At 33.1% G+C, this 67,530-nt stretch overlaps 2 protein-coding genes across 2 annotated transcripts; both read left to right on the forward strand.

The window, feature by feature from the left end:
- The first annotated feature begins 21,669 nt into the window (after positions 1 to 21,669).
- Positions 21,670 to 23,807, forward strand: LOC134243617 (uncharacterized). The gene is made up of 6 exons (XM_062725865.1): positions 21,670 to 21,788; positions 22,129 to 22,180; positions 22,275 to 22,363; positions 22,619 to 22,819; positions 23,172 to 23,306; positions 23,484 to 23,807. The coding sequence occupies exons 1-6, from the start codon at positions 21,764 to 21,766 to the stop codon at positions 23,714 to 23,716; spliced, it is 735 nt and encodes a 244-aa protein (XP_062581849.1). The 5' UTR covers positions 21,670 to 21,763; the 3' UTR covers positions 23,717 to 23,807.
- Positions 23,808 to 35,040: 11,233 nt separating this feature from the next.
- Positions 35,041 to 41,271, forward strand: LOC134243618 (uncharacterized). Its single transcript, XM_062725866.1, has 9 exons — positions 35,041 to 35,111; positions 36,008 to 36,074; positions 36,664 to 36,791; positions 37,309 to 37,613; positions 37,877 to 38,025; positions 38,581 to 38,671; positions 39,564 to 39,732; positions 40,351 to 40,450; positions 41,069 to 41,271. Exons 1-9 carry the CDS (start codon positions 35,079 to 35,081, stop codon positions 41,131 to 41,133), a joined length of 1,107 nt encoding a protein of 368 aa, XP_062581850.1. The 5' UTR covers positions 35,041 to 35,078; the 3' UTR covers positions 41,134 to 41,271.
- Positions 41,272 to 67,530: the final 26,259 nt, after the last annotated feature.

Below are 67,530 nucleotides of genomic sequence, written 5' to 3' on the forward strand. Positions count from 1 at the left end.
TATAATAAAAGTTGTATGGACATGGAGTTACAGGAATCACAGTTAGTTCGACCTCTGCACGACGTTACCAAAGCAGAGCTTGACATGCATATAAGAAACTTTTATCATAAAAAGGGCCTGGTAACAAAATTGAGTATAGATTATTAGGTTAGCGGCATGGAGTTCCTACAACGTTTTGCTAGATCCTGTTCAGTGTTAATATATAGAATAATGGACATCAATTAGGACATGTCAAGTATTGTTAACTCGGCAAAGTCCGTATGGTCAACGATTCACTCTGTCTAAGAGAGAAAGAGGTATTCCAGAAAGGTTTATACCTACTCTTAGAACGGGATCAAAGCAGAATGTATAGAAATTCATTGTTCTGTTTTTCTGCACTTGTGATGAATTTTACAGAATGATAAAGTAAAGCAGGGCCGCGTTTCACAAAACTATCGTAAGATTTGTCCTAAGATAGATCTTACGATCATCTCATGATCTGACTTATGACAATCATAAGATTTGTCACTGCTGTTTCACAAAACTATCTTAAAATCTTAAGACAAGTCTTGAGACAAATTGCATTCTTTAATATCACAGGGATTTAAATAAAAAAGTTTTGTGTCTCATTAGTTTCTTTTGTAGATATACCCTAAAAAATCCAAAAACATTTTATATACTGCATCAACTTTAAAGACTGTGTGTGTGTGTGTTGGAAAGAGGAGGGGGTCATCAAAATTAAATTTGAATTAATTTCATCACAAAAAATTAATAAATATAATTTGCTTAAATGTCTTTGCTTAGGAAATAGTATAGTTTCTGACAAAATGCATGTGATTACTTTTAATTAAAACTACTAGTGTATCAGAGGCTTTGCAAATAAACGGTTTAAACAACGAATCCTTTTGAAACACCAAATCGTGTTCAACATCCGTTAATAAAATTAATTCGATGTATGTGTCTTTGAAACGCTTCAACTATACTGCAACAAAATATCAATGCTAACAGACAAAGAAGAGAAACGAAAGGAAAAATTCCAATCCAATACTATAATAATAAAAAAGCATAAAGAAGGCATGTACATACAGCATCAAATATTATATACAGCACAATTAATGAACTGTCATACACATTCCGGTGGATTAATATGGATACCTCAGAAATTGAACTATTTGACTTTTCTCTGTTTTTGTACGACTGAATAAAATGTTTACATTGAAATTAAATCACAACAATTAGAGACATAAAAATCATTTATATATTGTTTGCCACAATGTAACAAAACAAATTAAATTAAAATTCATGGACTTATTAAATCCATGAAAATGCACATGGCTCTAAAACGCTTTTTTTTTGGGGGGGGGGGTCACAACCAAAGAAAAATGTCTTGAAATGAAGAAAAAGGAAAACATAAACCAGGCACTTTTTAGTTTTTCTATCGTATATTTTTTTGGCATTTTTTTTTGAAGGGGTGGGGGTGGGGGTGGGGAAGGGGGCTAATGTTGTTCTGACTGGGCGGATCCAGTCCAAAGGATTGTTCTATCTCTAAAAACCGTTTTCTTTAAATGTCCTTTGGTTTTTAGCCAAAATATATACTGTCACAAATTTCACTTTAGACTTAAGAAATGTATCTAGTTGTCTTAAGATTATGATAGATCTTAAGATTATCATAAGATACGACAGTTTTGTGAAACGGCTATGGTGCAATCTTACGATAATTTTCGGTCTTAAGACAGATCTTAGTCATAAGATACTTTTGTGAAAAGGGCCCCAGGTTTATAGCGAAATATCAGTGACGAGTAATACTGTAAATCTCTTTTTATTCGCAAGAACTTTATTTTTGCGTAATTACGCGCCACAATGCGTTCGTGAAAATTTAATTTTCGCGTATTGATGTATTCCTTACGATCATATAGAGGAATAACAACTATTCGTGAAAATTATGTCTCGCTTACAAAGAGTCAATGACATTCTCGCGAAAATAAGGAGTCACGAAAATTTAGTGATCTACAGTACTGTAATTCCTTATATTCGTTAAGTTCAAGATACCTCTTCAAACTATTGGCAATGGAAACCACTTCGCTGTAAATTTGTAAGTTACGAGTTTAACTCGTAACATGCAATTAAAAACAATCTCTTGGTATAATTATTTCAACAGACCTGAAAAGTTTGTGGACTGGAATGTAATTTTAACATATTTGCACATCGTAACGTTCCTCATAGCTTACTAGTCACATTCATTTGTTCATTCCATATTTCTGTGTCGACGGAAAAATCATTTATCTTTGTTGTAGATATTTTGATATGATAATTGTCTTGACATACAGTTTACTATATTCTGATTCTTTGATTTAAAATGCATTAAACTTTTATTTAAATTAATGAATCGGATTGAAAAGCAGGCATAAATGCCTATGGTCGTTCTCTCCATTTTGACTCTTTAAATGTGTTGTTTAAATGAAAAGTATTTAGAACAGCAGACAATTTCATAATAATTAAGTTTTCGATATTTTTATACGTAGAGGAGAGGGGATATCACTGAATTTTGGAATAAGGGTAAGACATGATTGAAACTGGAAGTTAAAAATAACCCCCCATTGTGAAAAAAAAAATCGGCATGAACAAAAGATAATGGCTCGTCCTCTAATTAAACGATTTATTACTTTCATAATCATAATGCATCCATTAATAATTTCTGAAGCAACCATTTAGCCTATCTAAAAATTATGCCAGCTATTTCGATTCAAAGCATATAGAATCATGTTCAAGTAGCAGATAACCTAGTTATGCATGAAAATAACTCATATGAATCTCAACATCATCAACAACAACATTATTATCCTTGGATAAATTTCAAGGCAAAATAAAAACTCGGTTTTCCGATCCTTCAAATATTATCGTAAAAATTGATTCTTTTTATCATTTTCATGTCTAGTGTCTGTCTATTAAATTTGTAAAAAAAAAAAAAAAAAAAAAAAAAAAAAACTTTAAATCTATTTGATAAAGAATTTCAATATTTCTCTTAAACAAATTTACACACTGTAATGGGATGTAATAGTTACAAACAATTGTGAGCATATCATACAAGTACAGTTTGGATAGGGTGCCATGATATGCCCTGTATATTACCTATTATTAAGTGTAAACGAAGAGACAATAACCCTTCAAAATTGTATTATTGTACGAAATTTAAATGTAATCTTATAAGCATATGTTTTCGATGCATGCTATCATGTAGGAAATGGAAGCTATATGGCTTTTGGCAGAGCCTTAGATGACCTTTTTATAACCTGAAATTTATACATAGGTAGAAATACAATGATAGAAATTTTATTGTTTAAAAATTTCATTAAGTAAAAGATATTTTTCTGACAAATGGCACCTATAAAAGTATCTATGCAAAAGCAATAAAATGACTTGAAATTTGGAATTCCCATTTGCTCGTTTGACATTAGCATTTCAATATTTTTAATGCAAAATTTGTACCAAAGACTCACATCTGACATGCCTGGTTTATAAAACATGTATATTCATTATTTAAAGAGACTAACGTGCCCTTTTTATAGATTACTTGCAGACTTTTATGCCTCCTATGAGAAATATCAGCCTGATAGTGCAGTGAAAAACAGCCAAACACAGATATGCAGTTTTGTCGATTATGTCATTTAATTTAATTCAATGACATAAAGTAAAATGTAAAAAAAATCATTAAGGGGGATCACCTAATATTAAACAATACAGGTTACATGTACATAGGTGAAAGGTACAAGTGTGATCCCCCTGAGACTGACTAGAAATTTACATGCAGTGAACATATCAGAGTACATGTAAATATGCATAAAATATAACATAAATGAGTAAATCCTTGGAGGCGTTCAAACAATTGCGCCACAAGCCCTCACGCAGTGACACGCAGTGAGGGGTTGACGCCAAACAAGGAGAAAAATCAAAAGAAAACATTTTTATAAAAACAGTAAAATACAGAAATTTACAGCATTTTATATAACAACATTGAAGTTGAAGTTCATATGATATCACATACTTTTAAGACTAGGTGTTCTTGACAAATAACAAATTCTGATGCAACAAAGACATTAACATTCACCTGTTAGCTGTTCAATTGTGGATCAAGGGAAGCCAATTATGAAGGTCTTAATCTAACTTCTTAATCTAACTTCAAGACAATGCAGGCAGAATTTTTAACATACAATTTACATGAGCAGCTATCCGCTGAACTCATGTATCTTAACCTAAGACTATGCATGCTGATTTTTATACACAGTTTACATGAGCAGCAATTCGCTGAACTCACGTATCTTAACTCAAGACTATGCAAGCCAGATTTCATCATACAATTTACATGAGCAGCTATCCGCTGAACTCATTATCTTAACTCAAGACTATGCACGCAGATTTTGACATACAATTTACATGAGCAGCTATCCACTGAACTATGTATCTTAACTCAAGACTATGCAAGCAGATTTTAGCATACAATTTACATGAACAGCTATCAAATATGTATCTTAACTCAAGACTATGCAAGCAGATTTTGACATACAATTTACATGAGCAGCTATCCACCGAACTATGTAATACTATCTTAACTCAAGACTATGCAAGCAGATTTTAACATACAATTTACATGAGCAGCTATCCGCTGAACTCTGTATCTTAACTCAAGACTATGCAAGCAGATTTTAACATACAATTTACATGAGCAGCTATCCGCTGAACTATGTATCTTAATTCGAGTCTATGCTGGCAGATTTAAACATACAATTAAATGAGTAGCCATTATCTTACATGTAGCTCAAAGACTATACAGGCCGGTTTCAATGCTGAACTCATTGACATTAGTAAGCAGATTATGGAGACATTACAAGTACATCAACACTAAGCTCAGTAACTAAAATACATTTTACAAAAGCAATTAAGTGCTGACCTCATAAAATATTGAGCTGAATTATACAGAGTTGATGACAATAGAGGATGTACATTGTGCAATATATGATAAACCATTTGCTGGCCTCATGACCAGATTTACAACATTAATGATAGAAAAATTAATGTTACATAAGAAGCTAATGCATTGCCTCATCTTACTTTACACAGTAGATAAATGACAGATGCTGACTACTCTATATGATGTTCCTTGGAAGTACCTGTTGGAGAAAATGATATTTGCCGTTCGACACTGATATCCACATAGAATCCATAGGAGGGGCTTGAGCATATTGAGGTGTAGCTTGTCCTTCCTGGTGGTGTGGATTTCAAACTTTGGTGGCATCATTTTCCAATAGTTTACAATGAAGACAGCTTGCATCATGTCCAGAGCACCTAAATTCTTGAATGATCTTGTTGATCGCTTGATCATATATCCGCATTAGAGGTTCGATTTGAGAGCACTGTTTCAACAATTTTGCAATTGTCATTCCAATAATGCACAATTTCCGCCATCTGAAATTTGTAGACTCCATTGCCTCTCCATTTTGTGCCTTAGATGGTACTGCATGAAGTTAAATATAATATATTTCTCATAGCGGCATAAATTGAATTATCTGTGATAATATTGTTTTATGTTATTTAGCACATAAAACCTTGCCAAGAAGATTTTTCGTAGTTTGCTCAAGGCAGGCCAAAAAAAAATTCTATAAAAATGTTCAGTGAATAAAAAATATGTAGAAGACAACGGTTTGTAATTATTTTTTCTTCATCAGCGATGAACTTAGTCCTGTCTTCTTTTCCAACCTTTTTTGTTGATCTGACAAAGATAACAACTGGTATTAAAATAATTTACTAATAATTTGAACATTATTAAGAAAATAAATTACTCAAATAATTCTTTTTACACGATGCAAGAGTTTTTTTTACAACAATGACACACCTTAAGTATTGTCTCTCACGATTTTTTCAAAATCTTCTGAATGAGAAATAAAATACTTGATGTGGCCTTCAACTCGACATGTTGATTTATCAACAATGTATTATCAATTAACAATAGTTTCTTTCATTCATATGTCGATTTGATATATCCCAGTGAATTTGAAAGAAACAACGGAGTCAATCACATGTGTTGCATATTTTTAACGGACTATATACGATAAGGACCAACTACCAACTAAACTGTACGGCACGCGAGATGATTTTAGCTTTCCCATACACAACTCTCTGGTTTATGATTGTAGTATTATAGAGTTTGCTTTGAGCACGATTAGTTTTTAAATTTTTAAACCGAGACAAGCTACTGAAAGATAAGTTCATGTTACAGGGATTCCAGCAACCTCGTTTAAAGTCAGCATTTAGTAAATTCAGTGGTTGCTATAATTGTCTTGTTGCATGAAGCAAATATAACCCGTCATTGAACAGTATTTTTCCGGACTTATTTCATACCGATTGTTAGGCCTTTGCTTTTAAAATTAATTTGACTACGGAATGATCCGTCTTCATGATATGTAAAAGGAACTCACCTCATTGCGGTGTGTCCACCCGACAGGGGATGCTTATTTCCCCTAGGCATCTGATCCCATCTCTGAAAATTCCAGGGTTCCGATTTTATGTCGTCAGTTTTGTGTTGTTTGTGGATTTTCTGAAATTGATCACGGTTTATTATTTTCAGCTCTCTTCATTAAATATTGTTTGTAAGTATTAGTGATAGATAACTTTAGTTTACGATCGAAATCTGTGATCATCGAATGTTAACTAAAGCAACTTTATCTAACGTAAATTATAATTTATAAATAAGAATGCGCATTTATCAACAAATGATGTTGTTTGAGTTTATTTTATACAGAGAGATTACGGTAGAATCGTAAACATTAACTACCATTTAAATTCGTTTAATAAAGTTTTATAAATAAAAAGTATAATAAACAAATCCGTAACTACAGTGTACAATCGAGAAACCTAGTTCATAAACTGTTAAACAAAGTTTATAAATTTTTTGTACATTTGACGTACCTTACCTGAGTCCATGGATAGTATCCCACATTTCTCAGATAAGTATATTTTATTTTATATTTATCATGAATATATTTATTTGATTTATTTTAAGGTTTCATATCCAAGTTTCTGGTAGGGAATAACAAATTCCAACAAATACAAACCAAATCACAGGACCATTATGCCAACAACTTACTTTTATTCTTTAATTTTTTACATTCATTGATTCTAATATTTTGCGAAAACAGTTTTGCTGAACATATTCAAAGATAACTGGACGCTTATTATATAATTAGAGATGTTCTGTAAAATTCAGGTAATCCTCATCACAAAAAGATAAGAGAATATTGATTAAGTGTTCTAGTTTTTCCTATTTTTTTTTAGATTCTCATCATAATTTGACGCATGACTAATGCTGCTATCATTTTTTTCTAACCTCGTTTTAAGTTAAGTCACTCTGAGATGCGAATTGTATGACATCAAATGTCATTGATCATAATATTAATATATGTTAAGCAATATAAAATTAAAATGAAACTTGCCTGATTCAATCGTTTAAGGTCTGTTCATATCTGTTGATTTTTACATTTTTTGATGACTTTCACAATGCGGTAGGCCTATTTCCAACTCTATTACAGTCTTAATATGACGTGCTTTTTCAAGCTTCCTGGATTCAGTCAATCCTAAAGAAGCAGAAATTGTTTCCAACAGAATGGGATATTTGTTAAAGCGAGAAAGATACCCAAACCGTGTTTTATATTTGTTTAGCTTCCAACAGGGCAAAGCACACATCTCGCCTAATCTTTATTGTACATTCTTTTTTCCTCTTCTCAATAACCTGGTTTTGTTGAAGAGGCAAACATATGGCTCTTCTTCATTAGAATGACTTAGTTTGAAGCAATTGGTCTTCTGCTTTTATCATCATTTTCACCTGGATGTCAATGGATACTGTAAATCACTTTCTTTTCGCAAGACCTTTTTTTAGCGTTATTACGCGAGACAGTGTGTTCGCGAAAATATCATTCTCGCCCATATAAGTAATCCTTAAATTTTATAGACATTACAAGGAGCACACGGTGGGTGTGACCGGTCTGCAGGGGATGCTCACTCCTCCATGGCACCTGATCCCACCTCTGATGTTTTGGAGGTCCGTGTTTGCTCTGCTCCCATTTTGTATTGTTTTATGGACTTTGAGATTGAATACTGTTCGTTATCTCCATATCCTTCTTCACAGAGCAAAAACCACAATTCGTGACAGTTTTGTCTGGCTTATAAAGAAGTTATGACTATCTTGCTAAAATAAGATCTCGCGAAAATTTAGTGATTTACAGTACTCAAACTTGTCACAAACACGGTCCCTATAATATGAAACATTTTTGGTCTGTTAGGGCTTCGTGATATCAAATATTGGAATCCCTGGATGCCAAAATTTTAGAAATTATTAAAATGATACCTGATTGAATAGATAATTTCATATAACCTGCAATCTCTAAAAAAACCTGAAAGGTAAAGGTCAATTAAATATGCAGCATAGTTTTGGAATATTACTCCTCCATGGCACCTGGTCCGTCTCTGGGGTTTTAGGTGGTCAATGATTTCTCTGCCCTTAATTATCATGTTCGAGTGATAAATGTTCAGATATCAATGCTTTACTCACGAAATGATATGAATATAGATTTTTAACCAAAAAAATATAATTTAATCCACATTTTTATAAGCACAGCATTTTAGAATGTGCTTAATGAATGCATTAGGAAAGTGTGTCTGGGATTTTTACTTTTAGTATATTAAATATATTTTAGTACGTTACTTGTGGTCTAAACTTCATTCATAATGTAATACTCTTATGGCCGGGTTTGACACTATTTTCGCAGTACATATCTTTCTGAAGAATCTTGCTCAGATTTCCACATTATTCACCCAGCTCTGCATAGCACAAGAAAGATAACTCATATATCTTGTGAAAATACGGTCATTAAATAACACATCACAATTAAAGACGTTAATGGTAATCTAACAACCAAGCTCTATGATAAACGTGATAACTTTAACTAACGGCAACTTCCTTACTTAATTAAGCAGCAATATACCTTCATCACCTGCATACGGAGTTTATATATCTCAGTTGATTCGATACGCAAGAGCATGCTCTACGTATGAACAATTTCTAAAACAAGATAAATCATTGATAAAGAAGTTGATGAAACAGGAATTTCAGCAGTATTGTTTAAAGTCATCATTTCGTAAGTTCTATGGCTGATACAATGACCTTGTCTGCAAATTTATACAATTTATCATTGATTCAAATGCTTACTGACGTTTTTCATACTAATTGTTAGTCCATTATTTATACTCTGAATTGACAACGGCTTTTTCAGTTATTTCCCGATCATGACACGGATAACACGGCGCGTGTGACCTGTCGGCAGGGGATGTTCCCTCCTCCATGGCACCTGATCCCACCTCTGATGTTTTGAAGGTCCGTGTTTGCTCTTCTCCAATTTTGTAATGTTTTATGGACTTCTTTTTTGTATCGTTTTGTGTTATGAGTAAATTATTTGATCGTATAAACTCTCCTTTTACTTGGGGGGGGGGGATAAAGAATATATCTTATTATATATTCAAATATGTTGAATTATATTATTTGATATATATTTTTAATGATATATTTAAAAAATAATAAAATATTTTATTTAAATAGTTTAGAAACAAAATTTTTAAAGATTAAGTATATTTACAAGGTACGTAAATAATTAATTCTGTTCGTACTTCTTTCGCAAGATATTCCATAAAAACCAATCACTGATTTTTATTGGTCCACAGTGAATTTGTAACCTATAACATGTCCTTTACTACTAGTAAATATAGACATATGATTTAGCCTTGAAACTTATAATAACCGTCTTAAGTTTTAAATAAAATTGAACATCTTGACATTTCCAGTTCAATGTGTTAATTTCTACTTCCTAATTTTTACTAAGTTGAGAATAACAAAAAGATATTTAAAGACATATTGTCAAATAAATATTGGGAAAATTTTCCTAAAATATTATGAAACACTTTATGACAAGATTTGAATGAAGAATGAAATATAATTAAAAGATCATGCACTTAAAGGCGACTGAGAGAGGACTGAAAGTACACGTCAAAGACACTGAAAGAAACATGCCCTGTGGCAACGCACTTTGAAAAAAATTTTCAAAGTGCGTTAAAATTGGTACAAAATCAACGCACTTCGAAAAAAATTTCAAAGTGCGTTAAATTTGGGACACTCTCAACGCACTTTGAAAAAATTTTTCAAAGTGCGTTAATTGTGTACATATGCATTTTTACCGCGGGGACATTTTACGCACTTTGATTGATTGTATATTGTTTAACGTCCCTCTCGAGAATTTTTCACTTATATGGAGACGTCACCGTATGCCGGTGAAGGGCTTCAAACTTTGACCTTTATTCGGCACTCAGGGCCGTTGAGCAGTGAGGGATCTTTATCGTGCCAAGGCCTGCCGCTGACACGGGGCCTCGGTTTTTAAGGTCTCATCCGAAAGACCCGCAACTTTCACTTCAAAGTGCCGAGCGCATGGCGAAGGAACAGCTGCTACCCATTTTATCGACTGGGTCAGTAGCGGCCGAGATACGAACTCACGACCTCCCGATCACGGAGCGAGCGCTCTACCGACTGAGCTACCGTGAACGGTTTACGCACTTTGAAAAATAGGTATAAAACAAAAAATTCTATACTTAGATTTTAGTAATTGAGAGAACCAATTATATAATAGTGTTGCATTATGCATGTACTATGCCTAAATAGTAGGCAGGGTTTGACACATGGTGCACGAGCCGGAGGCGAGTGCACTATGTGTCAAACCCTGCCTACTATTTAGGCATAGTACATGCATAATGCAACACTATTGTTATTATTATGCTGACTGTTGTTATTATTTATGCGGCAATCCATTTTATTTTTTCCTGAAAATAATGGTGGTAACACAGCGCACTTGCAAAAACTCATTCAAAATCTTCATGCTAAAATTAGTTGCATGCTTAGTTATTTTGGTTACTGGTATTTTCTCTTAATAAGTCAGAATTTTCTGTCCCAAAGATACTCATCTTTATTTTCTGTTTTGTTAGTAAGACTGATTTGTTTACAGACGTAGATTCTCATTAAATTTTCTTTTACATCCTTCAATCAGGCGCTATATAAAAAAGCGTATTAATGACCCCATGAAATCAATTCATCTAACGATCTGTATGTAATTAGTTTGAAACTTTGTTGTACACATTTATCTAAGATTCCTTAGAATAAATATAACTGTTTTCAAATAATATTTGTCTATTTTCTCCTTCTTGTGTCAATTGTATAAATTAAGTTTATATATCTAATAAAATTCACCCAATCAGTGATCGTCTCTGTGGCGTAATCGATAAGGCATCGGACTGGCAACCTCATGGTCGTGAGTTCGATTCCCGGTGAGTGCATTGAAGAATTTTATTCAGTAAATAAGGCCGTGCACTATTTCGGCATAGTATGCTTACGCTGTATAAATCCTTAGACCACTATGCGAGAATAGTAGGGTATGGGTTATATAGAGACAAACTGACAGGAAGCATAATAATTTGTAATAATTTTAGCTTTCAAAAAACTGTTTTTCTTCCTTATACCTTTGTTACAACGCACTTTGAAAAATTACGCGCTTTGAAAAAATTTTTTCAAAGTGCGTTAAATTTGGGACCAAGCTAACGCACTTTGAAAAAATTAAATTTCTTTTCAAAGTGCGTTAATATCACCCATATTAACGCACTTTGAAAAAAAATGTAAAGCTTGATGAATGTTCTTACAAATAATCGGTATGATTGATAATTGACCCTGGTTGGTTTTTAATGATGAGGTCACTTCATGACATGAGTTATTGAATATTTAAATATTTTAGGTTTTGATAAATGTTATAAAAAGGAAATGGGTCTTTAAGGGGGATGTACAAGCCATATTGGATCTAGTCTGGTGTAAAATAAGAAATGCCAAGAATGCGCTTAATACTTTACTAAACTAGCTCAAAGTTACTCAAAGTGCTAATACACTAATTACCTACTGTTAGAGACCAAAATTAATAAACAATTAAGTTTATTTTGTTTTAATTAGGAGGAAATTAATCATGTTAGAACTGCGCAGCTACAGCTTTCACGAAATGATAAATGCATTGAAAATGGTGTTAGTTTGATTCATTGATAATATGGCTACAACCATTTGTTTCGCTTTTTTCTTGTCATTATCCATAATTCTTGAAAATTTGATTTTTCATATGAGTGTCTTCCTGAGGCCATATGTTTATTTCGTCCGCCATTCCTCTGTCGCACAGAGTTCGAATAACAATGATTTTAGAATAAATGCGACCATAATAACATCAAGACAAGAAATTACTAAGTAATAATCATTAGGTTATATTATTTACTATTTTTATTTGTTGCATCGCATCGTCTGATTAATGAAAAAACGCGATTTTAAACCCACTCCAGCAAATCGGGAAAAACTGTTCTGTTTACAGCTCGAGTTTCCTCGTTAATATTATTCCACTGAGCACGTGGTTGGCATGTGCATATATCTGCTGTGGATAGATCCGTTTATTACCATGGTTACATTTGATTTTTCATGGAACAAGTCTTGATAATTTGTTGGTTTCTTTAAAACTCGAGAAAAAAAGACAAAAATGTCCTAAACATATGTGTTTACGGTGGGTCTTTTTTCTGTGGCGATAGAAGTTATTTTCAAATGGGGCACTGCAAGGAGAATGCTTAGCATTTAATTTGAAAATGTTAAACAATATGCGGTGCATGAAAAACAAATTGTAATTACATGTCTTACATTCGAAAAGTTGGTACATATGTCTATTTTGTTTAGAAGTTAGATAGAAAAAATAGGCAGTTATTGATTTCCTTCAGGCACCTCACATAAATAGCTAGATTGTTTGCAATGACCCACACATTGTATGGAGTAATGTTTGGACACAAAAACGCATTGATTTCCTTCAGGGACCTCACATAAATAGCTAGATTGTTTGCAATGACCCACACATTGTATGGAGTAATGTTTGGACACAAAAACGCATCATGTCTCATTATGTTGACAACGTTGTAAGCTCTCGCTCATTGAACATACGAAGCTTGATAAAATATATTGAGTTGTTTCTATGAAATTTAGAAGCGAGCACAATGTTTGCAAAGAAAGGTCCATTGCATATGCTATGTCTATCATCGCAAAAAAAGTGAGTGCTACTCCCCCCACCCCCCACCCCCGAAAATCCTATGTTTGTTTTTCAAAATAGTGCCAAAGATTCAAAACTTTTGCATTACTAAGTATGTGATGGAACATGTACTAGCCTTATAAGACCACTTGTTATAAAAATATTTGGTTGCCCTCTCTCCCGATCTACTGCCTAGAAATGACCCGACCCATTTTTTTTTTACATCCCATTACACGATATTTTTTCTTTTTCTTCCGTCAACAATTCTGTTTAAATTTAAAGGAATTTTTTCTCGTCTATAAAAACGGACACAATAATTTTTCCCTGAGTTCGGGAGGACCACCAAACGTCATTTTAAAGATGGTATAAAATAATTAAATATGTTGATTTTTTTTCTCTTTACTTTGTACAATTGTAATTTTGACAATATGGGCAAATAGAAAAAAAGTTTTTTTTTATTCATTTAATCTCCTAAACCACTCTGAATGATTTCATACCTTTTCAAATGTTGTTCCGTTGTAATGACAATTGTAAATGCATGTTTATTTGACACAGTATACGAGGGGTGATCAAAAAGTAAACGATATCTAAGGTATTTGGTAGGTTTATTATTGTTGAAATATTCAAGTATTTTTCAAAGTGTAAATTGGAGGTCTTTGATAGCATAATGCTTAATTAAAAACACATCCTTTTTCAAACTTGCTTTCACCGGGCAACATAACAAGTATCATATTTAGCCATCTGCCTTCCTTCACTAAAACGATCTATCCAATCATTGAATGAAATTATAGGAAGCCATTTAAAATAAACTGTGAACAAATTCTTATACGCTACTTCAAAGGCATTTCTAAGATATACATGTGCCATAAATATTATAGTCGTTTGTGAGCGAGTTCCACTGAGACAACCATTTTTCGTCACAAGTACCTGCATAATGACGTCATTTTCAGATTGTGACATCACAAACAAGGAGCAAAAGTTCAGCATATGCTATTTATAGAACTTGTGTCTGGCTATGTTTCTAATCTGAATTGTGGTTTTGTAGATATAGAGATAGTTCGCGAACTTTTTGAAAACCCCTCGTACTAGTAGGTACTAAAACAAGGTCATTCGTATCGATTTTATGTGTTTAATTTCTTTGTGTTTCACTGGTGATAATTAAAATTTTGATAGATAATATAGTTTATCTGTGGCAAACTTACAAACTCTTAATTTTTAACTTTGATGGTGCTCATTTTTCCTTACCTGGAAACAAAGAATTTAAGATTTTTTTTATATCAATACGTACACTATTTAACAACTGTTCGATAATAATACTAAATAAATTACTTCAAGCCACACTATAACACCTTTCCTCTTTTAAAAGTGTTCATATTATTTGAAATATTTTGCAACTGTAATTCTCTTCTACATTTAAAGATTGTTATGTCCCTCCATATTAAGAAGAGGTCTGGAAAACAAAATTCTGTGCTAAAAATAGACCACGTGCTGCTATCCATGAACTACTTTCATGGTTCTTTACACTCTTATTGAAGACAACAGTACCTTGTTATGAACTTGAAATTATCATTTAAAATGCAACATTTAGACATTTTCTCAACAAATGGTTGTAGATAGAACATCAATGCAAAGTTTGCATTTTTTTTGGATTTTTTAAGGCTCTGCTGAATTCTGTAGCTGCGCAGTTCTAAGGAGCATATCAAAAGCATTTTTCTGCAAAAGTATATATTATAAATACACAACATGCATTCGGTTATGCATATTTATTGTATCTTTATCATAAGGACTTAAAATTTGATCAAAATATAATGTATTTTAGCCATTTGAAGAAATGTTTACATTTTGTTCTCACTGCACTAAAGGTGGCCGGACATCCCCCTTAAGAAAAAATATAGAGAGATGATTGTTTAATATCATTATTTGCTTTCTTTTTCAAAATTCTAGTCTGTAATAAATAGGTGTAAAAGGGGGGGGGGGCTAAAAGTAAACGACTTAAAGCATTGAATTTATCTTAAGAAACTTAAGAAAAAGGGGGCAATTGGATTTTTCAAAACTATAAAAGTTCTTTCTCTCTCATACGTTTTACTGTACTTAAAATTTTCTAGTTTTCATCTGTTTTAGGTTAATTCATTCATTGAAAGTTTTCAACGTCACACCAGTTATATGTAAATTCATATATACTTGTTTTGTTTATAGCATAGGCATCGGAACTGGGCGAAGGGCAAGGTGAGGGGGTAAGCCCCCACTTATTTTGGAAATATACTTCATATAAGCATTGGAAATTCAGCTTACCCCTTTTGGGGGTTTAATTCTCCCCTCCCCCCGTTTTATATGTTACCGACGCTTATGTATTGAATGATAAAGATTTAAACTGAGAGAACTTAAATCCGTCTTCTCCTCTTCTCGACGGAAGTAAATCAATGCATAAGTTTTTTGAAAGATAAATAACAAATAAAATCTTGCCATTACTAAAATCTGAATCCAGAATTTTTGTTTTTACATATTTTTTTCAAAGTGCGTTAAATGTCTCCATTTTTAAATATATTGATGTAAACTCTTAACGCACTTTGAAATTTTTTTTCAAAGTGCGTTGATTTTGTCCCAAATTTAACGCACTTTGAAATGTTTTTTCAAAGTGCGTTGATTTTGTCCCAATTTTAACGCACTTTGAAAAATTTTTCAAAGTGCGTAATTTTTTCAAAGTGCGTTGCCACAATGCATGAACTTGATAAATTTGAATTTCAACACAAAACAAAGAAACATTCACAAAAAAAGGGAGAAGAGGAAAAGGAATTGAAAAATATCTGGTAGTAATAAATTGATAATAAATTGGTTGATATAAAATAACTGTGGTATCATTGAAATGACTGTATCTTACAAAAATATCAATAACAATTTTAATATAATTTTTTTTTTAAATGTTAATTTTAATAGTAATAAAAAGAAACACCAACAGACCAAAAGGAAGAAAAATGCTAAGGAAAGGAAGAAAATAAAAAGAAAAAATAAATCAAAATATAATTCAGTAGATCTTTTTCTCACACATGTAACAATAAATTAATTTGATAAATATCTTGAATTTTTTTTAATGACTGTAATTTACACAATTTTTTTAAGATAAAAATTTTCTCTCTTTTCATTTTTCTTTTATGAATTTCAAGAATTAAAGTTTAAAATATTAACATTTCAAAACATTGACAAATAGAATTTATATAGTATTACAATGTATTATTCTTTTTTGAATATTTCAGATACTTGGTTCTGCAAGAAAATTTTATTGCTGCTTTAACTGCCCTCGAAGAGTGCGGCAAAATGACAGACACAGTACAGTACCGACCAGACCCAACCTGGCACAAAGCAGTCCAACATCGGTCCCAGAAAGCAGTCCCAGTGGGTGGTCTGTTACAACGCACTTTGAAAAAATAAAATTTCTTTTCAAAGTGCGTTAAGGTAGGTCCGTACTTTCAGAATTTTCTGTCAAACTGTTTATTTTTCGATTTGAAAATCTTAAATGAGTCATAATCTAACTAAAACACCCACAAAAACATATCTTTGCAGGTTACTTTTCATGCAACATGTCTCGGCGTATATACCTCTAAAAATTCAACAGCCAAAATTCAACATATAGAAGTATAATATCATATTTGATTTAGCTATGTACCAAATCACATCCAATTAGGAAAATCATAAATATTCATTTGTCAAGAAAATATTTGAAATTTCTTTTTGAAAACACTAAAAAATTTATGTTGATTCTGTCAAAATCTTTCGGAGAAAAAGCTCAAAATATCTTTATTTTAAATATTCCTCAAAATCGTATATGTTTATATGCTATTTTTTCTTTACAGTTATTTAGAATTATATCTAAGGTTAGCAAAAAAACATACTTTATTATGGTTGACCAGAAAAATTTTACAAAACAGCCTTTTGAAGACCTATACCCCCATTTTTGGAATATCCATTTTTTCAATCATTCTTCGCAAAACTTATAAAAAAGTAAATTTAAAAAGATGATATAGGCTAAAAATTAAAGATAAATAGATCTCAAGTTAGTTTGTTAAAAAAAAATTAAAAAGCTTTAGGTCCATAAAGGAAATTAAGAATTCTCTGTCTGTGTATGTACTAAATTACATATAGATCCTATGGACAGAGTGCAAAGTGGTTTTTCCTATAAATAATGTACATTAAATGCTTTGTGTGCACAATGACACTATAATAAACAAATATATACTTGCTACATTATTTTCAATCATCAAAAAAGATTTTATTTCAATAGACAAGGATAATCAAAATTTTATATTGGTGTGTAAAATTAAATCCGGATCCGTAAAAGTGTGGACCTGCCTTAATATCGACCATATTAACGCACTTTGAAAATTATTTCTCTCTTAAATGTTTTTCTGTACTTAAATTTTTCAGTTCGCATACATTTTTTGTCTACTAAAATTTATTGAAAGTTTTCAACGTCATAGTAGTTATGCAAAATAATACATATATTTGGGTGTTGTATAAGGCGGGGGGAGGGATGGGGGGTTACGCACACAAATGCATGTTTTGCATTTAAAGATATACAAATACATGTTATAGGCATTGAAAATTGGGTTCCACTTTCAATTTCCTACCGACAGCTATGTACAGTGTATAAGATAAAAAGAATTAGGCTGAGAGTATAGTCCTTCAACTTGTCTTCACCTTGTTCTCAATTAGGGTAAATCAATACATGAAAATTAAAAAGGTTTTCTTTTAAAAGATCAATTAATACAAATTGATTCTTTCAATTACTTCGATCTAAGTGTAAATTGTTTTTATACATATTTTTTCACAGTGCGTTAAATATCCCCATAGTACAAAATGTTGATGTACACTCTTAACGCACTTTGAAAAATTTTTTAAAAGTGCGTTGAATGTGTCCCAAATTTAACGCACTTTGAAAAATTTATTCAAAGTGTGTTGATTTTGTCCCAATCTTAACGCACTTTAAAAAAAAATTCGAAGTGCGTAATTTTTTCAATGTGCGTTGCCACATACCTTGTTTATAGCCGTCGGTAGCAAATTGAAAGCGGACCCCAACCCCACCCCCACCCCAAGGTAAGCCAAATTTTCAATGCCTATAATATGTATATCTTTGCAAAACATTTGTGTGCCTAAGCCCCTCCCCCTTCTACCGATGCCTATGTTACACCCACATATATGTACATGTATTTGCATAACTGGTATGACGTTGAAAACTTTCAATAAATATTAGTTTACATAAAATACATGCAAACTGGAAAAAAATAATTACAGTAAAACATTAAAGAGAGAAAAGAATTTTCAAAGCTTAGAGAAATCAAAATCGCTCACTTTCACATCCTAAAGTTACCTCATTACGGAAGAGTTATCAAACAGGTTCAGTTATTCATCATACGTAAGATTTGCAAGAATATTGACCAAGCCATATACATATTTTTTCAAAGTGCGTTAATATGGTGGATATTAACGCACTTTGAAAAGAAATTTTATTTTTTCAAAGTGCGTGAATTTGGTCCCAAATTTAACGCACTTTGAAAATCTATTTCAAAGTGCGTTGTAACAATGCCCACAGAAATGTGACTCAGCTGTGACTTAAAGGTAACTTAACGGTCATTAAAATGTTTCTGCCATTCAGTAATTAAATGCTCACTGAAAAATTACTGAAAGTTTTTTTCTTCATTTTTTTTTACTGAAAGGTCTTCCTTCTGTCAACTTGCACAATTTTCAGAAGCATACAAAAGCCTACAGACTTTATTTTGTTATATTTAGGTATCACATGATAAGAACTCATTTATTAGATTTCCAGCATATTTAACTTTAACAAAGTCCAGATTAAAATAACAACCAATAGAAATTAAGGCAGGATCCCTGATGAACGCGGGGCCGTGATTTAGATTTTTAATACACCAATACAATATAAACCGCTGAAACACACTGCTGAAAAAACAATAATGTCAATAAGTAATAACTTATTCAAAACGATGTCAAAATCAAAGAGGAATAAGAAAAATCTCAGCACTGTGTCGGGTCCTATAAATTTAGAATTGCGTTGCTGATGGGTGTTGCCTTTATGCACTTATAAATCGCATTTGATTCAATCAGTCATTCATTCTGTTGTACGCAACATGGCTCGACTCTTTAATAAGCTCGCCAATTTAGCAAAATAAGAAAAAAGAGCGGGAAATTCTTCCTCTCGAAAAAAGCGCCAAGTATTGGCCAAAATAAGTAAAGCTCAAAGCTACGTATACTTAACCTCTCAAATCATTCATTTACAGAGAATGAAACATTATTATTATCAAAGGGATTAAAATATATCCCGACTCCTAATACAAAAACATCAAAAACAAAGTCATAAAAGATTTTCTAGAATTTACAAGAAAACTGAAATGCAAATATCATTTTAGCACGAATGAAAATGAACGTTTAGATCCCTTTCAAGAAAATACAGGTTATAAACCTAGCTATACATGCCAAGCACTCGAAAACTATATAGATCTTACACAATTAGAGGTGTCATCAATTCAGATCAAATCAAATGTTTCTAACATATCACCTTCAGAACGGAGGGCACTTTATGACCTACTGAACAATAAAGACATTGTTATCAAAAAGCAGACAAATGTAACACTGTTGTTATAATGAATAAACAACAATTCATTGAAGAGGGTCTGCGCCAATTATCAACACAGTATTATATTGAAATTGAAAAACCTGATTCGTCTACTATCTACAAATTTATACAGAACAAACTAAATGAAATGTTTCAAAAAAGAAAATTACACAAACATTCTCGTATCCGACTAAAAACAAACGAACAGAATGTACGACCAGGGCGACTCTATTTATTGCCTAAAGTACATAAAATGAGGGAAAATGACAATACATTTCCAAACTGTGGACCCATCACATCACAAATAGGGTCACCAACGGAAAGAATAAGTCATTACGTTGATTATTTCCTACTACCTATTGTTCAATCTCAGAAAACGTATATCAAAGATACTAAAGATCTCGTCAACAAAATGGAAAGTATCAAACCGCAAAAGAACTGTTTACTCGTCACTTACAATGTGACGTCAATGTATACAAATATGACCTTCAATGAATAAATAATATAAAGAAAATAAACCTAAAAATTTAGAATTGCGTGGCTGATGGGTGTTGCCTATATGCACTAGTTTGTTGTTCTTTTTTTTCGTTTATAAAATTATGGTGTGTTGTGTTGTCTTATATGAATTCATAGTTTTTTGTTTTTGTGTTTTCGTTTATAAAGACATGGTATGTTGTGTTGTCTTGTATAGAAGAATATGGAGATAACGAACAGTATTCAATCTCAAATTCCATAAAACAATACAAAATAGGAGCAACACAAACACGAACCTCCAAAACATCAGACGTGGGATCAGGTGCCATGGAGGAGTATGAATTCATAGTTCGTTGTTTTTTGTGTTTCCGTTTATAAAGACAGAATGTGTTGTGTTGTCTCATATGAATTCATAGTTTTTTGTTTTTGTGTTTTCGTTTATAAAGACATGATGTGTTTTGTTTTCATGTATGAATTCATAGTTTGTTTGTTTGTTTTTTTTCCGTTTTCGTTTATATAAGAAATGGCGTGCTGTATTGTCTTGAATGAATTCATAGTTTTCTTTGTTTACGTTTATAATGAAATGATGTATTTTGTTGTCTTGTATGAAATCATAGTTTGTTGTTTTGTTTTCGATTATAAAGACATGATGTATTGTGTTGTCTTGTATGGAATCATAGTTTGTTGTTTTTGTGTTTTCGTTTATAAAGACATGGTGTGTCGTGTTGTATAAAAGCTGTTATGGTGAAGATTTTTGTATCATGATGAGCTGTCTTGTACAAGTTGTAGATGAAACAAATATATCAAAAGCTTGTTTCAAGATATAATTTTGAAAATTCTATGGCCCATACTATGACTTTCATTAATTTAATACACTTCAGATGGAATTTTCAAAATTATTTTTTGTGACTCTGATTCTTTTCAGGTCCATATTTGGATGTTTGCTCTTTTCCTCATTTGTATTAGTTCATGAATACATTTTTAATCTGAAAACTTTAATGGAGTTGTCTAAGTTTTAAATATCATCCTATAGATACTGTAGTACTGCTTTATAAATAAATTTATATATCAATATATAGAAATGTATCAATATACGAGTATGAATGCGTATTATTTGACTTAAAAATAATTACTATACAAATACTTCACTTCATTCAAAAATGTTGCGTGTTCAAGCAATCCTCCTTAAAAGAATTATAAGTACCATTTTATAAAGTTTGTAACAATCCTTGAACGAAGACAATTTTGAAAGGGGATAACATTTCCTGTGTACTTGATGTTGATGGTAAATGCACGTACTTATTAAACTTAAAAATTTTTATTTATAGATGAAGAAGAAGGAAGTTAAAGAATGCTTGAACTTCCTTGTCAATGACAGATTTCCAATTAAAAAAGAAGTGTATAATCTAACAAAAAAAAGTTGACTTAAAATTTCTGTTTTGCTTCATCTCTAAATATGTTTTGATTAAAAACCCAGGCCTCGAGATTTTGTTTCCGCACCCTAGATATGACCTTCTTTTGGAGTTCAATGAGTAAGTAAATATTTTAATGCTCCTTATACTATTTTGATATTGTTGATATACTTTAAGATGTCGTGGATTTAAATGGCAATTTGGCAGTTTACTGTATGAATATACATGCTTGAATTATTTTAAATAACACTTTTGATGTGAGTGTGAAAATTACGTTTTATATTTATTTCTACATACTTAATAAAATATGATGTTTTATTCCATACTATATAATATAAACTACACACCAATATATCTAAATAGTTGTAAATTTATTTTAGATAGTTATGATTTTTGAACATTATATAACGATAGAATAAACACTGTTTCATTAAATCGTGCGTATTTTCTTTTTTAACAGTTTTTCTTGTTCATGTAACATGTGTTTTGCAAACGCAATTTAAAAGTGCAAGGTAAGCTTTTAATTCAGCTATACATTGAATTTTTAAATATTATTTTCATATTGAAGTTATTTTTAAACTTACATGAATGTTTGCTTTTGCAAAGGGCCGTCTGTCTTAGGGACATTCTCAAATTTTATTATTCTGAGGAAGCCTGCAGTTTCAATAAAACTCGTATTACCGAAGTTTTTAAGGGTATTTATTTCTTTTTAAGTCTTTTTGTATGTTAAGTTCATTATTTTGATGATGTTGGACATGTAATACAAAAAAGAATATGTTTCATTAAAAATCATTTTAATTACTTTAAATCTTGAATATAGGCTATTCATATCACAAGATTTGAAAAAATCAGAGTGAACAATAAAAAGAGAATGTTTCATGTAGATATTGAATTTTTCAATAACTTTTTAAAATTGTTTTTATTCAATGCATGTTTAATTCACTTGATAGAAAACCAGAGAGCCTGTTTTGTCAATTGCTCTATGATATCTAGTAATACCATAACGGATAATTGGCAGTACATGTATGAAATTGAGAAAATGGAAATAATTTTCTCCACAACCTACACTTTCACAATGTTCAAACCATGCAGTAGATTTGGCAACTCTGATGCTTACATTACTGTAACCTGTGGTGAGAAGATATTTAATGGTGAGTGTATATTTCAACATTAGACGTAAAACATAATACCATGACCTAAATGCTTTGCATGCATGTGTAAGTTATTTAGCTCACTTTGCAAACACAGTTAAATGCATAAAAAAAAAAAATCTTGTGAGTGAGTGATTTTATCACTTGTATCATGAATTAAAACGTTTTAAATAATTACCATAGACATCATATTGATTAGCTCATTTCCAAGCACAACCTTAACGGACGAGTGATAAAAAATATTTCTTTTTATATACTTCACTTTCCATCCGGTACAAAATCAAGTCCGTTTTAATTGTTTTATGCAAACGTTGACACAAGTGTTGAACTAGTAACATTTTTATGCATAAAGAAAGAAGAGTTGGTGAATACTGTACAAACAGTACACAGTGTACACTGGGAAATCCCGATACGACCTGTAATAAGACCACTGGAGTCTGTGATTGTAAAGACGGCTACATCATGAGGTTCAATAATTGTTTTCAAGGTAATTAAAACAAATGATATATAATATTACATATTTACATAAAACTGACTTTTTGATTGCAAAAACAATTGAACAAATATTAATAGTGAAAGAACGATTGTAATAAACCAAATAACCTGTTATTCGAGGAAAACTAATTTAGAAGATTTCATTTTAGTTTCTATCAATTTCTTACAGGTGATTTGTCATTAAACGAGTCATGTGAAATCAACGAGCAATGCAGCAAGACTCCTGAATATTTGTTTTGTAGGCAAAATAATTCCCGGAAAGCATGTTCACCCTTACCTGATCCCAAAGTTAACGCCCATAAAAATGACTGTAAGTTTTTTTTAATTGACAACAGGTGCTTAAGGACAGGAACTCCCCTCCCCGATGTAGACCCCCGGGCCTTTTCGACTTTTTTCACATAAATTATATATGGATGACATATTTGTGATATAAGCTAGTAATATATTCCATATATTCGGAATATTTCATTAAACAAACATTTTATTAAAAATTCTACCCCACTTTAAATATATCAGCATGATGGATTTTTATATAGAGACTAGGGTAGATTTTATAAAGCTTTTGTTTACGATAATTTTTCGATTTGTTGGTATAGACTTTATCACAAATATGTCATTGAAAGATAATTCATGAGAAAAAAATCTCGAAAAGATACAGGGGTCTATATCGAAATGGGGGTTCGTGTCCTCAAGAACCTGTGAAATTGACTATACTTAAATGCATGTTTTTATAATATATTACACCCCTAAAATTGCACTTTTCTGTTAATGAAGAATACCACAACAACACGCAGATACAGGTATGAAATAATAATAATTTGAAAACCCTATATTTCTAATAGCATTTCGTATGACTTCTCTAATGGAGTTACACAGTCACTCTTGCCCAATTCTCTGGCCTGTCCTTTTTTTAAGTTTCCGTTATTCACATATATAGACATAGGCGTCGTAAGCATGTTTGAAAGTAGGGTGTCTAATTGAAAAGGGGGGGGGGAGGGGCTAAAGCAACAAAAAAGGTAAGCCCCAAGTTTCAATGACTATACATGTCTATCTTTGCAAAAAAATAGAAAACGGTCCTACGCCAATGCAAAGAGAAACATTTCAGTCATTTTAAATACTAAAGACCAGACAAACATGTCCCTGTCTACCAAACAGTTATGACTTGTATATTTCTGTAAATTGAATTCAGGATTAAAACATTTTATCATAGTCCACAGCGCCGCCTGTGCCAATGCAGCCGCCATTTTTCAAAAAGTCGGATTTCAAACCGATGTATATATATATTTATAAAAGTTATGGTAAAACACGTGTATTTGTTATGTATGCAGATTAAGTCCATCGATAAAGGAGATCGATTGGTTGTTCATTTTTTACGGGTGAATAGGTTGAATCCGTGCTACGCATGATTCAGTCATGTACAAGGTAGATTTTCGGGTGTTTTAAGTCATTCGAAGTTCGCTGCTACATTGCAACAGACAAATGTTCGCTCAGATCGGAGATAGAAATCAGTCTATACTAGACGAGCATATCCTCTACTCATGAAGTCATGCAGAAACAGTTGCAGATCATGCACAAACAAACAGAGCCGAGGTTCCGGACATCTCTGACACGTTGGACCCCATGTAGGGGGAAATTTGAATGTGCAGCTACAAACTGGTAATTTCTTGGTTGCGACTTTCTCAAAGTTAAAGAAAGAAACGACTGTATAGAAAAATAACTTTTGAATTTTAAACACTGTTTATTCGATTATTTACGATAATGTAAAGGGGACCATATAAGCACCCTCTGTGTTTTTGAAATTAAGGCAGCAAAATTCATTCTGTTAAGTAAATTATAATTTCTGAAAGCTTGAGTGATTGAAACGTTTGTCAACGTCTCATCTTTTACCAGTATTGTTTCTTTCATTATTACTAAGCTACGACTACGACTCTAACAACAGATAGAGGCACGCACAGAACAGAAAATCTGGTAAGCATTTGGACACAGATTAATGTCCTCTTTTCAGCTTGAATTTAGCTCTGTAAAAACAAAAAATACATATGTAACTTGAGATTGAGTATAATTCTGGTAAAGTCATGGTAGTAAATTAATACACGTATATATACATGGCACATGTATATATAATTTTATATCTATATGATGATGGGTTCGAATTTGGTAGCAATTATGAACAAAGTTCCAATGTTTCTAATTCATAGTTACGAGACACACTATTTTGGAAACTAAATGTATTTGAATTTCATTATATGGTTTGAACAGCTCTAAAATTTTTACAATTCTACGTTGCACTGTGACACATTGATGCATTGAACTGCAGATAGATAGTTCATTGTTCTGAAGTTGTTTTCAAATCTTGGAAATAATGTAATTGAATATATAGTTCCTGCTATTAACTCGTAAAGTGATGAAGCATCGTTTTATTTCAGTTAAAATTTTTATTCGATAAAACTTTTGTTTAGCCACAGTGGTTTTTATGCTCCTATTAATAGACGTTGTTTTAAAACGTAGAAATGAAGAACATAGGATAAATGCATGTTATTGATGCTCCATAATTTGTACATTATGTATTCCGATGCTGATAAATATAAATAAGCCTGATTCGGTTCAGATCATTATGTTTAAGAGTATTGGTTTTAGAGAGTTTTTAAGATAGCCTTCATTATGCATATGGCATGACCTAATTTAGTGTTTTCTATCTATAATGAAGAAAATATGACTCAAAATTTGATATCTTGATGATCTTTGCAAGACCTGCTACTATTGATGTAATGCAGACAAGTCCATACCAAAGTCAGTAATGAGTTTGAAGAAGTTGGCATGGTCTGAGATGTAGTATGATGCAGACAAGGACCTTTTCAAGTTCTGTAAGTAGCTTGAAGAAGCTGGCATGGTCTGAAATGTAGAATGATGCAGACAAGGACCTTTTCAAGTTCTGTAAGTAGCTTGAAGAAGCTGGCATGGTCTGAAATGTAGAATGATGCAGACAAGGCCCTTTTCAAGTTCTGTAAGTAGCTTAAAGAAGCTGGCATGGTCTAAGATGCAATATGATGCATACAAGGCCCTTTTCAAGTTCTGTAAGTAGCTTAAAGAAGCTGGCATGGTTTAAGATGCAATATGATGCAGACAAGGCCCTTTTCAAGTTCTGTAAGTAGCTTGAAGAAGCTGGCATGGTCTGAGTTGTAGTTTGATACAGACAAGGACATATAAAATTCAGTTATCAGCTTTACGAGGCTGGCATGGTCTGAGATGTAGTTTGATGCAGGCAAAACCCTTTCAAATTCTGTAAGTAGCTTGAAGCTGGAATGGTACATGATGTACATCGTTCATACAAGTCTTTTTTTGAGGTTTTCAAATTTTCGACAAAGTTTTTATTTTTGAAATGTAGTATATTCAGTCAAAGACCTTTACAAGACCTGTACGTATCTTGATTCCTTTTATTTTGGATTTGTAAGTATTTTATGAAGATGGCGGGAACTGACATATCTGACACATAAGCTATTCATTATTTGTGAATATCTTAATTATGTTGGTACGGTCCGGGAGAATGAGGCCTTATATATTCAAAGAGGGGGTGTATTATTCACATAGTCTCTTTAAAATCAATATGTATCTTATCAACGAACTTGGCATGGCCGAAGATATAGTTGCCTTCTTGCTTTTTCAAGATTTGTAAAATTATAGTATCTAATTGAAGCTGGAAACTCGTTTTAAATACAAGTACATAAACTTCAAAAGATATACAAAAGTATACTGCAATTTGTTTTGAGATGTATTTGCAGACATAATTATTGAAATTTGCATTTGACAAAGCGAAACTGCTGTACGTACGTATTTATATTTTAATAGCTTAACTACTGATATAGCATTGACTTGATTATTCTGTAAAGGAGGCTAAATTGTAACGGTGCTTTTTATAGGCACAAGCTCTGTTGGATTCTAAGCATTTAGAAAATGTTTTGGGAATAATAAAGCAGTTTCGAATCACAATATGATTTTGAAACTTTTGGAGCAAAGTTTTTTTTCAGATATCTATAGTCAGGACAGACGGACTGGATGTTTTGCAAAACTCTCATTGAAGGAAGCTGCGTTTAAAATCAAGGTTCGGACAAATCACCTCTAGTCAAAACCAAAGACGACTAATATTTCCATTCTCGTAGGTGTGGTTCAGTTCATTTATAACCAAGATAATAACCAAGAGATGATAAGAAAAGGTTAATGATAGTGTTTGATGAGATGAGTATGATTTATGATTGTATTTAAATTTATTTCGTATCGTAAAAGTTATTCTTATGTACCTGGAAGTCAAAGTCTTGTACAAGAAACTGAAATTCTGTGTGCACTTAAAATTATAAGTTCATATAAATAATTTTATTCTTCATAGCTTTTTAACGGGGTTGCTTTCACAACTGCAAATGCTGATATGTATGATTCACTGATCAAAATCAACGTAGAAGGCTTTTTCAATTCATCTGAAGACTTTATGGTAAAAAGAAAAGAAAACTCCTCAGCCGAGAAGGACAACTCTTTAATTTAATGTTTTATTCAAAAAGTCATGAAAGTCTTAAAAGGAAGCTTGAAATTGACTTTCTATATACAACAAATTGCATTTCATGTACCTTAAGGTTCGTTGATACTCTAATAAGAGAGATAACTCTGAATGACGTTACTTTATATTATTCCTATATAGATTTGCAAGTTGAAGTGTCTTTTTTATCCAATTGCTTGTATTCTACTTATAAATACATTTCTTTTTGGAAAATCATTAAGGTCCAAGCAACATTTTATATGAGTGAGCAGAGAATTTATGAACCTTAAAAATGTGATTGAAAGTTCTTTGAACATATTTATAAAATGTCGTCGATCTAGCCTTAAATTATACCAATTTTTCAAAGTTTGATATGAATTTATAAGTGATTTATGAAGTTTTGCATTCATAGCAAATGCTTTATTAACTATGCATAATGATAAATGTGCAGTAAATAGAAGAAGTTAAAGTACCGCAGAACTCAAGTATAAAAATCTGTGCAGTTTTCTTCAAATGCTGGAAAAACCTATAATTTTTTTAACATGAATATAAATGTTGAAAAATTTTCAATCGGAAAATGCATGCTGTAGGTGAATTCATTTGCATTCCTGAAAAGTTATATTTATTTTCCTTTACAATATTATTAACTTTTCATTATGAAGTTTGAAAAATGACCGTGGATTAATAGGCATCACTTTAAGAATTCAGATACATTTTTATCCATAATTGACAATGTTCGAATCCCAAAATTCCAATATAGCATACTTCCATGTATATTCAATTAATATGCATTTCCTCCGATAATGTAATTAACCATTTTTACCTCCTGAGCCCGCCATCTTATACATATTCATACATGACACAGAAACAATAAAAATTCTTTTATGATAATTTTCAATTATTCAAGGCCTAGCTTGAAAAACGTAATAATTAGATTACCTTGAAGTCTTGATATCTGGGACGGGGTCATACACGTTTTAATAATTTTATGCCAATGCTTTCTTTATCGTCGAAGTCTGTTGGACTGGCGCATGCGAGCTCATCCTATATAAAGTTTTTTGAGTTTTATTTATAAATAATTTATGTTCGTTTGAACTGGTGGATTTAAAACATAAAAAAATTATAAAATGCATATATGTCAAAGCATTAACACCAACAAAATGAGAAAGTAATACAATTATATTAAGAGTTTTCATTCCCATACCCAAAATACTGAGTAGTTATTTCTTTTCCGTAGGATTTTAAATATAATATACCTATTTTTAATTGCACTTTTTGGGTACTGTGCCACCTTCCTATACCAGACAATGAACTGTATCATTTAAATAGGCTTAATTTGTGTAGGTACTTCATATCTGTCCACAAATTTATTAGTTTATGTTGGTTTAATCTTTATACAAAGTCTCATTGATATATGACATCGGGTTCCTTCAATACAACGCTTGTCTACGTAATTTTGGGACAACCCTCGTACCACTTGAACTTTTACCATACATTACCAATTGCGTGAATGTCTTCAAGAGTTGCGTATTACGAACAATTTTTGACACGAGGAGTTTTTGACAAAAAATGAAAAAATGATGAAAAAGTCCCGCTTATATTTACATTTTGCAAATTCTTTGTTCGATTAAATGATTTTATCAGCTAAATTAAATAAATACAATCTATTGATAAGTTGTATGTAAAATGATTTTTAAACAACTTCCTAGTTTTGATGCTAATTATCTATGCATTTGAAAAAAAATATCTCAATGCAATGATCAAACTGAATGGATTAATGCTAAAATCATTCAAGCGACAGAGACTTCAAAAAAAAGAAGCGAAAGCTATTTGATCAAAACTTTTAACATATCTTTTTGCTACATAATTTGTTCCAATCATTGTAGAAATGCATTTGCATCGTTCATTATCTAAATCGATTATCAGTTTTAAAAAGACGTTTATAGTTCTTTTTTTTCTGTTTCATAGAGCTCATAGAGCTTATAAGATAGCATGAATTACACAAAATTGTCTAGATACAAAAAAACAATCTTATATGCTCTATGATGGAAAAAATGTGGACTAGAAATGCCGCCGCGAAATGTGATTTTAGCACAATTTTCCCAAACCAGTATCTCAGCACACAGATTGACTGCTCACTTTGCTATTTCAGAGAGTATGGAGGAGAAAGACTTGGGTTCCTTCACTGGAGTCGGAATAGGGGGGGGTTTGTGTTGGGTGTTACTGTATGTGGAGTTCTCTTTATTAATCGTAATGCCTGCAAGAAAAAGGAAGACCACGAAAGGTTTTATTTTGTAATTTAAATTACAGATGTCAATTTATGTTATTAAGTTTCATTTCATATATGATTAATTATTCTTCAGAAATTCAGAAAATAGTTCTAACATTTTAAAAAAAAATTCTTAAATTAAAAATCGCTATTCGGTCAAGAGGTATCTGCAACTCAAAGCTATTGTCCGGAAGAGAGAAATGCTGGCGAATTCAAGGAAGAGAGAGGAAAACCCCAAATAAAGGCATGTAAAAATAGATATTTTTTAAAAAATATATAATTAAATTTTGATAACATTTACAGTGTATATGATATGTTTTAATTCATAATTAGGTTGCAGACAAATTATCTTATGGTACATCCTATGAAATAAACAATGTTCTTCAAAGTGATATTTACAACCATCTCCATGAAGATGCGCATGCGTCGGAGACAGTGTCAGACTATGACCACGCCCCTTTTAATGATCCGGAAGGGGATATCTACAACCATCTCTTGATAACATGAAACAAGTTAAATTTTGCTTGTAAACTTATAAATATACTACATTCGTATTAGGCAAAGAGCTGTCAATGCTATGGACCCGAAGTGCAGTTTTGTTATAAACAGACTTGTAATATTAAAAGACTTGCCTACATGTAAAGTAAAAATGTCGGTAAAAAATATAACTGTGTTATTCAATAATCCATATGTAATATAGCACGCCAAATTCACAAAAATGAGCAAAACATAGTTTCACAGTTGATAAACTAGGTTTATCGGTTGTAAACTATAGTTTACGGACTGTTAACTATAGTTAACAACGTTAATCTATATTTTACATTTGTAAACCATAGTTAACGCTATAATCTATGTTTCAGAACCGTAAACTATACTTAACACCAAAAACAATCATTTGCGATTGCAAAACATAGATTATCTGATAAATACAGTTTCACGATTTGTAAACTATGGTTTACAACTCTTAACTATAGTTAACGATCGTAAATTATAGTTTACAGACGTGAATCTATGTTTATCAACAAAATCTATTGTTAACGTTTTATTACAGACAGATAAACTTAGATTAGCATTCGTAAAATATAGTTTACAACCGTTAAATTTAGTTTTACAGATGAAAACTATACTTAACGAATCGTTAACTATAGTTTACGGTTTGTAAACTGTAGTTTACAGTCGATAAACCTAGTTTATCAATTGTGAAACTAGGTTTAGCTCATTTTTGTTAATTTGGCGTGCCATATGTAAAAGTTAAATGTTTTTGCAGTTTCCTAACAAATTGTAAAAATTGTAATTATTTCTTTGTATTGTATAACGAAAAAAAATCAATAAAAGAAAAAAAAATGTCTTTTTTTAGCCTTTTTCTCGGATATGGCATGATGATGATATATCATCAATTTTAGTATAACACCCTCAGGACGTTAATAGGATTTGAACAAATGACAAAATTTGTATCATATCTCAATAAAACTAAAAATTATGCACATTGGTGTTTTCTGTCTACATTATGTTCATTCATCTGTCAAAGAAAAAAAAGGATCCACTTTTTAATATTTTACGTATTGGGTGTATAATTCACCAACTGTTATAATAAGAATTAAAATTCAAGAGCTAGGTTCATCTAGTACTTAAAAGGGTCTGTAGATGAGTTGTCATTTTTGACTCACCGAAGAAATTTATACGAAATCCGCCAAGGTATAGAGAAAAGTCATATTAAGCCCTTGGCTAGCAAAGATCTAATTAACAAAATTTTATCATGATGGTTTAATATTCATTCCTGACTGTTTTTAGGTCACCTGAGTAAACTCAGGTGACCTATTGCTATCTGTTTTCGTCCGTCGTCGTGCGTCTGTGCGTCGTGCGTCGTCCGTTAACATTTGAACATTTTCAGCTTCTTCTCTGCAACCAGTGAACCAATTTCAACCAAATTTGGCACAAAGCATCTATGGGTGAAGGGGGACAAAAATTGTGAATTTCATGATCCCTGCCCCCCTGGGGCCTGAGGGGTGGGGCCAAAACCACTAAAATTAGTGCAATCTTTGAAAATCTTCTTCTTTACTCCTGGACATCAAGTAGTCAAACTGTTAGCATGATTGTAATCAGCATTGAGTCCTCTACCAAAATTGTGAAATTCATGGCCCTGGGGTCAAGGGTTCTAGTGCTAGGGCGGGGCTAAAAAAGTATATAGTAAAAATGCATTATTTCTTTGAAAATCTTCTTCTCTGCTCCTGAGTATTAAATAAACCAACTAAGTGCATAGTTATAATGAGCAAGGGTGCCTCTACCAAAATTGGGAATTTAATGGCCCCAGTGTCAGGGGTTCTGGTGTTAGGGTGGGGCTCTATAGATTATATAGTGAAAATACATGAATTCTTTGAAAATCTTCTTCTCTGCTCCTGGGTATTAAATAAACTAAGTAAGTGCATAGTTATGATGAGCAAGAGTGCCTCTACAAAAATTGTGAATTTTATGGCCCCAGGGTCAGGGGTTCTGGTGTTAGGGTGGGGCTCTATAGATTATATAGAGAAAATACATGAATTCTTTGAAAATCTTCTTCTCTGTTCCTAGGTATTAAATAAATAAACTAAGTGCATAGTTATTATGAGCAAGGGTGCCTCTACCAAAATTGTGAATTTTATGGCCCCAGGGTCAGGGGTTCTGGTGTTAGGGTGGGGCTCTATAGATTATATAGTGAAAATACATGAATTCTTTGAAAATCTTCTTCTCTGTTCCTAGGTATTAAATAAACTAAGTAAGTGCATAGTTATGATGAGCAAGAGTGCTTCTACAAAAATTGTGAATTTTATGGCCCCAGGGCCAGGGGTTCTGGTGTTAGGGTGGGGCTCTATAGATTATATAGTGAAAATACATGAATTCTTTGAAAATCTTCTTCTCTGTTCCTAGGTATTAAATAAACTAAGTAAGTGCATAGTTATGATGAGCAAGAGTGCTTCTACAAAAATTGTGAATTTTATGGCCCCAGGGCCAGGGGTTCTGGTGTTAGGGTGGGGCTCTATAGATTATATAGTGAAAATACATGAATTCTTTGAAAATCTTCTTCTCTGTTCCTAGGTATTAAAAAAACTAAGTAAGTGCATAGTTATGATGAGCAAGAGTGCCTCTACAAAAATTGTGAATTTTATGGCCCCAGGGTCAGGGGTTCTGGTGTTAGGGTGGGGCTCTATAGATTATATAGTGAAAATACATGAATTCTTTGAAAATCTTTGAAAATCTTCTCTGTTCCTAGGTATTAAATAAATAAACTAAGTGCATAGTTATTATGAGCAAGGGTGCCTCTACCAAAATTGTGAATTTTATGGCCCCAGGGTCAGGGGTTCTGGTGTTAGGGCGGGGCTCTATAGATTATATAGAGAAAATACATGAATTCTTTGAAAATCTTCTTCTCTGCTCCTAGGTATTAATTAAATAAACTAAGTAAGTGCATAGTTATGATGAGCAAGAGTGCCTCTACAAAATTTGTGAATTTTATGGCCCCAGGGTCAGGGGTTCTGGTGTTAGGGCGGGGCTCTATTGATTATATAGTGAAAATACATGGATTCTTTGATTTTTTTTTCTCTGCTCCTAGGTATTAAATATACTAACTAAGTATATAGTAATGATGAACAAGAATGCCTCTTCCAAAATTGTGAATTTTATGGCCCCAGGGTCAGGTTTCTGGTGTTTGGGCGGGGCTCTATTGATATTATAGTGAAAATACATGAATTCTTTGAAAATTTTCCTTTCTACTCCTAGGTATTACGCAGGTGAACATATCTATATAGTTATGATAAGCAAGGGTCCTAATCTTCCAGAATTGTGAATTTCAAGGCCCCAGGGTCAGGGGTACCGTAAAGGAGGGGGGGAGGGGCTGTACTTATATTCTGAAACTGAATGAATTGTTTGAAATCTGCTCCTTCGTATTAATCAAATATTTTTGAAAAGCAAGGATGCCTTTTTAAAAATTGTGCAATGTGTGGATTTAGGCCTAAGGCAAAAAAAATTAATTTCTTGGTTCTCAGGCCCTCCCTCATCTCTTCCAAGGGTGCCTCATTGACCCTTTTTATTGCTAAATCAATAAAATAAAAACAACAAATGACCTCCCTCATCATTTTTTGAGGTTTTGTACAATGTAAAAAGCTGCCTCATCATGTTTTGGGGGCAATAAAAAAGAAAAAAAAATGCCTCCCTCCCTCATCATATTTCTTGAAAAAAGGCCTGAGAACCAAGTAATTAACTTTGCATGGCCTAAGGGTTAGGGGTTCATGTGTGAAAGGGGCACTTATACACTGATTAGTTGACATGCATTTTTTGCTCCCCTACCCTGCCTTTGGGAATTAAATAACCAAACTAAGCAACTGCTAAATGTATTGTTATAATGATCAATGGTTCCTCTTTCAAAATTGTGAATGCTATAGAATCTGGCTTAAAACATGCTTTTGCATAATGCTCAGGTGACCTATAAGGCCCATGGGCCTCTTGTTTTTAATGGAAATTACATGTGTAAGTGCCTTTTCTTTTGTATAAATTTCGATTTTTCAGGTTTGAGAAGCGCCCTCGAGCGGATGATGAAATTACAATATTTAAAAAAAAAAAAACACGAAGTGTTCGGAATTAATAAGCTTGTTTATAATCAACAAAAATACCCCCCAAAACTGAGAGAGGATGGTAATCCCATAAAGAAAAAAACTTGCATAAAGAAGATTTCACTTAAAAGTGTAACAAATTGTTTGGTCACCAAAGTCTACAGAATGATGTTACCCAGTTAAACACAGCATGATTACAACGAATCAGAGAATATATAGACTGTCGTTTTCTTAAAGTCAAACAGTACCCAAAAGAAGACAACATATTTTAATCTCCTAAATTATTACATGTTACGTACATTTTAATTGTTTGCTTATGTTATCTTTGCAAAGAAGGTCGTAATATTACGCACCTTTAGGCCAGTCATCTCATAGAAGCAGATCACAATGATGTCGATGTGTTTTCTTTTTCTTTTATCGGTAAGAATTGATTTGCCAAGTGTTTATGACTAATCGAACTTTATAAAAAAAAATTAAAATTATTTAAATTGATATAATTTATAAAAATTCTCTTTTTCCAAAGTTTATCATGAATTGTTTTGCATATAAATTACGATTTAAAAATTGAACTTATGAATGTACTTACTTTTTCATTGGTCATTTGAATTTTTTTTTTCAATAACAATCTGATTGTACAAACAAATACTCTTAAGTTGCTATTAAAAATGCTAGAGTTTCGGATTGACATTATCTATTTGGTTTTTGGAGACCAGGTCTTCCATCACATCTAGTGCACTTCGTTTTAAGCAGTCCTATTTTCCCCATGTGAAGCAGAATTTATTCAAAGATTTTCACACGAAAAGAAGAAAACCCTTGCGCTGGCCATCAACTCGACATTTAGATATATTGACAACGTATTGTCAATTAAGAATAGTTGTATTTCCATTTATGATATGTCGACACGATTTATCGTGGTGATTTTGAAATAAAATATCACAGAGTCTGACACATCTGTTTAATTTTTGGATATCTTACTATGAAAAATAAACGTTAATGGCAAGTATATTACGACGCAGTTTTATAAATAAATGATATAGTGATGACTTTCACTTTTCAATCGTCAACTTCCATGACTTAAGCAGCAATATACCCTGATCACCTGTATACGGATTCAATATCTCTCTCTTGATTTCTGCGCAAGAACATGTTCTACGTATGAACAATTTCAAAAACGTGATAGGTTATTGACAAACAACTTGATGAAACATGAATATCAATCGTCTCGTTTTAAGTCATCATTCCTTAACTTCTAGATAAGCTTACATGTATGCAACCAAAAGTTTGTTTTACCAAGTAAACAAATACATTTTTGACAGCTTTTCCTGGGACAAAGTCTCTCATCTCAATATAATACAGACCAACTACGAAGTCTATTGAGTTATGGTAAGTATACTTCACATAGCTGCTACATTTTTTTCTTCGGGTTGTAAATGTTACTCTATTTCAAAACATGCCAAGTTTTCAAATTATACGTGTCTGTGTACTGACATAACGTTTTGCATTTATATTAATTTTAAAATTTTCAGATTACGTTAGACAGTTTTCAATTAACATATGGTGATAGAACAGTTGACAAATTATGGAATTATCATTTACAATTTACATAATCAGGTTAACACAGAATTTGGAATTATAACCCGTTGGTTTTCCTACTGTAGATCACAGAATATTCTCTCGACACCTTATTTTCGCAAGATAATCATTGACTCTTGATAAGGGAGACAAAATTTTCACGAATTGTGGTTATTGCTCTATATAATCCAAAGGAATACTATTATACGCGAGAATTGAAATTTGGTGAGGATACGTAATTACGCAAAACTAAAGTTCTCGCGAATAAAACGTGATTTACAGTATTATTTAAAAATAATTCTTACATACATTGTAGAAAATGTACTACAGTGATCGAAGATAAGTGCAGAATACTAGTAAATTAATTATATGTGAAATGGAGGTAATTTTCCATTTTGAGATTGTTCCTCCGATGGAAGTATAGATGTCAGAGGAGTTCCGGATGGTTATACGGTTACCGTTATCAGTACAAGCTGTTCAGTGTATCTGACGTCACCGGGAGAATATAATATTCCCTCTATGTGCAAGGTAACTTATTTGAAATAATGGGAATTTTTAAAGCATTCTTTAGTTACATGTATATGGCCAAAAAATGTAGTTGTGTTATTGTCAAAAGGAAAATCTTTAAAATTAAATTAAATTGTCAGTTTTCCCTTTCTTTTGTTCAATTTGTGTATGTTCAAGTAGAAAAGTATTACTAGTATGTTTTCATTACCCTTAGACTGATTGTGGTAATTTTTTAAAATTATATTTTAATAATCAGAAGTCACAAAATAGAAGTGTTTAGAGATGGACTGCATAGTTTAATATGTTTTCAGTTGAACTGAATTCGTTTTGTTTTACAAAATTTTAAAATTGAGATAGGATTGCTTTGTAGTCATAAAAAATTTATTATGTGAACCTTACCGAAAAGTTATATCGTATATAAGGACATACATTTCATATGATTACCTACATGGCTTTATTTTCAATAAAATGAGGATCTCTTTTCGGGAGTCTTGCAAATTTGATAAAATTAATTGAATGAAAATGTTGATTTTTCTAGACATACGACTACTGGGGATACAACCATGGATATCCAAGTCACAAATCAATAAAAGCATTCCCACATACGTCACGCTCATGGTACTATTCCACTAGCACAACCCCTTTCCCTACCACTACCCGCTATTATTGGTACCAGTCCACTACCTCTGACTATTTCGGTGAAGTTGACATTGCTGTTTCTCATGGCACCCACGGTGGGATAGTGGGTGGAAAGGATCACCACGAGTTTCGTTTGATCTGCGATGGTATACACACCAACGGAAAACTCTATAGAGTTTCTGATGCAATACGTGAAATGTCCAAGTAAGATAGCATGAAACCAAATATGCAAAATTACTCTTTAATTTAACTATACAAAATATCAGTCCATTTCTTACAAATGGATTTTTTTCGTTTTGTCCTGACATGATGAGGGGCACATGGCGGTTGTGACCAGTTGACAGGGGATGATTACTCCTCCATGGCACCTTGATCCCCCCGGTCTGTGTATGCTCTGCCCCCGATTGTATTGTTTCGGTGGATTTTGATCTTTTGAGGTACAATTATATATTTATACATATTTGCAGTCCAAGTGCCGTACCGCCTACTCTTTCATACAGACAGTTGAGAGCTGGTTACTATAATTACCCAAGTCTACGTTTAACTAACAGTGGAGGATCTGACATTTTCTACACAAATACAGGACAACTGATTTACCTTCTCCTTTCCTCAAATGGTGAGCCTAAATAAAATGTTTTATCTTCCATTTCTAAAATGCATAAAAATAATGCGATCTTAGGTGGATTTATTCTTATTTGAACACCATGCCGTACCTGGGAAAAAAACTTCAGAGATAAAAATCTTCAAAGGTCTATGACAACAGTCTTTATTAAAGTAGGGGTGGTAGGAGTGAGTCCAAAAATCTGACGTTAAAGAAACTATACTGTCCAAATTCGGAAAATCTTTTTCTCATGAGGGAAGGAGTGGTCCTTCCTTTTTTTCTTCTTTGTACATTTTTTTCTTCAAATAGTAAAATTTTCTTAATGAAAATTTATTATAACAAAAGACTAATTCAGAAAAAGTTGAGGGCACCCCTACCCTCCCCCCAACACACACCTCTTCTTCACCACTGCGTTCTACAGGCCTTCATTATTGTAATGTAAGTTGTTAACACATGTAAAACATGTTTTATTAAAGAATTTTACGTAAACATATGTAAAATATGTTATAATAAAAATGTTATCTATCTTACGTGTTTAATAAGATAATGTTAGCCTGTAATTATTTTTAGATCCTCGCTATATTATTCGTCCTGAAAACTGTTCTGCACAGGATGCATATAACTATCGAAGAATTGAACTTTTCGATATACATCATTCTGGGTAAGATTTTAGATGTGAATTTTCAAATCATGATTGCTTTATCAATAAAATAAATGGAAATAGTTAAATGAATTAAAACAAAATATGATAATTTTTATGGAGGTAAATGTTATTTTAAGGAATGGGATTTTCATTGAAGCATTTAACAAATTAACGGTGTTCATTACATTAAACAGTGTTAAAGATAAACATATAATTACCGGTTATTTCAATTTTTTCACTGAATATCATCAAACGTACAAAAGAACATGTAACATAAGGTAAATAGAGTTAGGTAGTTTAATTTGTATACTTGTAAAATATGAAAGTCCTAGCACAACCTGTTTAAAAGTAATGGCCGAGGTTAAAGTTTTTTAAAGTTCGTAAAACTCCAAGGTCAAGTTCAAAGGGTCAAAGTTGTTGGTAATGGTATGCAATGAAAGGTCTTTCATAAGGATTACAAAAGTGAAGTACGAAAGCCCTAGCAACACCTGTTCAAATGTTATGGACAAGATTAAAATTGGGTAAAATTTTGCAAAACTGGGTCAGACTTCAAGGTCAAGGTCATAGGTCAAATTTAATGGTACCCAAAGAAAGGTCCTGTCACAAGGAATACAGATGTGATATATGAAAGCCATAGCCTCAAACAATCAAAAGTTATGGACAAGGTTAACAGACAAACAGATTAACAGACAGACGGACGGACGGACAGGACAGTAACTATATACCCCCCGAATCTTCGATTACGGGGGCATAAAAACTTTTAAAGTTATAGATTGCATAACTTTAAAATGCACCCTCTCTTTTTCAAATCATAATGGCAATTCAAAACCTGTGGATATTTTGTTACATTTAACATGGGAACAATGACCTGGAATTGGTACTTACATGTAAAAACGAAAACATTTTGTAGATGTATTTTGGAGCCATATCTGATGGAGATGTTCACCACTGTGGGTCACGGACAGAGTAGTCTTCGGGCACCTGTCTATTCCTTCCACTTTGCAGGTGGCATGGACGGTTACGTATCTTTCATCTGCAATGTAAGAATATGCAGCAAGACGTCATACAATTGTGATCTGGTAATTTTTATATATTATACTTTCATGTATACTAAAATATAAGTAAACAGAACTGAGTGTGCATATTTTATTCTCAAAAAGTATACATTTATAGTATTGATTTTAAAAGATATTTCTTATGACCATTACTAAACAAAGCTTGTTAGAAAGTGTTTGCCTTTTTGATTACTGGGCATAGTGGATCAAGTGAGGCAACAAGATATCGAATTAAATTAAAATTTGTAAAAAAAAAAAAAAAAAAAAAAAAAAAAAATTGCGCCCCGTTATTAGCAGACCTATTTTTGTATTCATATGAAACAAAACTTATTTAAAAACTGATACATGAGAGGAATGAAACACTTTTCGTGGACTTCAACTGGACACTTAGATATATCAACAACTTAATGTTAATTAATATTATACCTCATTTATATAATGATATCAATATTTCCTATTGACTGTATTGGACCCAGAATAAACTACACATGATGAGTAACACATTACAAAATTCACTGCAATGTCTTTGAAGTTTCTCTCATATAAATGTAGTGATTACAGAAATTGTAATTTGGTCCTTCCAAAAGTAACTCTTCATACATAACGAGAATACGTCAGAGACGTATTGCAATCCATTTTCAGAATACCTGTAAGTCCAAGAGATCCCAACGTGAAGCAGGCGATGAGGAAGCACCTGCACACCACGAGCTTTCTGCTACTATTCAGGTTGGCCCTGCGTCAGGTACGGCCATTTCATTCAATGGTTTAAAGATTTTTTTTTCAAAAGAAAGCTTAATATATTATTTCCAAGTACAATGTAAAAGCTTAAAGCAATATGAGCTGCATTTCTGAGAAAATCATTTTGCTGTTAGAATGTGTTATTATGATTAAATTGTATCTAATTTAAACCTTTACGATTAATATAACCAAAATAAAAATTCCATTTTTTCTTTCAGAAGATATATTTATGTAAATTCAAATATATAGAATTATATAAGAAATCCATGATGTACAGGACGACAATAATGTCATTTTGCTTCAATTAAAGCTTATATAAAGTTCCTCCATCGCAAATATGAACAATAGAAGTTTATAAACGTTCCATTTTTCTGTCTTTGAAAAAGTTGATTACGAATTAGCAACACAATTTTCCCAAGTCAAACTTGCAGCTCATATTCCTTTAATAAAGTACGTATTTCAGAACAAAGCTTTTCGATATTAATTGTCAGTTAACAATGAAAATGTTTTTTTTTCATGTTTATGGAGAGAACGATCATAGGCAGTTATGCCTGCTGTTCAATCCATTTCTATGAATTAATATATTTTAAACTAAAAAAAAATGTTTTTTTTATCTTTTCAGGGGGAAGAAAATGGTTGTTAGCGCCAGTTCTTTTACTGCTTCTTCTGTGTATCAGTTTGTATTGAAATTATGATTATAGGTCATAAATAGTGGATTTCGTGACGAATGAAGCTCTTTCAAGGACTAGGTCTTGCAAATCAATCTGCAAAAGATGTTATAAAATTTGTTATATAAATAAAATGTATTGAAATTAACTGTTTATTATATGTATTAAACCTGTAGATCATAACCTGACTAGACGCAAGACTTGACATTAAATTTAATATAGATTTCAGATAATTTTATCTCATGTTCTCTAATTCATTTTGCTTTTGGGTTAACGCATCCCAAGCACCTCTGAAAAATCGTTGACAAGATCTCCTGATTCTGGTCACAAAAATGTGGAACATATTAACTATGTCAGGGAATGTCAAATGAATGTAGTTCAATTTTGATTTTGTTCTATAAATTATTAATGCTCCTTAGAGTGGAAACAAATAACAAGAGTCTCATTGTAGAAGAATTGAAATAAAAAATAAACTTTTTCAATACGAAATACACACACATGCTCCCAGTATACGTGACGTCAAACGGGTAGTATTTGCAGTGTGTTTCATTGTACAATATATCTTTATACTGAGTAAAGCAAGTGTTTAAGAAATGAATTCTCCCCTGCTAAGGAAAATTTCTCCTGACATAAAAAAAAATAATGAAGTTCACATGATCTTTGCAATTATAACATTAAAAAAAACTTTCCCTTTTAGCAATAAAAATGGAACTCGTAAATGTACTTATCTTGTCACTTGTCATTTGCAAAATTACTTTTGTGTAAAAACATTCTGATTGTACTCTGAAGTTGATAATAAAAAGAGATTCTGATTGACAGTATCTATGTGGTTTTGACCAGGTTTCCTAACTATCTGTTGGAATTCCCATGGGTACCAAATGCACCCATTTGTAAGCAGACCCTTTTTGTGTTCATATGAAGCAGCATTCATTCTAAATCTAACGCATGAGAAAAGAAAACTCTCGACATTTAGATGTGTCGACGATATTTCATCAATTAACAATAGGTATTTCTATTCATATGTCAACATAATATATCCCATTGATTTTGAAAATAAAAGAAACTACAGAGTCTGACATATCTGTTTCATACTAGTATCTTGATATATTCCTAGAAAAAAATTAATGGTTATCTAACAATAAAGTTTTATGATAAACGTGATGACTTTAACTTTCCAATCGACAAATTCAATAGGATGCAGCAATATAATCTCATCATCTATATGGGGTTTATGTTTCTCAGTTGCTACGATACGCAAGAGCATACTTTATGTGAGAATAATTTCTAAAACGAGTTAATTAAGTGCAGACAAACAAGTTGATGAAACAAGAATATCAACAGTCTCTTTCAACATAAAATTTGGTAGGTTCTATGGTCGATACAACGATTTTGCCAGCATATACTACTCGAAGTACAATCTGAAGTTTTTCAAACAAATTGGCGGACATTATTTAAACCTCGAATCGTTGAGGGATTTTTCCGTTATTACCCAATCATGACAAGGAGTACTCAGCGGATGTGACCGGTCGGCAGGGGATGCTACTCCTCCATGGCATCTGATCCCACCTTTAATATTTTAGAGGTCCGTGTTTTCTCTGCTCCTGATTTGTATTGTTTGTTGATTTTGAGCTTGAATACTGTTTGTTTTCTCCATATATATACCATCCGAAAGTATTCAGAACCAACAATTTTACCCCAATAGCTGTTACATATTATTTTGAAGAAAAATTATGTTACATCAAAAGCAAAAATATTAGTTTTTATTACACATAGCTCGCACATGTATAAAAATACTTGATACTTAAGCATTGAATTCTTATTTTTTGATGTTGTTTTTCTATAACGTACATCACTTGGTCATGCTGATAAATTGAATACCGGTATGTTATAATTTGTCGGCACGGAAAGGTGCTATTAAATGATCGACGACATCCAAAAATAAGAATTCAATTCACATATTTACATTCAGTTTACAATATTTACATTCTCTAAATTTCTCTTTTCGTATTGTTAACGTCGTTAACCTTTATTATGGATTGAATTAAGCGCCTTTCAGACGTAAGAGCCGTTAGTGACGTGGAAAGTTAAATAACGCAATTTTTTATATGAACATTGTAAGAGAAAAGAATGACAAACCCATTTAAACGCACATGTATGTTTACGATAACTTAACATAGTAATTGTTTTCAATTAAATTAAGTCCGACTAATATAGTTTGTTGTTGTTGTTTGTTGTTGTACTGAATGAAAATATTTACTTCAGGGACTAAGATTAAAAGCTGAAATGATATCTTGCATAGCTTCTTAAACAAAAATTGATTATAATTCGAATATAATTTTACCAGTGAATTCTCATGAACATTAGTGGTATATATTAAGGGGAAGGAGCTCTGCTCTTGCAAAAAAATTAATTTGTGATGTTTCTATCATAAACTTTAAAAAATTTGCCAATATAACGATCTTTGAATATACCTAAATAAATTTGCTTTTTAATTTCTTTAAAAAATTAACAGAACTTTTTTTCTACACCTAAATTATATACACTTTTATTTTGCGATCAGGAAATTATTATATACTGCAGTTTAAGGCTTCAGTATAGAAATATATTCTTGTTTTTGAGATAAGTATTCCATGATTGGTATTAATTGCAGAGATAAGATACATCGATCCATGCTTAGAAAATTTTATTTTATATACATGTAATTTATTTCTTGTATCATGTCAATCCATATACATGTTTGTTCAACCATTAAACTTCTTTAATGAAGAAAATGCCTGAAATGGAAACAGTATCAGAAATCTTTATATTTATCAATAAATAATGTTATCTAAGCTGAGGTAAATTAGCTAGCTATTTTTGATTTCTTTTATCAACCTGACAATACCATATCACAGAATTGACAAATAACAGTTCCAGCAAATACACGCGCTGGTCTTCCAGAAAGCACCCTGTCATAAGCATTCAAAGTAGACAAGAAAGTTGAGATGTTGAACTTTGAACATTTTCTGTGTATTTCTATTAAAATACGTGTAACTTTTATTTCAAGATCAATTTTTCAACTATTTTAGGAAAGTTATGAAACTGGCATTGACAGACCTTGCGGGCTTAAAATGTGGTGGTAGTTGTAAGAGGGAGGGGTATTTTTAGCTATTTTGAACCATGAATGCGTTTGTATGAAGGAACAAGAATGATTATTTTTATTCTAAAATTGGTATATTCAAACGGGGTGGGGGTGGGGGGTGTCAAATTATTTATAATTTAGAAAACTGGAGAAAAATCTTATATTTTAAAACTTCCTTCTATAAATGTATTACCGGTATGTATATTATAGACCAAAAGAATTAACATAAGATCTAATTAAAGAACATAAAGAAGAATAAAAAAAATCTATTTCTTAAAAAGTTTCATAGTTGTCATGACAATTATGGCTTCATGCAAGGAATTTTGAAATGAAAAGTTCTAATGATCTGTCATCTTCTTGAGAAAATATACTAGTATCAGAATTATTAATTTGTTTTGTTATAGCGAGACATACGAAAAATATATAAAAAGAAGCAGATCACGTGTTTCCGTGGAGATGATATTTCACTGCTCATGGAAAGCAGCGAGTTCTATTTTAAGAAACTATAGGTTATTCTCAACATTCTCTAAGTAAGGAGTAAGGAGTAAGGAGTTGATTCTTACGTTTCTGGGTTGAATCACAGTGCGAGACGTAGAGACCTGGCCCCAAGATCATAAACTGAGAACAGACTTAAGTCAAAATTTACGATATAAAAAACTCAAGATATTTTTTTTTTAATTGACTTAAGTCTGTTCTCTGTTTATGGTCTTGAAGCCTGCCCTTCGGTAGATACCGAATAAACCAAGATCCCATGTCGCAATAAGTGTTGGCACGAAAAAGATTCCTTCACTGCACAATGGTCCTTCGTGCCTACAATATGACAAAATGTGCAGCCTTCCACCGGCAAATGGTGGCGTTTCCATATAAGCGAAAAATTCTCAAGAGGGGCGTTTTTAAGGTACGCTGATCCTCAGGTTCTGAAAATCAGGCATTGACTAATTGAAATGCTCACAAAAATGTCTCTGAATTCTCAAAGTAATGTGTTTTTACTCACGATAATTCTTCAGACTTCAACTTTATCACACTCTAAGTTTATCATATTATATAGGAGACATTCGTAAATCTCAGATAAATTTTAAGGTAATGTGAATAAAAACACCTGCTATGCATTTTTCAATTCATTTGATCGATAAACATATTTTAGAAATAAAAATCATAGGTATCCAGGCTTCTGAACAAATTGCACAAATTTTATATATATAACGTGCTTTAATTTCTTCTATTTACTTCGATCATTTTACAATGCATAGAATGCATTTATACAATGTATAAGGATTTTCCTACCATTCCTTAATCTTATTTCACATCATGTTATTAAACATTGGTATCTAAGGTTAGATTAATAGAACCCCAATTTGTTTAAATATGTAATTTTAAAATACTTTGATAGGGTAAAAAATTTCGACTTGCTGAGAACTTCCAAGAACCTTGAAGCACAGTGAGAGGTATAAAATGAAAATCTTGTATGAAAAGATTTAATTTTCAAGCTTCATTTTCAGACTTCTTGAATTAAATTATAAATTAAAGAATTATCCTTCCTGGCTGAGGATTGGAGTACCTTAACATGAAAGAAATAGTGGTTTTAATAAAAAAAATTTACACAAACTGTGCATAATTACTTAAATAAGATTAATATTTCATCTAAAATATTGAGTAAAACATCGAATCCCATTAGGAATAAACAAAATTCTTTCTCACTATGAAACAAATTTTGATAAATCCTGCATTTATACTTTTTTCTGTAAGCTAATTTCACTAAGTCTTACTTTTTTTGTAAAAATCAATTTGAAGATAATATTGTGGTTTATACTTATGATTAAAATGATTCATACCTCGTATCAGAAAAAGAACTTGATATTATACATATATGTTATTGACTGGTTTCGATGCAACATGCGTTTTGTCCGAACCAAGAACTAATATTGAAACTATTTGCCTGAACCGTTTGGTTAGAGGGTCGAAAATATGCGATTTTTCTGAGAACACAGTCAATAAATGTTGTGGTATACCTTTTAGGTCGTAATTTAATTTTTGGAAATGCATGTATTTAGTGATGGCTCCAGTGATGTAAGCTGATGTTAATCTCTGTAAATTCCATCACTGTTAAACATAAACGAATCCAAATGAGAATTGGCTGATTCCGCCCATTGTGTGACGTAAGTGGTCCAATACCGATATCTCATCGACAGGTCCAACATTTCACTCTGCAGTCAAGCATCATTTTTTTTATGACCGCTCAGTTAAACATTGGAAATGTTAGAGTTTTTAAGCATAGATTTATATAGGAACATTTTAAAGGTTTAACAAATATTTTTTGTGTTATGCAAGTCGTTTCTGCTGAACCTTTGACTGATCAAGTCCAATCAGCTTGCCTTAAATTCTATTCGGGAGAACCTTCAAATTACATCGTATTACCACATCATATATATATGCAAACAGTCATGTTTATATTTTTCCAGAAAAAAAAATTAAAATTGCATAATTTTAATGCTAGTTTTATAATCATTAGAAGGTTAAGCACGTGTTCCAAGGATGGGGTTGTATTAGTAATTAATAAATACTGGTAATTATGAACAAAGATAATGGGGTTTATCCAATATGGATAAACCTGGTTATTTCGTGCAGCTTAATGTTTTACATGCAAAGATAGATAACTCTTAGTTTCTTAACATTGAACGTCATAAATCATCGGGCTCGGTGCTTAAAAAATTCTTGATATTTCTTGTATGCGCATGTCTTCTAGAATATTCCTTTTGAATCTGTAAATTGAACGAAGCAGACGCAAAGATTTTTTAAAAGAATTAATCGATCATCATCTGCTGATTTATTGTCAAATACAAGTAAATATGTTACGTGTATCAAGAGCTTCGAAGGCCAGAAGACCTTATTTCAGAGAAATCACAAGAAGTTCCGTATCCAGACCTAAAACATAGAGAAGGCCTAGCTGTAGAAACTCATGCAGTTCTGAACATGATGTCGCCATTGTCGAGCAGGCACCTGACTCAGATTCACTGTAACTTCCTTAGTTTACCTGTTACCTGCTAATCCAGCTCAACATAATCGAGATAGTTCAATGGTTACGTGTGGTGTTTAGTAAACATTGGTCTTGCCCACATTGACTGGTTGACTGGCCTGAGGAGTAATGCAGGGATATCGCCTTCCTAGAAATTGTATCTGTTGTACTAAGGTTTATGATCTGGGCTGAAAGTTTAAATCAAATTTTTAAAAAAACAAAAAAAACAAAAAAAAAAAACCAACTTCATATTGACAATTTTTCTTTGGTTTATTGCAATTTAATCACAAATCATCCAAAAAAAAAAAGAATTATGGCATTAGTCGGGATGTTAGTTATGCAGATTTTTTAAGTTTAATGTACATTTAAAAGCAACATATACAAGGTATATTATAAAATAATGATAATAAATAAATTCCATATACTATTTCTCGGTTTATGTGGACCAGGTTTCATTACAGTACCTTTTCCCTCCATGTACATGTACCTATTCAGTTTTGCATCTAACTATTTAGGAGCCAGCTGTAGCCAGTCTCCTTCAAACTGGTGTATCTCAAAATACAGAAAGCAAAAGTCTTTTTTCAATTTCAGGCAACAGGTATCATTTCAGCAGATCTGGTCCCCTCCTTTTGATCATATGATTAATTTTATAGCATATATATGTCAGAGTATTATGGCTTTTCTACCGTCAAATGTTATTTATCAGGAATCAGTTTTGTTATCAACTTGCATGGTTGACAGAATCCAATCGATTCATTTATTATTAATAAGATATGGGTTGGTTACAAGAGATGTAACTAATGCGTCTCAGGATATAAGAAAACTATTATATTACCTATGTTGGATAACATTGTCAGTGTTTTGCCAGATTTGTGTTCTGATTTTGAAGCTGCTTTATTGAAGTCTGCTTTTACATGATTTTGAAGCTGCTTTATTTAAGTTTGCTTTTACATGATTTTGAAGCGGCTTTATTTAAGTCTGCTTTTACATGAGCTTTCTTTGCATTAATACTAAAAGTGAGTAAAATAGTGGCTTTGGGTATCAAGCATATATAATTGTCTCTTGTGATACCATTCAAGTTTTTTGTTACAACATTTTAGACTGGCCAAACTGGTTCGGGAACATGTTTGCATTTTGAAAAATATTACAATATGATTGTTTCAATCTTTGCAGAATTTTGCTGTATTATGTACAAATATTGATAGGGCGTCTCAATTTTCACATTTAAACTCAAAACCCTTATCCCAATATCAGTTTCCGTCCATCTTAAGGTATTCAATGTATAATGAAGGGATTTTCGACAATTTTAGATACAGATGAAAGTGAAATGAACCAAAATTCGCTAGACTAATAACATGTACAGAGACGGTCATTTTGCACATTGAAAGTTTCTAAGAGTTACCTGGCCTTGATTAAAAAAAAAAAATTATTTATCTAAATTTCTTCGGTATTATTCACTTTATATCATATTTTAATAAATAAATAAACGCATATTTTCATCAAGAGATAATACTCGGATTAGTTTGAAATTCAGATTACTTCTTAAAATATCTTTCAAACACATATGCGCTGTCCATAGACTTTAATATTAAAATCAAGGTGCAATTAATTGGTTAGTAATCAACATGTAAATTCCTTGTTGGAACATTTTTGTTTGACAACATCTTCAAATTATGACTAAAATATTGCCGACTTGGCGTAGAACAATAAAAATTAATCAATCAAAATATTTTGCTACCATGATTTAAAATATTGGACTATTTATTTCTTAGGTACAAAATATGGTCGTTATACATTGTATAAACTTTAAACAAAGCTTTGCAGTTTTTGAATATTCAGTCAACTGAAGTTAAGACGTACTGATTTTTCACACTGGGGTTGCAACCCACTTGTATAAAAAAGTGTTTACAGAGGAAAATATTACGCAGATCGGAAGGTGGCAGTTGGGCGCCAGGGCTGTGTATTGAGCAAAATTAAAAAAAAAAAAAAAAAAAAAAAAAAAAAAAAAAAAAAAAAAATTAGATACGATACGATACAATAATTTTTTTTTCTTAAGATATATGCGATATATTGGATTCTATTACAAGTCAATCATAAAAGGCTTATAAATCATTTAACGTATGAATTTCATAAAAATTAAGTGATTCATTGTCATTACAACTTACACCTCAAATTAAAACTTTTAATGACTATCAAATCAAAACTTTTAATGACTGTAAAATCAACATTTTGAATTAAAATTGTCTATGCTTTAGTAATAATTCTAAAAACTGTGTTATTGCCTTAAAAAATTGAATGATTATTTAACAGATTTAATTAGTGAAATATGATCTTTGGTGATTGAAGTTCCAATCTTTTTAACAGAATTAGAAGAAAAAATGCCTGTCCGATACGTATTGGAAGTAAATTTTCGATACGATATGTTTCTTGTATATTGATACGTATCGATAAATTGATAAAACCCCTACAGTCAGCAGCCTGCAAATCTTACATAAGACCATTGTTGTAAATTTACCTTTTGTTTATATATATGTTTTATATTATGACACAACTTTGCAATTCAAATATTGCTTTGACATTTAATTAGTATTCCCACAAACTTTTATCACATATATGGTCACATATTTTGCCTCAAAATAATTGATAAATTGCCTTGCAAATTTAGAATGACAGAAGTGTAGACATAGGATTAATAGTGCATGTGCTACATTTGTGGTAAGTAAGTTTAAGGGTCGTGGTGCATCAATCAGTTATCCACATATTAGGACGCATTGCAAGGGAGATACTGGAGTTTTTCAGATTTGGGAAACAATTTTATTTATACTTTGAGAAATGATATGAATTGTGTAATTTTGTTTTGTGAACATTTCTGCGATGCTTGTCATGAGCCCCATTGTGTGCGAGTTGCACATTTATCATTTTCAATGCAATTTGCATTAATTTTCAAATTTCAATCTTAAGGCGCAATTTGTGCCTTTCACTTACCAATTTGGTTATTTGGTGCGATTTGTACCTAATTTGTGCACGATTTGTGCTTTTATTGTTGATCTGGGTGCCAATTTTAGTTTGAGACGGATGGGTAATGCGACTATGTCCCTTGACCCATTTGGCTTAATACATATATTTTGGTACGATTTGTACCTAATTTGTGCACGATTTGTGCTGTTGTTACTTTGGGCCGCAAAATTGCCCCTGTAACCGTGAAAACTGTCGCTAGTGCTCAGTGTCGCTCTTAATAGAATATATAGGGAAAAGAGCGACACTGAGCACTGGCTTATGCGCATGCCTAGGGATTTCGGTCGCTTCAAATCGAAGCGGTGTCCCACTGAATTTAATTCCATGGTAATAGTATCCAAAGTCGTAGATCTTTATGTTTTCTTTGTTTATTTTAATCTTAAAAGAAGGCAAGACAAATAAAATTTTAAAATTTTAGAACTTTTCTTTTTTTTTTTTTTCGTATAGAATTATTAAATGATCTTTTAAATTTCTATATTATAGAGAATAAACGGCTACACATTTAATCGCGGTAAATTGAACAGATACTTGTACTTCAAAAAAGAAGAAAAAACATGCCACAGTCCCTCAGTCATTTCTTAATGGGTGTGAACCACGCCGTGGGCGTTATCTCAGACAGGTGTCAAAAATTACCTGTATGTTAATAACTAACAAACACAGCTCCCCATGGTCGATTGATAATTTGATACCAATTAAAGGTGTGAACGGAGGTGAACCGAGAACTGAAGTCTAGTAACAAACCTTAAATATCTGTATTTTATCAAAATATAAGTTGAAAATATATATATATATAAGTTCTATCAACCAGTTTTTATTTAACAGGTAAGTAACGAGAAACACGCATAATTATGAAGAATGAGCGTCAGTGCTGAGTGTCGCTCTTCAAAATGACAGTTTCCTATTTTCTCACACCTGACTTATATATCGTCTGTAAAACAGGTATACAGTAAAATTTCAAGCCGGTCTTAGTTGATATAGATGATTTAGGTATAATTTAAGAATTCTAGAAGAAAAAATGTAGAAAATAATTATTTTGAGATAGGTATGAGCGTCAGTGCTGAGTGTCGCTCTTCAAAATGGCAGTTTCCTATTTTCTCACACCTGACTTATATATCGTCTGTAAAACAGGTATACAGTAAAATTTCAAGCCGGTCTTAGTTGATATAGATGATTTAGGTATAATTTAAGAGTTCTAGAAGAAAAAATGGTAGAAAATAATTATTTTGAAATAGTTATGAGCGTCAGTGCTGAGTGTCGCTCTTCAAAATGGCAGTTTCCTATTTTCTCACACCTGACTTATATATCGTCTGTAAAACAGGTATACAGTAAAATTTCAAGCCGGTCTTAGTTGATATAGATGATTTAGGTATAATTTAAGAGTTCTAGAAGAAAAAATGGTAGAAAATAATTATTTTGAAATAGTTATGAGCGTCAGTGCTGAGTGTCGCTCTTCAAAATGGCAGTTTCCTATTTTCTCACACCTGACTTATATATCGTCTGTAAAACAGGTATACAGTAAAATTTCAAGCCGGTCTTAGTTGATATAGATGATTTAGGTATAATTTAAGAGTTCTAGAAGAAAAAATGGTAGAAAATAATTATTTTGAAATAGTTATGAGCGTCAGTGCTGAGTGTCGCTCTTCAAAATGGCAGTTTCCTATTTTCTCACACCTGACTTATATATCGTCTGTAAAACAGGTATACAGTAAAATTTCAAGCCGGTCTTAGTTGATATAGATGATTTAGGTATAATTTAAGAGTTCTAGAAGAAAAAATGGTAGAAAATAATTATTTTGAAATAGTTATGAGCGTCAGTGCTGAGTGTCGCTCTTCAAAATGGCAGTTTCCTATTTTCTCACACCTGACTTATATATCGTCTGTAAAACAGGTATACAGTAAAATTTCAAGCCGGTCTTAGTTGATATAGATGATTTAGGTATAATTTAAGAGTTCTAGAAGAAAAAATGGTAGAAAATAATTATTTTGAAATAGTTATGAGCGTCAGTGCTGAGTGTCGCTCTTCAAAATGGCAGTTTCCTATTTTCTCACACCTGACTTATATATCGTCTGTAAAACAGGTATACAGTAAAATTTCAAGCCGGTCTTAGTTGATATAGATGATTTAGGTATAATTTAAGAGTTCTAGAAGAAAAAATGGTAGAAAATAATTATTTTGAAATAGTTATGAGCGTCAGTGCTGAGTGTCGCTCTTCAAAATGGCAGTTTCCTATTTTCTCACACCTGACTTATATATCGTCTGTAAAACAGGTATACAGTAAAATTTCAAGCCGGTCTTAGTTGATATAGATGATTTAGGTATAATTTAAGAGTTCTAGAAGAAAAAATGGTAGAAAATAATTATTTTGAAATAGTTATGAGCGTCAGTGCTGAGTGTCGCTCTTCAAAATGGCAGTTTCCTATTTTCTCACACCTGACTTATATATCGTCTGTAAAACAGGTATACAGTAAAATTTCAAGCCGGTCTTAGTTGATATAGATGATTTAGGTATAATTTAAGAGTTCTAGAAGAAAAAATGGTAGAAAATAATTATTTTGAAATAGTTATGAGCGTCAGTGCTGAGTGTCGCTCTTCAAAATGGCAGTTTCCTATTTTCTCACACCTGACTTATATATCGTCTGTAAAACAGGTATACAGTAAAATTTCAAGCCGGTCTTAGTTGATATAGATGATTTAGGTATAATTTAAGAGTTCTAGAAGAAAAAATGGTAGAAAATAATTATTTTGAAATAGTTATGAGCGTCAGTGCTGAGTGTCGCTCTTCAAAATGGCAGTTTCCTATTTTCTCACACCTGACTTATATATCGTCTGTAAAACAGGTATACAGTAAAATTTCAAGCCGGTCTTAGTTGATATAGATGATTTAGGTATAATTTAAGAGTTCTAGAAGAAAAAATGGTAGAAAATAATTATTTTGAAATAGTTATGAGCGTCAGTGCTGAGTGTCGCTCTTCAAAATGGCAGTTTCCTATTTTCTCACACCTGACTTATATATCGTCTGTAAAACAGGTATACAGTAAAATTTCAAGCCGGTCTTAGTTGATATAGATGATTTAGGTATAATTTAAGAGTTCTAGAAGAAAAAATGGTAGAAAATAATTATTTTGAAATAGTTATGAGCGTCAGTGCTGAGTGTCGCTCTTCAAAATGGCAGTTTCCTATTTTCTCACACCTGACTTATATATCGTCTGTAAAACAGGTATACAGTAAAATTTCAAGCCGGTCTTAGTTGATATAGATGATTTAGGTATAATTTAAGAATTCTAGAAGAAAAAAATGGTAGAAAATAATTATTTTGAAATAGTTATAAGCGTCAGTGCTGAGTGTCGCTCTTCAAAATGGCAGTTTCCTATTTTCTCACACCTGACTTATATATCGTCTGTAAAACAGGTATACAGTAAAATTTCAAGCCGGTCTTAGTTGATATAGATGATTTAGGTATAATTTAAGAGTTCTAGAAGAAAAAATGGTAGAAAATAATTATTTTGAAATAGTTATGAGCGTCAGTGCTGAGTGTCGCTCTTCAAAATGGCAGTTTCCTATTTTCTCACACCTGACTTATATATCGTCTGTAAAACAGGTATACAGTAAAATTTCAAGCCGGTCTTAGTTGATATAGATGATTTAGGTATAATTTAAGAGTTCTAGAAGAAAAAATGGTAGAAAATAATTATTTTGAAATAGTTATGAGCGTCAGTGCTGAGTGTCGCTCTTCAAAATGGCAGTTTCCTATTTTCTCACACCTGACTTATATATCGTCTGTAAAACAGGTATACAGTAAAATTTCAAGCCGGTCTTAGTTGATATAGATGATTTAGGTATAATTTAAGAGTTCTAGAAGAAAAAATGGTAGAAAATAATTATTTTGAAATAGTTATGAGCGTCAGTGCTGAGTGTCGCTCTTCAAAATGGCAGTTTCCTATTTTCTCACACCTGACTTATATATCGTCTGTAAAACAGGTATACAGTAAAATTTCAAGCCGGTCTTAGTTGATATAGATGATTTAGGTATAATTTAAGAGTTCTAGAAGAAAAAATCGTAGAAAATAATTATTTTGAAATAGTTATGAGCGTCAGTGCTGAGTGTCGCTCTTCAAAATGGCAGTTTCCTATTTTCTCACACCTGACTTATATATCGTCTGTAAAACAGGTATACAGTAAAATTTCAAGCCGGTCTTAGTTGATATAGATGATTTAGGTATAATTTAAGAGTTCTAGAAGAAAAAAATGGTAGAAAATAATTATTTTGAAATAGTTATGAGCGTCAGTGCTGAGTGTCGCTCTTCAAAATGGCAGTTTCCTATTTTCTCACACCTGACTTATATATCGTCTGTAAAACAGGTATACAGTAAAATTTCAAGCCGGTCTTAGTTGATATAGATGATTTAGGTATAATTTAAGAGTTCTAGAAGAAAAAATGGTAGAAAATAATTATTTTGAAATAGTTATGAGCGTCAGTGCTGAGTGTCGCTCTTCAAAATGGCAGTTTCCTATTTTCTCACACCTGACTTATATATCGTCTGTAAAACAGGTATACAGTAAAATTTCAAGCCGGTCTTAGTTGATATAGATGATTTAGGTATAATTTAAGAGTTCTAGAAGAAAAAATGGTAGAAAATAATTATTTTGAAATAGTTATGAGCGTCAGTGCTGAGTGTCGCTCTTCAAAATGGCAGTTTCCTATTTTCTCACACCTGACTTATATATCGTCTGTAAAACAGGTATACAGTAAAATTTCAAGCCGGTCTTAGTTGATATAGATGATTTAGGTATAATTTAAGAGTTCTAGAAGAAAAAAAATGTAGAAAATAATTATTTTGAAATAGTTATGAGCGTCAGTGCTGAGTGTCGCTCTTCAAAATGGCAGTTTCCTATTTAGGGGAATTTCAGACTTCGCACACCGGCGTTATGATACACAAAATAATTCAGCTGATCATCTTAATAAGTTACATTTCCCAAGCTTTCTTGGAAGGAAAGATATATTCCTTATCAACAAGTTTGAGGCCCAGTTTAGTAAATCTGCACAATTTTTTATGCAAATCTGCAAATTAGGGAACTTGTAATTTTTCTGCACTACTTTCTTCTCCTACTGATTCTAAAAATAATTAGTGGGATGTACTAAGTACCCAACATACTGGTATTCCTAGGTATGTGAATTATTGATACTTGTATTATATAAGTTAATGTCATATCATTTAATACCCGGTATTCTTTCCGTTTCATTTATTGAGTTGCATTCTGATATACATCTTACCATATTGATATTGATTATTTTTATTGAATATGGTATAAATTTAATTAATACCTTGTAAAAGGAACGATGTATCGTCTGCAGCGTGTTGTAGGATTTTTATTCTCTAAGCACGAGTTCTTCAGTAAAGCCTATTAATTCTGACGAATTGTGAATCTTTTTCGACATTGTTTCCACTATACTAAAGGAGTATACCAGTAAATAAAAGAAGCAGTGTTGAGACTGGACAACCTTGTGTCATTTTGCATTTCTGCCCGTCTGTCACACTTTCTTTCGAACTTGTGCTGACATTTTACATAGCAATTCCCTATACATGTACGGCCTGAAGATTTTTTTTAGATAGATATGATGCATTCCAGTAAAAAGCGTTTTTTTATTTTGAATCTGTGTTCCTCTAAAAATTGACGCTTTCTAAATTTTGGTGTAGCTATAGTCCAGAATGTTTATCAGAGAGCCTGTTATTTAAGTGCTAGGGTTTCGTAATGAACGTTAGACAGAAAAGTGCCTTCAGGACGTTAAAAAAGTTGGAGGTGGTAGTGTAGTGAAATGAAAAACGGTATTACACAAGAGTTAGAAATATTTTGGTTCGTATTTAAAGGTCTTTGATGGTAAAAGGTACTCTAACTATGTTCTACCTGAACACGCCTATTCAATTTTGCAATGACAACCTCATTCCTGCAAAACAACAGAAACCCGATTCTACAATAGTCATCTAAATCGCGAGATTTAAACCTAACTATAAGCAGCATTAAACAAATCGGATAGACATGATCCATTTGCCAAAGACAATCACATCCCTAGACCCTGCAACAGCTGACTAAAGCTCTACATTTGGAGTGGGAGAGTATTCCTATAGAGTTTTTATACCATACACTGTACATTACCCTTTTACTGTAGATTTCAACTTGACTGTGAACTACCCCCTGACTGCAGACTCCACTTTGACTATGAAGAACCCCCCTGACTGTAGACTCCACCTTGACTATGAACTACCCCCTGACCGTGAACTTCCCCCTGACTGTAGACTCCACCTTGTCTATGAACAACCCAAAACTGCAGACTCCACTTTAAATATGAAGTATCCCCAAATTGTAGACTCCAATTTGACTGTGAACTACCCGCTTACTGTAGACTCCATCTTGACTGTGAAATTATCCCCTGACTGTAGACTCCACCTTGACTATGAACTACCCCTTGACTGTGAACTACCCCCTGACCGTGAACTTCCCCCTGACTGTAGACTCCACCTTGACTATGAACAACCCCAAACTGCAGACTTCACCTTATCTATGAAGTATCCCCAAATGTACACTCCACTTTGACTGTGAACTACCCTTGACTGTGAACTACCCCCTGACTGTACACTCCAACTTGACTATAAACAACTCAAACCTGTAGACTCCACCTTGATTGTAAACTACCCCTTGACTATGAACTACCCACTGACTGTAGTTTCCACATTGACTATGAACTACCCCTTGACTATAGACTCCACCTTAATTATGAAGTATCCTCAAACTGTATACTCCAATTTGACTGTGAACTACCCCCTGACTATAGACTCCACCTTGACTATCAACTACCCCCTGACTGTACCTTCCAATTTGACTGTGAACTACCTTCTGACTGTAAATTCCACCTTGACTATGAACTACCCCCTGTCTGTTCACTCCAAACTGTAGACTCCTACTTTATTGTGAACTACCCCTTGATTGTAGACTCCACCTTGACTATGAACTACCCCTTGAACCTTTACTGTAAACTCCACCTTTAGTCCTTTACTGTGAACTATGCGAGACTGTAGACTCCACCTTAACTATGAACTTCCCCTGACTGTAGACTCCACCTTGACTATAAACTACCCTTTGAACATTGACTGTAGACTCCACCTTGACTATGAACTTCCTCTGACTGTAGACTCCACCTTGACTATAAACTACCCTTTGAACCTTGACTATAGACTCCACCTTGACTATGAAGTTCCCCTGCCTGTAGACTCCACCTTGACTATGAACTACCCTTTGAACCTTTACTGTAAACTCCACCTTTATTGTGAACTACCCGCTGACTGTAAACTCAATCTTGACTATGAACTACCCCTTGAACCTTGACTGTAGCCTCCACCTTGACTATGGACTACCTTTGAACCTTTACTGTAAACGCCACCTTTATTGTAAATTACCCGCTGACTGTAGACTCCACCTTGACTATGAACTATATCCCTTTAACCTTGACTGCAGACTCCACCTTGACCATGAACTACCCCTTGAACCTTGACTGTAGATTCCACCTTGACTATGAACTATCCCTTGAACCTTGACTGTAGACTCCACCTTGACTATGAACTTCCCCTGACTGTAGACTCCACCTTGACTATGAACTACCCTTTGAATCTTTACTGTAAACTTCACCTTTATTGTGAACTATCTGCTGACTGTAGACTCCACCTTGACTATGAACTACCCCTTGAACCTTGACTGTGGACTCCACCTTGACTATGAACTACCTTTGAACCTTTACTGTAAACGCCACCTTTATTGTAAACTACCCGCTGACTGTAGACTCCACCTTGATTATGAACTATATCCCTTTAACCTTGACTGTAGACTCCACCTTGACCATGAACTACCCCTTGAACCTTGACTGTAGATTCCACCTTGACTATGAACTATCCCTTGAACCTTGACTGTAGACTCCACCTTGACTATGAACTTCCCCTGACTGTAGACTCCACCTTGACTATGAACTACCCTTTGAACCTTTACTGTAAACTCCACCTTTATTGTGAATACCCGCTGACTGTAGACTCCACCTTGACTATGACTACCCCATGAACCTTGACTGTAGACTCCACCTTGATTATGAACTTCCTCTGACTGTAGACTCCATAGACTCCACCTTGACTATGAACTACCCCTTGAACCTTGACTGTAGACTCCACCTTGACTATGAACTTCCTCTGACTGTAGACTCCACCTTGACTATGAATAACCTCCTTTCTGTGAGGGGTCTATTTTGTCCCAACACCTATTGCAACACAAGACCTCAATGCATGATGTCTCATCCAAAGGAGCAGTCTCCACGTCCAACAGTAGGATTTGAAACCACAACATAAGAACCAACCCCTTACTTTGCAACTCTAGAAAATTTCTAACCACTGCACCATGCATGTGACAGCACATCAATTTAGAAGATCCATAAATTGACTTAAAAAAAACTTAAATTGTTGCCAAAAAACAAGAAAAATGGTATCCCTAGGACCATCAAAATAATTGGTCTAGTATCTGTCTGCTACCAATTTATCATAATTATCATGAAACTATCAACAATAAAATATACTTAACATGCATTTCGTACTCTATACTATACCTCTCATACTGGCCTATCCTGGCCTTTGAAGAACATTAAAAAAGGTATTTTTGGCTCATTATTAATTATTTATTTTTTTTACAAGTCTACCTATCATTAAAACAATGAAAATTCTTTTTGTGTAATAAAAAAGTGTTCTTGTAGAGTTCTCTTATTCTATAAACCTTTCAAATACATGTATATTATTGTTCCCGCCTTTGCAAAAGTGGGAGGGGGGGGGCAATATAAATCTCATCTGTCTGTACTTCTGTCAATCTGTAGTTTTGTCCATCACAAAAACTTTCAATTTGGTCATAATAGTAAGATTCTCAGCCAACCTTGGTCTTTCAGTCAGATGATGTAACCTAATTAGCGTCTGAAACTTGCACAGCTTTTCATTCATGGCTGAAATATAGATTTCGGCAAACGTCAACAAGTTTAGAGATAATACAATGAAAGTTTGTTGTACAGCAAGTGGTGGGGCTTAGTCACATTTGGTGATGTGCCATATACCCTGGAACTAAAAGTGAGAGCCTGCCTGGGATCATTCAGGGGTTGGGGTCTTTAAACCAAGACCTTTAAGAAGGGAGGAATGTGGCAGTCAGCCCAGTTCGATCACCAGTGACAGGATAGCTCAGTTGGTTATTTGAGACCTGACCAGAGATTCAGGGGGCCACGGTTTGATCTACATTGTTTTTCTCCTCTCCCATAAAAGGAAAAGATCCGAAGGGGGCATCAGATCATTAGAGTGAAATTACTCCTACTCTCAGCATAGCTCTATTAACAATACTCATTTTCTTATACTTGTATTGTCTTCACTTTTTTATAGAATAATGTTTAACAAAAAGTATAATAAATGTTAGTACAGTAAGAAAAAAATGTATGTTGAGAGAAATTTTATTTGATCAAGCCGTTCAATTGAATTTCAGGTTAAAATGTAATTTCTCGAATATCTTAAACAATTGTCAATCTGTCATTAAACACTTACAACATGTGTACAAACTAATGAATTATTTGGATTTTATAGTAATTTATAATGGATTTCAAATTTGATTTAAGGTGGTAAAAAATTGATAGGTCAATTTTTTTCCCCAAATTCAATTTCTCTGATACTTTGATGATCTTTTGCTCTAGGATACAAAACCTCTTCCATATATGAATTATATGAAAGAAATTCAATCACACATTTTTGTCCACATAGTTTGAAATATGGCCTGTAAGAAAGTTGTGAAATCAGACATTCAACGTTTTTCAACATTATCAATTAATTTATTGAAAACTTGCATGATGCTGTTTATAAAGACAATATTATTGTTACTGGTACTTGAATTCAATAGGTTTAGTTATAATGATACTGGTAAATTTGAATAAGATATTATGTAAAAATAGAGCATACATATAAGTGTCAGAATTGAAAATAGTTTGTGGCGGATGGGTCACGTGACTTTGTCCCTTGACCCATTTGGCATAATTTTGCAAAGAATGCTGTCTCCGGGGGGTACTGTTTTTCCCAGACTCCTTGGATCAAGGTGGTATTTCTCTTGCTCATCATCTATATTCATTTACCTATGCTGCCATATAATCATAATGATCGGCGCATACATTGTGTTATATCTAATTTATTATTAAATGGCCATGACAAGCACGCCAAAACAAATAAAGTCTTCTTTTTATTGACTGTATTTTCAGACTTCGTAAACCTTTTACTGGGGTTAATCTGATCAAGTTTGTTTCTGTTATTGTCTTGGTCCAATGTCACGAAATAATGGGGTTTATCCAATATGGATAAACCTGGTTATTTCGTGCAGCTTAATGTTTTACATGCAAAGATAGATAACTCTTAGTTTCTTAACATTGAACGTCATAAATCATCGGGCTCGGTGCTTAAAAAATTCTTGATATTTCTTGTATGCGCATGTCTTCTAGAATATTCCTTTTGAATCTGTAAATTGAACGAAGCAGACGCAAAGATTTTTTAAAACCCACCCTCCCTGCCCTAAATTTTATATTTTATCCCCCTTTAGCACCTCTGCCATTCTTCTAATGCATTTTCATTACAACTGTTTTTTTTCCGGTTGTTTTTTCGTTTTCTTTTAATTTCTCGTTTCAGCGTCATGGCATGGATCGAATCTTGAATAGGATCCACCAGCTTGTTGATGTGCTTTGCGGACCTTCGATGTTGATGTGCTTTGCGGACCTTCAATGTTCCAGTTGCGTGTGGCTATTGACTTTGTTAGGCATAATTTTGCAAAGAATGCTGTCTCCGGGGGGTACTGTTTTTTCCAGACTCCTTGGATCAAGGTGGTATTTCTCTTGCTCATCATCTATATTCATTTACCTATGCTGCCATATACATGTAATCATAATGATCGGCGCATACATTGTGTTATATCTAATTTATTATTAAATGGCCATGACAAGCACGCCAAAACAAATAAAGTCTTCTTTTTATGGGTACCTGTAAAGTGCGAAACGAAATAGAAACGAAACGAAACGAAACGAACTGAAACGAAACGAAATCTGCCGAAACGAAACGAAATCTACCGAAACGAAACGAAACCTACCGAAACGAAACGAAATCAAGACGAAACGAAACGAAATCAAAACGAAACCTGCCGAAACGAAACGAAACAAAACTTTCAGAATGTTTATATGGTCTTTTTTTACTTCATATGAAATTTATATAGTTCAAGCACCACAGGCAATTGTTTCGCTTCAAGTTCCTACATAGGCGTCAGAAGGAAATTGAAAGGTGGGGGGGGCTTAACCAACAAAAAGGTAAACCCCAGTTTTCAATGCCTATGTAATATATATCTTTGCAAGAAAGTGGGGATGGAGGTAACCCCCCCTCCCCGACGCTTCCGACACCTATGTCATATTTGTTAATATCTTACTGAATAATTTACCTACTTAAAAATGACATCGTTCGCTTCGAGAGACTTTTTACTTGTCAGTTAAATCATTAAAGCCGTCTATGGTCAAGCCTATTGAAAACTACTCCTTTCTTCCTCGAAAATTACCTCGATAAAAATAGGAATGTATGTACGTAGAAAGGATACACAAGATTTTGGTTGGAGTTACATGTATAATTGAACAAAAAAACCCAGACACCTTGGAATGGAATACTAAATACTCTAAGTCTCTGGTTTATCCTATGTTTTAAAACATTCGCAATACAACAGTTCAGTGACTTTATTTCGACCCGTACATAAACGAGCCTTTACATGTAACACATCCATTTTGATAGATATGTTGAATCTAGATAAATGAGGACTGAAAATAAGAGTAAGACATAAACATTAGAAAATAATGCACATATTGAAACTATACATGCAAAGTACGCTCGTGCATCTTTGCAGCTTGCAAACATGTGAATCCATCATTAGACTGAGAAGGGAGCATAATTTATCGGTGATTAAATTTTATATTAACAAGTGCTTGAAGTATATGAATTTTATTTGAAGTAAAAAAAAAGTCCACATGTAGTTACACATTTATAATTATATACATGTACCTTGATTAAAAAAAAACATTTTGATAGTGTTGTTTCGTTTCGTTTCGGCAGGTTTCGTTTTGATTTCGTTTCGTTTCGTCTTGATTTCGTTTCGTTTCGGTAGGTTTCGTTTCGTTTCGGTAGATTTCGTTTCGTTTCGGCAGATTTCGTTTCGTTTCAGTTCGTTTCGTTTCGTTTCGTTTCTATTTCGTTTCGCACTTTACAGGTACCCTCTTTTTATTGACTGTATTTTCAGACTTCGTAAACCTTTTACTGGGGTTAATCTGATCAAGTTTGTTTCTGTTATTGTCTTGGTCCAATGTCACGAAATAACCATGTTTATATAAATCTTGGTAGACATGTTAAATTCCACTAGCTTGAAGGCTGGGTAATTTCGAAAGGAACCTTCCGTGATTCATGATTAAGTAAAATTATGCAAAATTTTGTCCTGTTTAATGACTGCATGCAGCTTTATTTCTGCGCCCTGGATTATTTTTGATTTTTTTTTTTTTTTTTTTTTTTTTTTTTTTATACTTTTTTTGCATTTACAGATTCTAATTTGTCCGTTTTATATTCACGCATTCACAGATGGGTTTAACATTGTATGATTCTGTCTTTTCTTGCCCACTTTTAGCCGACGGCAAAATATTAACGGGAGCAAAAATCCCCTATATACAAGTAATATCTATGCATCTTCGCTGAAAAAAAAACTTTTTATACAGGCATCATTTTCATTATAGTTCGATGGACCTAAGTTTTAAAAATATCATCCATGCATCTTTAATTCCTCCAAACAAAAGCAACTGTTATGGGAAAATATTGCCAAAATTAAACACTGGCATTGACTTCCTTATGTCGTAATTCATTAGAGTTCTTACCTCATCTTTGGCGGCCTCTTCATCAGGTAGCACATAAGGCAGCCACACAGTCCATCCACTCAGTCCCATCCTTTGCTTTTGTTTCTATTGCCTTCCATGTCTGCCCTATCTCTTTCATCTCTTTCTTCAATGTTCTTCGCCATATTGTTTTTGGCCTGCCCCCTTTTCTCTTGCCTTCAGCCGTCCAAATTGTGCTCTCCCTGGTGATGTTGTGTTGGTCTTTTCTGAGCACATGGACGACACATCTCCACTTTCCTCTTTCAATTTCCTCCACAATGTCATCTTGTAAGCTCTCTGTAGTCGTTGTTGAATACTTTTGGTCATCTGATTTTAAATGTGAATATGGTCCGTAGGCATCGATTAACAAACACTCTTAGTTTCATCGCAGGATCTCTCCGGAGCTTCCAGCATTCTGATCCATATAGTAATGCTGATTTTACATTACTATTGAAGATTCTGAGCTTTGTCTTAATGGTCATATAGGAGGAGGTTAACAATGGTTTTAAGATGGACGGGATTTGTTGATTCTTGATGTAATGTTCTCGTCAGTTCCTCCTAATGTTGTTACAATGCTTCCCAGGTATGTGAAGGTATCTACATCTTCCAAATGATCTCCATTTACTTGTACGTGGTTGTTATTCCGTGCATTGATTCTCAACATTATGGTCTTGTTTAAGCTGATGTTTAAGCGTAAACGTCTAGATTTTTGGTTGTTTTCTCCGGGATTTGCTGATAGGTGGATGAGATGAGACATAGGTGGTCGGCATAATTCTGGTTATTCCGTTTGTTTTCCATTCTCATTCTGATGCCGTTATCCTTTTCTTTGGTGTGAATTCCCTCATGACCCAGACTATGGCCACTAAGAAGGGCAGATGCGATAACATACAGCCCTGTTTCAGTCCTGATGTTCGTGTTTGAGCATTGTTAACCATCACACTACACTGAAATCCTTCATGAAGTATCCTGATGATGTAAGTAATCTTCGATGATAGTCCACACAGTCTCAAGAGCTTCCATAAACTTTCCTGATGTACACTATCAAACGCCCTTTCAAAGTCTACAAAGGTCGGTTATATAGGAGACTGCCATTCTATGATGGACTGCTCTTTGATGTTTTATAATACAAAAATTTGGTAACCACATGATCTTCTTGGTCTAAACCCTGCTTGCTCCTTTTTCAGTTGTGCATCGACCTTTTTGGTTGTTTTATAATTAGTCAATTTTTTTCCAATCGTTGGTACCATGTTGGTTCTCCAAATGTCCTGGAACAGATTATATATACATGTACATTATTTGTAATCTTTGATGTTGCTTCATTGGCAGCTTTTAGTAATTCTCGGATGTCACCTACTCCTGCAGCTTTGTTGTCTTCCATATTTCTGATGGCCTTCTGTATTTCCTCTAAACTTACTCCTTCCACACTGATGTCAAGTTCTGCTATGTTGTTGTTATCGATTCCGATATCTGGTGGTTGAGTAGGGTATTCTCTTTTCAAAACTACTAGTAATCTAAAATGTTCTGTCCATCTTTCATCTAATGACACTGCCCTCCGAAAGGATGTTGCCATACTAGTCGATCACAACATTTGAATTGTTGGTAAAATTGCAAGACATCAGTTTGCTAATCTTATAAATTTCCTGAATGTTTCTAGTCCTTGCTGCTTCCTCAGCTCTACTCGGATTTTCTTCTATACGTTTCCACTTGTCTCGCCTCGCACTTCTTTGCCCTCTTTATCCTTTTCTTTGTAGGACTTTGATAGGGATTCTTGCTCTGATTTGACTTTGCAGTCTAGCATCTTTGATTTGATCTCTTTCTTTCGGAAAGAGTCCATTCATCAGGTGTTAGCCACTCCTCCTTCACACTTTTCCTACACCCCAGGCTCTCTGCTGTCGAAGCAAGACAGTTCTTGATGTTATCACACTTTTCGTCTGTTGTTTCCATCGTCCATTATCTCTAATGCAGAAAATTTATTCCTCAGCTCCAGCTGAAAGGCTTCCTTTATCTCAGGTTGTTTAAGTTTGTTCACTGCAAACTTCCTCCGTCTTTGCATTTTCCTCACTGTTCTTAACTTAAGTTGTACTTTGGCACGTATGAGTATGTGTTCACAGTTAATATCTGCACCTCTGTGCATCCGGGAATCTTTGACTGATCTCCTCCATTTCTTGTTGATCATGATGTAATCGATCTGATTCTTGTTCTCTTATCTGGAGAAATCCAGGTATACTTGATGTGTTTCGAATCGAACCCAGCCTACAATAATCGGTCGTTTACTGGGAATCACTCTATCAATGCCTTTGATGTTTCCTTGCTCATCATTATTGTAAAGCCACTCTGGTGATCTTGATCCTTTCCTGAGTGATGATGGTCTCACCACTACTGCAGGTCATTTTTCATGAGTCTGTCCAACGTGCTTCACTTAAATACCCAGAATGCTGATGTATTATTGTATCATCTCTTTAGTTATCTGTGCTGTTCTGCTAATTTCAAACATAGTCCGCACATTTCATGCTGCTATGTTGATGTTCTCGTATGATCTCAGAAGGTGGCTTCTCAGTCTAGTAGTTCTCTGATGATTTTTCTGACTAGACGTCATGCTTTTGTTTTCGATCTTACCCACTGAAGAACCAGGTGATATGTTTCTCTGTACGTCTGTTGCTGTTGTCATGCAGTGTTTACCATAGAATGAGTGACTGAGTCCCATGCTGCAGGCGTAGCCCTGTTAACCGACATACTCAGTAAACCGTTTCCACCTCCTTCAGAGAACAATAGGCTTTTCTCCTGCAATGATATACAATCTCAAAAGTGAAATATATGGAGATAACGAACAGTGTTAAAGCTCATAAGTCCATTAAACAATACAAAACTGGAGCAAAGCGAACACAGACCTCTGAAACATCAGAGGTGGGATCAGGTGCGATGGAGGAGTGAGCATGCCCTGCCGACCCGTCACACTCGCCGTGTGCTCCTTGTCATGATCGTAGAAAAAGGAGTATTATAAGTAAGTAGTCAGTGTTTACCACAGAATGAGTGACTGAGTCCCATGCTGCAGGCGTAGCCCTGCCGTGTGTCCCCTTGTCATGATCGTAAAAAACGGAAATATCCGACGACAATTCAATGTGTATATGATGGCCTAGCAATTCGTATGAAAAACGTCAGTCAGCATATTACTTAGTTATAACTTGTATTTGCTGACAAGGTCATTGCTTCGACCATAGAACTTACTAAATGATGACTTTAAACGAGACTGCTGATAGTCTTGTTACAGCAACTTGTTTATCAATAGGTTACCTCGTTTTAGTCTGTGATAAAATCTGTGATATTGCTCTAAAGATTGGGCTAAAGAATTCCAAAATTTCATCCAATAGTTACTAGCTACTTCCTGTACGTTCCTTCGAATGTGTTTGTTGAAAACCTAAAATTCAGAGGGTTTCTGAAAATGGTTTAATTTAGAGAGAATTCGCTGTGAATACGCCTTGAAATACTTCAGTAATATGTATATCGGATGACAGCAGTTTCAGTAAAACGGTCCTCTCAAAATTATAGCAACATAGGCACCTGGCATTACTTATTTTTCTTATATAAAGATATTAAACCCATACCTATTTGGTATAAATAACAAAAATAACCCAATATCGTGCATTATTTATACACGATATTGGGTTATTTTTTATTTATATAAGAAAAATGAGTAACGTCAGGTAACAAGCTGTGCATAGCAATCTTCAGGCAAACGCTAACTGCAATAATGTAGCCTTCTCCGATTTTTTCAATCTGATGTTTTCCCCCCCCCCCCAAAAAAAATAAATATTTATACGTAATACTATATAACATTGTATTATAGTTAAAAAGATTTTTTTAAATGCACCCTTTTAACGACGATCAAGAGGGCGTGCTTACTTCTTCGAGGCATCTGATCCAACCTCTTGATCGAATTTAAGGGGTCGGCCGTGTTTTATGCTCTCTTCACATGTTTGTATGCTGAGGCCTATATAGATTTATTTTGGATGGAGAACTCGTATTCTTCACCTTTTACATGAATCTTTTAAAAGTTCTTTGAAGGTCTATGAATTTTTAGATATATTATATAGTTCGCAATCTTAGCATGCCTAGATATAGGCCTAGTAGTCATTTGCCAAAGAACATGAAGAAGGAAAGTTACATTTTTCCCTATATTGTCTAATGAGAAGTTGATGCACAGGTACTTGTTACGTATACGGGGTACCCCCTACTTATTTTTACCACGTAAAAATAAGTAGGGGTGCCCTGTACGAAACAAGT

This window comes from Saccostrea cucullata, unplaced genomic scaffold (assembly GCF_032062105.1).
Source record: "Saccostrea cucullata isolate Sc308-1 unplaced genomic scaffold, CSIRO_AGI_Scuc_v1 ctg2529, whole genome shotgun sequence".
Lineage (NCBI taxonomy): Eukaryota > Metazoa > Mollusca > Bivalvia > Ostreida > Ostreidae > Saccostrea > Saccostrea cuccullata.

Coding starts and splice junctions, on each gene's coding strand:
- LOC134243617 (XM_062725865.1), top strand. CDS start 21,764: ATGACCTTCTTTTGGAGTTCAATGA. Junction 22,364..22,618: donor TATTACCGAAGTTTTTAAGG/GTATTTATTTCT, acceptor TTCACTTGATAG/AAAACCAGAGAGCCTGTTTT. Junction 23,307..23,483: donor GTTCAATAATTGTTTTCAAG/GTAATTAAAACA, acceptor AATTTCTTACAG/GTGATTTGTCATTAAACGAG.
- LOC134243618 (XM_062725866.1), top strand. CDS start 35,079: ATGATGTCGATGTGTTTTCTTTTTCTTTTATCG. Junction 35,112..36,007: donor GTTTTCTTTTTCTTTTATCG/GTAAGAATTGAT, acceptor CATTTTTGACAG/CTTTTCCTGGGACAAAGTCT. Junction 40,451..41,068: donor TCAGGTTGGCCCTGCGTCAG/GTACGGCCATTT, acceptor TTATCTTTTCAG/GGGGAAGAAAATGGTTGTTA.